The sequence below is a fragment of the Glycine max genome, chromosome 6 (assembly GCF_000004515.6).
Source record: "Glycine max cultivar Williams 82 chromosome 6, Glycine_max_v4.0, whole genome shotgun sequence".
NCBI classification, from domain to species: Eukaryota; Viridiplantae; Streptophyta; class Magnoliopsida; order Fabales; family Fabaceae; genus Glycine; species Glycine max.
The window spans coordinates 10,709,981-10,782,069 of NC_038242.2; the positions used below are offsets into that span (position 1 = coordinate 10,709,981).

The following is a 72,089-nucleotide window of genomic DNA, read 5'->3' on the forward strand; positions in this document are numbered from 1 at the left end:
ATAGCATTCTTTGACTATTATCTCTTCTTTTCTAGAAAGACATTGGAAACTGGTCCACATTGACCAAGATTAAATTGTTAATTACACTATCTGAATGAGGTTTGACTTCTTCAAGTTGAAAACGAACAGTTTAAGCACTTTGGCTTTTTATTAATTAATTACACGAATAACTGTTTACCCAAAAATCCTCATTGAAACATTTGATTGTTTGTTTAATGTAAAACAAGCTATTTCAAGTATCTGTTTTGACTTTAAATTTTTTCTATTAGGATCCTACAGTATTACAATATGACAAAAAAACATACTTATTTACAAAGCTTGGCTGTAAGACATCAAAATAATCTAGATTTTTCTGTGTGTGTGTGTTATATCTTGATTCAATTATAAAAGGTTTGATCTAATTTGGCAACTTTGGTTGCTCATAATTTCTGAAAATAGTTGGAGAAGGAATTGGCATCATTGCAAGGTTCAAATGGTGGTTTTCAAGATGTCGAACAAGCAGGATAAATTAACCTTTAAACTGACTAAATTTGACCAAAATTAAGGAAGATAAAGTGTGATGTCATTGTCAATGTTACCACCAAAAATGCGTCTGCCGAACACTAACACTCTAAAGTGTATGTGGATCTGCACAATTAGAAACGTCAAGAACCTAACAATTTTTTCCTTCTTATAGTCTATGAATCAAGTTCTTTAGGAAACGGTATGTCAGCCACAGGAATTGGAAAGCCAAATTTAACTTTTTTGACTTCGATATGTCAACTGAGTATAAATTGATCACAATTTACATATTAGCTTGTTTAACTGTTTTTTTTTTTTATGTTCATAGCCTATAAGAAAAACATGCTTGTGTTCATAATAAATAAAAAATAAAAATAACATGCTTATGTATGTCTTCGTGTATAATAACAAAATATTGAAAGTGACATAATAAACAAAACCGTGGTAAGACAACCTATAATACACTAGCATGTTTATTGAAAAAAGTGATATAAATTAAACATGAAAAAAAAGTGACAATAATAAAATAAGATTGAATACTTTTTTTTTATTATTATTATTGTTATTATTATTATTATTCATGAAAAAAAGTGATATAAATTAAACATGCATACATAATTTATTGAAAATAAGAATATAATTAGAAGAAGAAGAAAAAAAGTTATTATTTTTAAAATTAGTAAGGGGAAAATTGGAAAACTGTACAAACTCCTACTTTATAAGTTCTATATACTCTCCTACTTCTATTGCTTTATCCTGCCTTATGAAACCAGAACTCTTCGAGCAAGAATATTTTTTTCCAAGCGAAGTTCCCTAAAAAAACAAAACAGTGGTAAGACAACCTATAATTTACAATCTAATGCAGGTTGTGCCCCAAGTTGACATTTTAGTTGTCCAATTATAGTATTGAAAGTCTATTTTATACAATTATATATAGCATAAATCCCATATATAGCATGCTAAAATAATAATTATTGCGCTAGATTAGATGACAGATAATTATATTTTATCTCAGATTGAAATTAAAATTCATTTTTGGTTATTATAAATAATATTTGTTTTCAATTTAATTTTTATATACTGATTTCTCATATTTTACTGTAATAAATATGTTTGTTGTAGACTTGTAGTACATAACTAATTAAGAATAGTGTCAAAAGATATTTCACATTGATTAGAAATATTTCTTATTATTATTATAAGACTTGCTTAATTCTTCTCCAATGAGTTAACTTTTGAAAATGAATTAAATGCAATATACATTTTTTTTTAAATATGACTAAATTAAAAACGAGTTTTCTTCTCTGTATATAAGACTTGAAAAAGTGACATTTTTAATTCTTTTAGGTTATTTTGCTTTATGTTATCCTCGTGATGATGTATAGAAATAACCGCCACAAAGAATGCTGTTAAAAACAATTAACTTATGGAAATGAAATTAAAAACCTTCCGCAATATAAAAAATAAATTGAAATAAGCGTCGTATATATAAGAATTAACATACTGCTAATATATTTTAACTAATTTTCGGCTGCCACTTCTTTCTGTCTTTCTTTCCCTGAATCAGACTCAAATTTTGTATCTATGAGTAATATACTAGAACTTTCACACACCATAGTCTTTAAAAAGATTGCTAATTGGAAAGCAAATGGTAAGAAAAACTTTATTATAATATTCTCAGCTTAATGGTCCATAGTCCATAGATGCGCATCATGGTGTATATAATAAAATATCATACTAATAATTTATGGCCTCATAACACACACAAGTAGTGGCTCCGATGAAGAAGAAACTCGTTTACATATCTCCTCGTACACGACCAAAACATTGAGTAGGAAGAGAGATGATAATACATAGTATGTTAATTTATTTCATTATTAGGTGTAAAGCTATTCAAGGGCCCTTGCCAGGTTTCTTTGTGTGCCTTGGGTTGGGTCCTGCCTCATCATAATCCAACACAAAATCATGGACAAGAAGCTTCCTCGAGTTCACCTTGATACCATCCTTCATTTTAAAACCAAAATCAAAAAGAACTTGTCAGTTGAAAGCACTGTATATCTAGACATCAAATATTGAATTACAAGACACAATAATTTTCAATTTTCAAATTGCTAGTTATTGTGGAAATTAAGCTATGTATCCCTCAATGTAGCTTCTCCATATTTATTTCTTAAGTATTATTATGGCTTACAAAGTCCATCTTTACCATTTAACTAAAGAAAGAAGAGTAACACATAGTAGGGTACCTTATAGAGTAAGCCATGAGTTGGATGCTTGTTTGCCCTGAAGCCTTCAGCCAAACCTATAAGGAAAAAAATTCTGTTACGTGACTAGAACGAGTTAAATGTTAGTAGTTGTATTTTATTATATAAAAAAAATGCTCACATGAAGATAAGGGAATGAGAATCAAGAGAAGAAATAGAAGAAAAGTGTTCATCTTAAGGGCCATATGACAAGTATGAAGGTGTATATGGTTCCTCTTGTTATGAGCAGTTAGATTGGAACTATAAAGAACATGACATATACGTAGTGTCTTGGCAAGGAAGTGCAAGAAGGAGCACCCCCTTTTAAATTTGGCAACGAGAGAGAGCTCTTGTCATGGTGTACCCCACCCAATAGCAACAGAGTGATATGATGAAATGCAATAACTTGTAGGCTTTATCCCATAACACTCAAGTCAACTGTACTATTCTATACGACTATACATAATTGCATCAAAGAAAAGACAAACAAAGTAAATTGTTTGCATGTGCACATTACCAACATTTTCCTGCATGGCTCAAAATGAGCTACCCCTTTCATCTTCTCCACCTTTTCCAAAGTCAACATACTCATATATTTTCTATCACAGTATGACAAGATTGTCAGATAACATTGTCCCTTAAATTAAATGCGGTCAGAAGTTTAATTCTCAGGTCTTTGTGCATTGTATGAAAAATATTTGTCGAAAGAGTTTAACCCTTTAAATAAATTTCAGTATCTCGAGAGATTAGTCTTTACTCCTTAACTCTTGGTTAGGGATATTCTTGGTTCATAAAAAAAATACTTGTATTTTCTACTTTCACTATGAGTAGTTTTTTCTTTTCCCTATTATATGGTCAGTAAGACGCACCATTGGCACATAACTTATCGAATGTGCTTGTCTATTTTTTTTCATGAATATACGGTTCATATTCTGAGGACACTTTTAATTTTACCTAGGTCTAATACCGAACACCACCACATTCACATGAATTGGGTGGTGAAAGCTGCTAAAATCTTGTCATAGATTTCAAAATTTTCCGTGGTACCTATCACCACTTTAGTGGAATGGTGCTTTTGGTCCTCACATTTCGGCTTTCGTCACACTTTTCTTAGTCAATGGATGGAGACAGACATGGAGAGTGGGCTACAGATAAATTCAAAATAGAGAGCAAGAAGAGAGTTGAATGTGGAAATGCCCCTTAGTGGGTGCACTAGCTAGCAAAAAAGGAGAGGGAACAGCTAGCATTACTAGTTTAATCCTACATTAAAGCAAGGAAATTGTTAACTTAATCATCCTTTAGGAGACCATAATGTATGTCGGTAATGATTGTTTCTAATGGACTAATTAAACTTACCAAAACTTTTTTCTGTTTTTAGCAAATATGGTATGTATAACTTGTAATGTAGGCAACAGAAGATTATTTGGCCTTAAGTAACACTAGACATATTCCCACGGCATATGTACCATCCTACAACTACAAGTACTATACAACGAAAAAGGTTCCATTGGTGTTAGAACTCGACAGTGCCCTAAGTACCATCAATAATATTCTTTGCACATATGATGAAGATTTTTTCCATGCACATGGATATCTTTATTTTGCTTGTGTCTTTGCCTGCATATCTAATCTTTGCCCATATACGCAATTGAGCATTCTAGATACCCGGAATTCCTTATATACTAATCACTGAGAAAGGAGAGCATTCTCATTTGTGTGGTTTAGCATTGCTCATACCAACAATTGGAATAAACTATACATTCTTTCAATAGGCAAAAACCAAAAGCAAATTACATAAATAATACTAAATACAATCAGGATTCTCTCTCTAAATTGGTTTCATTTTTTTGTAAAGGGGTTTGACTTCCATCACAGAATTGCAAAAATCTAGTGTTGGCGTATGCACTGCTTTTAATTGGAATAAACAGAGAAGGGTGCAATTTTTCTGTCTACTATTGCATATGTTGAACCATTTTTATCCACACAAAGACATTACATATGTGAGTGACACTGTGTACTGAAATCTGGAACTGAAGTGTCAAGTAGATATTAATGCATTCAGTCACTACATAGATGCTCAAAGTGGAGATGCTGTTCATTTTGGATGCTTACTGTGATTTTTTTTGGACAAAATTCAGATACAATTTTTTAGGTGCTGTTTGTACTGTTTTCTAATTATAATTAGAGTTTCATCTCGATAATCTGTATAATTCTTTAATGTAAAATTTTATTATGCAGATTACCAAAATAAAATTCTAATTCTAATTGGAGAATGACGCAAACAACATTATAGAACTAAGATAGTTTTAGAAATGTATGTACACTTGGGTTCTGTCTAATGAGTGACACTATGTCATATAGTAGTCAAAGACTCAAAATTATAATTAGTGATTAGAAATGGAAGATTGATTAAAAAACTAAATATAATAGAAGGGGGAAACAAAAGTGAGCATGGCGAATCTCATTCACATCCAAACCACTGCTTTATGAGATAAACATTGGTGGCAGTCAGATGAGAAAAGCTTAGCAGCACTTTCTCTGAACTAATTTAAAAGTAAGAAAGTTACCCACATTTGATCCCTTCTCCATTAAAACTCAAAATTGTATGGAACATGGAAAAAACCTAACTTATCATTTTTCCCTTTGAACATGGCCACTTTGTACCTAGACGATACTACATATTCGTATGATGGCTTTTCAAGGGTCTCTCATGGGACAAAAATATACTTGTTAGATTAGTTACTGAACTTTTGGGGGGTTCGGAATCAAAATCATATCTTGGGAAAGCTAGCATTAAGTTTTGACTGCCTTGGTATTGTTTGGGTTTTGAAAGTGCATTTTCTCAGAAGTAATGAAAAAGATATTGAAAATAACTTCTGATTAATACTAGTATTACTATAATCTTATTTTTAATGTCTATATTTTTATGGAGAGATTCCCTCTCTGGATAAGTGTTTCGGTAGGTATACTCATGTGTAAGATTGAGTAAAAGTCTAATACAATTTTTTTATAGTAAAAATCGTACTTTTAGTTTTACTTTTTTTCTTGTTCTAAAAACAAGGCACCCTGGTAACAATGAGACTTTTTTTTATTTTTTTTTATTTCTACTCCTCAAGAGATTAACCTCATTCCGATTATAAGAATACTTGTTTGAAAAAAAAGAGTCATACATAAGCCAATAATAACTTGAATAAGACACACTTGAAAGCATAAAAAAGGCTAAATTAATTTGTAAGCCCTTGAATTATCTGGAAATCTTTAAATAAATTCTTATGCTTTGAAAGTTTTTAATTAGGTTCCTAACTTAACACTTCATTTTTCGAAAAATAAATAAAAAATGATTTTATTTAAAAATAAATAAAGTTTTAAAAAAATAATGAGATTTTTATAATTAAATAAATAAGGAGAAATAATTTTATTAATTAAAATAATGGTTTAAAGGAAAATAAAAAAAATGTTTTATTTATTTATTTTATAGGGAGTGAAATACAATTTCTATTTATAAAATAATAAGAAATAAAGAAGAATAGATTAAATAATAGGTTGACCTTAGTTATAAATAGATATATTAAATCAGTTTTTACATTTTAGATACATCTCTAGACTCTTTCTTCATCTCAATTTTCCTTTTCTCTTCTTTTTCTCTCAAAATCCTCTCTTTTTCTCACATACATCAAAATCTGTCTCAATAAAACTATAATTCCATACTCGTTAACCGTTGGATAGTTGTAAAATTTGAACACCAGATTTGGAACTCAATTTTGCACATTCCCACCGTTGGAATTTATGAAACAATGTCAATGGTGAGAGAAATATTCCTCCTATGAAGACAGTAAAATGAAGGCTCTAATCCATTTTTCTTCTCTCTAACGCTTGGAAAACATAACAGAACAGTTACGGGAAAAGCTTGAGGAATCATAGGAAACTGCTAGAGACACTGCTATCGTTGCCGGATTACGCACGTGAGCCCGCTTAGAGGTAAGGGATGAGTTCATCGCAATTAGGATTAGAATGAACATGCGTAGAGATTCTTAGAGGATTAAATTAAGGTTTTTTTTGGATGTTTATTGAATTCTATTTCTTCCTTTACGATTATAATTACGATATTATCATGTTTGACAGACCAATTGATATCCTGATGCGAATTGGTTGATAAAATTAAGTGTTCTTAATGTTTTCGTGTTTTTGGCCTATAATTTTGATTCTTTGATTTTGATATGATTATATGAAATTATTTGAGGGCTTTTACTCCTCATGTTGTGAGAAGCATTTTTGTATAAATTATTTGTATTTTGGACAAAATTTACTAGATTAACATGATAAATTGTTATATTGAGATCATGAAATTGTGAGTAAGCAACAAATTAAACCTGTGATAAATTGTAAGATACATGTGTATTGAGATATTGTGCATATTGAGTTGTGAGTTATAAATTGTATAATCACACAATTGTAAAACCATTTAAGGGCGATTAGTTTTTGCGTGATGAGTATTATGATGGGATCCACTGTGGGAACCCGACGAGTTGAATCACTTTGAGGCGCAACGAGTTAAAATGATTTTGAAAATAATTGAGTAGTTGTGTGTATTGCATAGTTCATAAGTAAAATCTATGTTTGTGCCATGTATATAATAATATTGTTTGATGTGTATATGATTCATGAGGTGCAATAACATGTTGTTTTGGGATTATACCATTGTGATTGAGAATGAGTGTATATGATAAATTGAGTATGTATTGAATTGTAATATACATGTGTATTGAGATGTTGTGAGCTATGAACTATACAATCACACGATTGTAAGACCTTTTAAGGGCGGTGAGTATTGTGATAGGAACCACTGTGGAAATTTGACGAGTTTAATCACAAGTGCGGCGAAATAAAATTATTTTGAGAACAATTGATAACTCGTGTGTTTTGTACAGTTCATAGATAGAGTCTGCGTGCTAAAATATTTTTTAAGTCGAACCTAAATCAGGAGGGAGAGACCCTAATGGACTCTTCGGAGTCTAAGCCTTGGGAGTAAATACACCCAATTTGAATATTCCTTTAAGTTTGTGTCAATTCCACATGGTTGGAGCATTCTCGCAAAATAGCGTGACCCTAATTGGTCTCCCTATGATTGTACCTAGTGAGAGTGACCTGACTTACCAGTGTGTGATCTGTCCAGTTGTGTATTCCTAGGCACTCAACGAGGTTTTTCATTGACATGGTACCACATTACATATAAGATTGAGTTTTAGTGTATCTGTTCCATAATGCCTGTGTAGTGACTATTGTGACTCGTTACGTGATGGTAGGTAATGAATTATGTGAGTGTAAGACATTGTGTTATACTTGAGGTGTGTTGTTCTGAACACGTGATTAATATGGAGGTGTAGAATGTGATTGTGTGATTAAATCCTTGAGACAAGTGATGTTACGAAATCAGTGGTAAGATGATGTGAATTGTGCTACGTTGAGCTTGTTATACTTATATTAGATATATGTGATTTTGTTTATCTCTATATGTTTAGGAATGTGATAACTTACTCTCTATGTGTTGTTTGTGTTTAGATCTTGTGATGATCTTGAACCTTGTGTTCGTGAGAGCAGATGGTTAGGTTGATGACTTTAAAGAACCTCGTGCTAGAAAACGTTGGGACACAACAATGTGATAGGATGTGACACTGGGACGTGAATTTCTATATTAATTGCATAAAATTTTGGACGACCTTGTTTTGAGTCGAGAATATTTTATTATTTATTTAGACAAGTTTTATTATGATATTAGAAAAGTGAATGTAAGTATTTAACCCTTTTGAAATATTTGTATTTAAATATGTTTTAAAACTTTTAATTAATTTTGCATTCCTATTCCTTTTATTATTAGTATATATATATATATGTGGGATAAAGAGTGTCATGGTTAAACTTTTAAATTGTTTCTAATTGGACCCTTAACTATAATTTTATAAAGGTTCCATTAAGTAAAAATTAGTATATAACTATTTTTTTTTCAAATATTGATAAGTTGAAAGTCTAATTATTGAATAGATTCCTAAACTATTTTTATTTTTAGGCTGATGTAATTAACAAAAGTCTTACGAAAACCTAGTTAGGGACTTCATTAAAAATTAGTTATAAATTCATACAGTTGAAATTTTAAAAACTAAATTTAGTTTCCAACTCTTAGTTCTAGTTTTTTTTCCTAGGTTTTTCTTATAAATTGTTGATAATCTTATATTTTTTATATAAAAAAACTGTTACAACAATAATAGTTATTCCATAAATCATGTATTTTTTAGTTTCTATTAATAAAAATTACATGAGTAATAGTGATAAAAAATAAATTAATAACAACAATAATATATGGTGTATTCTAGTCTGCGCAATATACATGATAAATATATTGATCATATAAAATAGTTTTATATTATCATTTGGTTACAAATAACTATTTACTAACTTTTAAGATATCTATCATAAAAATTAATAAATTTATCATATATATTATTTGTAATTAAATGATAATTTAAACTTATTTGACATATATAAATATATATTTGATAAAAACAATAATATAGTTATTATTACGAGAGAAAAAATTATGCATTGATAGTGTAATCCAATCACTTAATTATAACTCATCATGTATATTAAATTTTATTGATTTTTAAAATAATAATTATAAAATATTTCAAACGATAATTTATAATTAAATCACGGTAAAACTGATTTACACCTTAGTGAATAAAGATTAAACTCTATTATTACTGTAGATGATCATATATTGTATGATTTGTGTTGGCATCTGTTGCAACTGTCTAAGCTCATTATGAAGAATAACCAAATAATTCAACCACATACTCACTAGAATGAAGAATAGGAAAGTGATGGAAAAATGACCTCGCCGGACGATGGTGGGTCCCTGCGTTGTAACTTGGCATGGACCCTTCCATGGTTTGTGTGAAGGGCACAAGTGTCACGACCAAACATGAGGAGATAGAGAAGATTAGGTGAAATGTGGAGAAGGACCAAGAAATATGACCAGACTAACAATTTCTAATGCTCTATTTAATAAATCTCACAATTCTCATATAAAAGTTTACAATACAATAATAATAATATAAAGAAAATTATATCAAGAGAAAAACTTTTTCTCTTAATCGATATCATTACAATATTTTTTTTAGTAATATCATTAAAATATATCACTACTTTAAATAGATAATTTTTTTTAACTCAAATCTCTTAATTTTTTTACTGACCTCTTAATTTATAAACATTTTCTAGTTGTGCTAATATCAATACTTAAATTATTCTTCCATATTTGGTAAACTTGCTCTAAAATATGAAACTTGTGTATAAATATCTACAAAATTTAAAAGATCGGTTTACTTTTATTAAATAATTGTCATACTTCTAAATTTATCAAATAATTATTACCTAACATAAAATTTTATAATAAATTTTAATAATATTTATGTATTTACCTCAACTAAAATACCCTATCTCTGCCACTGGGATCGAATCAAGTAGAATCAAGCAGTTAAATCAGGAACTGGTTTAATGATTGGTGTCTAGTCCATTACCTCTAAGAAACCATCCCATCTCATAATCTGTTGAAACAATGCAGAAAATTAGTTCGAAGGGATATTTTTTTAAGGTTAAATCGTAAATTCAGTCACCTATAACTCCTATTTCGAATAAATAATTTTGATTATTTTACCCGTTCATCATCTAAAGTTAAATTTTAATTTTTTTATGTGACACATTAGTGCTAAGATAAAACTTATATACACGGTTGACATTATACTAATGTAAAAAATAATAAATGATGTAAAAAATAAAATATTTTAATAAAAATTAAATTCATAATCTTTTTTATTCATAAACAAGATAATAAGACACTAACACACTTATTTTGTTTAATTAATTCCATTAACATTATTTTCAGTGTACCATTAATCAAAAGTTATTATTTTTTAATTATAAAAATTTATAAATTATAAAATATTTAATATATAAATATTTTTAATTTTATTTTATATTTTTTATATGCTTTTATTTTGAATAATTTACATTTTTTTATTTCACCAATTTATAATTAAAATTTATTAATATGAAAATTATTTGGATTTTTGTAGATTGATATTAATGTGCAAATTATTTTTACTCTAATTATTGACATAAAATTAAAGATTTATATATAAATATTTTTTAATTTATAAATTTTCATAATATAAAAAATTAATGACTCTTGACTAATGATATATAGAAAATAATATTAATATATTTAATTAAAGCAAATGTCTAATGATATATAGAAAATAATATTAATATATTTAATTAAAGCAAATGTCTTCTTGATGTAAGGAGACCCAAATTACGAATTTAAAATTATAAAAGACGAAAATTTTAATCTAGCCTATTTTTTATATAATTTTTATTATATTTAAATGGTTTTCAAGTAAAAGAAACATGTATAAAGATACACATAAATATGAATGATTTTTTTACAAACATAAATATAAATTATTATCAATTATTATTTTATTATATTATAAATTTAGTCATTTATACTAGAGAACATCCAAATATAAATTATTATTATAAAAATAATTGTTAAATATAAATTTCACAATAACGTGGTTCAAACCAGTTAGATATATAAGAGAACATCCAAACTAATTACATATTTACAATGGAAAAAATTGACGACTTTCACATCTCATAAATCAATGTCAAGCTTAGGGACGTATAGATCGTAATTAGACTAGTTTTGAACTTACAATTTTTTGGATTCTCTGCAGTTGAAAACCAATTGCGTAAATAGATTATAGAATTGATTTGCCAAATATAAGCCGTAAGATCTGAACTGCACCACATACAGTTGCATTAGGACTTTTATTTTATTTTATTTGAGCCAACAAATTACTAAAGTCAGCATTTTCCCTAATTTTCAAAATCGGATTAGATCTATTAGTTGGATTGAAAACCAGGTAAGCTACTGGTCCATACAGCCGGTAAAATTGGCCAGCAATCGGTAAAAGTCAATTAAAAAATCCAGTTTGAATCAATATTATTTTAGAAAACAATCCACTTACATTCAAATATAACTACTTGCAAAATATCTTTTTAAGTTTATAGTTATTTCATTATCCGATTCAACATCCCAGTCGATTAAAGCAATTATTAGCAAGAACGAGAAAGCATTGGTTTTAACAGTGATCTCCGTCTACCAAAAAACAAGGGTGATCTCCAAATTTGGAACTTTGAAAGTGGCTAAACAACATATCTTAGTAACAAAAAGATTCACGTCACCAAATCATAATAAGATACAGGAAATATGACAAAATTACCACAAAAGTCGCCAACATTCACAAACTTTTTACTTAGACAAAAGAAAGATAACAGAAATATAGGCTAAAACCAGATGACTCCTTCCAACAATTGAAACAACAATCCACCACACTAAAGTTCTTTTGGTATCATCACAGTATATAGCAAGTTTCTTCTGTATCCCCAGGAATAGCCAATATATGATTTACATATGCATTTCAAAACAAAGGAATTAAAAGGTTGATGATTGCATGAATGCATGATGATTTTTTACCTACGAAACCAACTGAAATGTAAAAAAATGCATAATGCTAGGATGTAATCTTTCCCATCCTGGGTCAACAATCACAATGGATCCCCAGCCTAGAAAAGCAAGTATGGAGGAAAAAAAATTATATGGATGACCAAACAGCCTAGGGGCAATTATACACAATAGGATGATTAAAACAATGATTTTGATGCAGGTTAAAAGTCAGAAGAAAAAAAAAGGAAGAGATTCACTTGAAATAAAGCACTTAGGGTGGTGTAGATGAAAACTAGTTCGCTCAACCCTGCAAATTCAACCACTCAAATAACGCATGACCAGTTCCAGAAAAAACTGTTTTCAAGCTCAAATGGGTTTATCTTCTCGTAGCATCAACTCCAAACTCATCATCCAATTCCAACTAAAGAGTAGCTTAATTTCTCAATCAGGAATCAGTTGCATCCCCTTGGTCATTCAATCAATTTCATGAAGACCTACACCCCCATTTGCAAATTCATTGCTACCTTCTTCCTCTTGACAGACCTGGACTTAGTGGTGCTCATGCAAAAGTCAGTGATGCATTGGTGATGATGCAAGAGTTAGTGACAACTAGAAGACCTTCAGACTGATACCTTCTGTTGTCTGACCATGGAGACAAATTGACACATGCAATCCCAAGACCCACCTCGACACACCCAAATGCATGCAGATAGTTTATGACAATGGATATGCTAACTCAGATGAACCTCAAACAGATATAGCACGATTGATAGCCAACCTGGCCCACTCAGCAGATTCCTTAATCAAATGATCTTCAGAGGTCAAACATTCATTCAAAAAGTCTCTGCTTGACAAAGACTGCTGTATTAAAGAACCAGCATTGCTTCCAAGTGTATCAGCTAGATCTCCAAGGACTCCAATTGCTGTTTTCATAACTACCTCGTCCCTGCATTAAAAAAGGCAATGAAGTCAATTAAGAGTAATGAATACATAAAAAAGAAAAAATAAACAAAAAAAAAATTCTTACATGTCTTTTTCCACGTATATGCTATCCAAAAACTGGAGGATATGAGGTGCATAAGGAATCAAGAGCTGGGTCTTTGATGAATTCTTAAACCCTTGAAAAATCGCAGAATATGCCTCTAATATCCCATTTCTCAAGGAATTAATGTACTCTGTCATTTCATCATCAAAACCTGATGTGTGGGCATACATCTCTGCAGCAAGTTGTAGTGTGTTCATTGCATACATTAAGTATTTATTAAAGTTATCTCCTATTGCAAGTGCTATATCACCAATGCATGAGAATAATGGGGGCTTCACAGAACGGTGCAAATTATCACTTGACAAATTCTTGAGAAGTTGTGTCATAATCCCATCACAATAAGGCAGTATTTTTTCCTCCAATGCCCTGCATATGTCCCCTACCACACCAACAGTGACAGCACAAACTTGGTACTCCTCAAAGTTCTGAAGGTCCATCTCGAGAAACTTGTAAAATTCTGGCATGTACTTGGCAAACTCATGGCCAATCGAGTAGGCAAGGGCTCCGATGGCTAGCATCGCCTCTTCATGTGCAGTGGCATTTCTACAAGCAAAGACCCTGAAGAATTGTCCCATTATCTGATCAGAATACTGCAACAACAGATATTTGGTAGAATCTAAAGACCCTAGCTTCTGAATAATTACTTGCATGCATCCACAAAGAAGGCCTATCAATTCACTCTGCTTTTCTCTCTCATCAGATGAAAGATTTTGTACTTCAAGACATTTGTGCAGCTCCATCATGATGACAGAAACTAGTTGTACCACCAAAGAAGCTGTTTCATCTGTTGAACACCTTACTACTTCATTCAATGTTTCATATGCTGCAGTTCTCAATCGTGATTCTGTAGCATCCTCTCTGTGGGTAACAGTTAGAAGGGATTGAACAATTTCCTGAAAAAAGGGAGTTAGAGGAGATGTTGGTCCAACATCCTCATAACCCTGGGCAAGAAAATACAGAGCACCACAGGCCTTCTCAGCAACATTGGGAACATCCTTCATGCTTTGAAGGAGAACAGTAATAATCTGTTGGCAATTTCCCTCATTAATAATTGATGTACCAACAACTGAACTGTGAAGAAATTCGAACATTCGTCCCAAAGTCCAAGCAGTGGTGTCTTTCACATGGTTGTTTGGGTCCTTCACTAAGGCACTAAGCATAAATGGTAAGGCATGGTTAACAAGAGGAGCTAATTTGTCAGGTGAAGGCCCCTCCAAGATAGATCCAAAAGCATATGAGGCTGCCTCCCTTTGCCTCCAATCTGGTTTTGTAATATTCTCCTCAATGAAGGGCATTACCAGTGGCACAATATCATCTCCAACAGTACGAGCAACTAAACCAAGGCATGTACCACCTGCCATTGCAATATTCCATGCACCTTCGTCCAGATCCTGATCCTCTTCTTGTTTGAGTAATGTTTCCAACAGCAGAGGGATAAGTGCAGGAAGAGCTTGCTTAATAAAATAAAAACAAGGTATATCGGAGTCTCCATTGGAATCACCCATATATTCTTCCAAGATATCAGTCTCCTCATCACAAATTGTACTCCAAAATTCAATGGCTTGAAGAGCAACAGGCTCCTCATCACCCCTAACAGCCTTTTCTGTGATGTTATATATATCCTGGATGTAAGGAGCCAATTTTTCATAATACATGGCTGCAATTGAGACCAAACATTCAAAGGCTGCTTGACGTATTTTCACTTCAGGGCACACAGTTGTCTCACAAACAACTCTCATGATATAATCACGCTCCATATCATTGCCAAAATTAGCCTGAGCAAACCCAAGAGCGTTATATAATGCCCTTGTAGCAGCAAGCCTAACATCATTGTTCCCTTCAGACGCGTTCATACCTTGAACAACGGCAGTAAGTATTTTATTTACTTGGTCCTGATCAACAACCTGAGGAGATACCTCCTCACACAAATACCCCAGGGTCTCCAAAGTCGCTTGTTTGACATGAGAAGGTACTTGATGAATATTTGATAAAAGTGATCCTATCAGCTCAGGCCACTGTTTCTGAGGAAGCTCAATTCCAGCGACTTTAGCAATAACTTGGGTTGCTGTAGACCGAGCATCAGGTACAAGAGAAGAGAGTGTTTGTAGCAAGCATGACTTAACTTGGGTCTTTGCCACAGGGTCCAGCGACAACCATCTTTGGACCAATTCCTGCTTTCTGCTTTCATCCTTGGCATCCAAAGCATTTTTCAGTATCAAACCCGCCAACTTTCGGCTATCAACCGGTTTATCTTCACTTGCTAACTCTCCAGATAGAGAGACCAAGAATCCAGGAAGGTTTTGCTCCTGAAATTGTCGTAGACTGTCCTCAGCATGCTTCCGTACATTTCCGTCAATTGATTGAGCACTCAAAAGCACCTGGGTAACTTCCATTGCCATGCTCTACCAGATGGCACAAAACAATCAGCTCTTACAATTTCAGTCGAGTGAATCCAAAAAAAATAGGGAGCAATCACAATGAGTCAATCAAAGAAGCAAGTCTCTGTTAAATTATCCCAATCTCAGATCCAGAAATAAACTAAAAAGACCAGTGAACTCAGAATCCACACTGTATCAATATTATGACATTAAGCAGGAAAATAACCTATATAAAATCATGACTCCGGAACGAAGAAGCACAGAAAAAACCCTGGGAAACCTTTATTTAAATAAATTTCTCAAAAAAGAAGAACATGCCCTACATATTCTTAGATTAGTTGAAACGAGACACCTAATTTAGATGCTTTTTTCGATTTCTATAATATTGAAAACAAAAAAAAATTAAATCTGTAATCAAGTGCATACGGAATACAGTTTTAGCGGCCACAAGAACAGTTGACTTTGGCAACCGATTGTGTCTCATCATCTCACCCAAAAATCCGAGTGAGAAGTTATAGATTCACTCAACCACAGATCGAATCCGAGTCAACACAAACAACAATTCATATCGATCGCAATTCAAACAAGCAACAAAATCATCGAATCGAAGAACCCTAACATGATTGAAACAAAAGCAAACGAAAACCTAAAACGCCTAAATTCAAAATCAAAATAAAATAGCCAGCCAAACGGAGCGGAAAAGAAAAGTAAAAAAGAAAAAAAGAAAAAAAACGAGATCGGATTAAGGTAATTACCGGAAATCGGAGAAGAGATCTGAAGAACCAAAACGAAGGAGACTGAGAGTGAGAGTGTGAGTGAGAGAGTCGGAGAATAGTGCGAAGAACAAGAAGAAGATGAAGAAGCAAATTGCAACAGCGGTTACAATCGCAAGGAGCTAGGACTCGAATTAAAAATATAAAAAACAAATATATTTTTAATATTTATAAAAGCACGCGCTAATAATAATCGCATATAGTATTATCTTTTTTAACTAAGAAATGATTTATCTTTTTCTATAAAAGATTTGTTTTTATAAAAGATAAGATTTATTGGTATTATTTTCAGATAAATTAAAATTTTTAGTAAGATTTATTAGTATTATTTTCAGATTAATTAATGGATTAGTGATAGCGTGTGCTGGTACAGCGTAAAGGCGGTGTCTTTTGCCCGGGCGACGGGCCCGCGTTTGAATTGAATGAAATTATTGTTTTTGTTTTTGGTGTCACCCATAATCCATAATGGAAGGAAACCAATTTACTTCTACATATAAACCATTTTAATTAGTTATAAAAAAAAACATTTGAATTTTGATGGAAGAAAAGGTCAGTTATATCAAAGCCTATTATTATTCTTGTTCCATAAACAGATAAACTAATTGACCTTCATAGACCCTATCAACGGCTTCAATTTCATTCTTCTTTTTTGGTGGTGGGCTATTTTTTTTTTAAAGAAAATATTATGCCTAAGATTTTATTGGGACATCTATCATGCCTAAGATTAAGTGTGTAAAATTAATTTGTTTTGATTTAAAATCATTTAACTTTTTACAACAATCATAGGAATTGAAGAAAACTAAAACTTTCCTAAGGAATTTAAGAATTATTTAGGTCACTGACGATCAATACACATTTCAACTTTCAAGGGTAAAGTACACTCCTTCACTTTTAAAAATATTACACGGATATTTTAAATGTATATATTTATTGCTCTTAATTTTATATATTTGAATTTCCTACTCTAAATTTTTTACTCCTATTATTTTTATTTAAGTATTTAACTAGTATTTTATCATGTTACATTGCACAGGTTAAATATTTATTTTATACAACTAAAATTTATAATAAAAATATTTTTAAGTATATAAATTAGTTTATAGTTAAAATATGTAATTAGTAAATATATATTTTTCTAAACCACAATATCCTCCATTACTCACAATTTAGTTAAAGTAGGATAGGATTTTCACGGTAGGTGATAAAACTCTCCTTACAAATATTTAAGGCAATTGCATGCCAAACTCAATTGTTCCATGCCTTTGGTGGTCATTAGTAAATATATTTATACTTATAAATTATATTTTAGATTTATGATAAATAACTTATATTGACCATTATAATTATTTTTATTAATAATAATTTATTTTAAAAGATATTGAAATTCAAGTTATAACTAAAGATATTTGTTTGAAAGGTAAAAATAAAAATAGTAAAATGATAGATTAAAAAAGTGTTATTTAAATAATTTAGTGTTGATATTAAAATTAAATATCATATATACGTTGGAAACATGTTTGACTTTTGAAGATAAAATATATATTTCGAATTAATTTTGATATTGTTAAACAATTTAGTTGATATTAAAAGCATAAGATATTCAAATAGTGAAAATAAAAATGCTCATCCATTTAAAATTAACAAAAACGAAAAATCATTCTAACATTGTCTAAGAGGCGAGCAGTTTTGAAAAGAAAATGTTAATGAAAATTTTCTAATTTTTTCTAAAACATAAACTTACGGGAATCATAATGCTCTTTAAATAAAAACTGACCTTCAGACATTGGTGATGTCTGACACAAATTATATTCCGTAAGATATTTTTAAAACACTACTACATAGTATTTTTTTTAAACCATAATTTCTAACTTTTATTTTTTTTTTATATTTTCTTTCACTTTTATTTTTAATATGTTTATTCATTTTTTTACATTTTTTAAAATAATTCATGATTTTATGTCAATTTATACATTTTAACTACTTCAACAACTAATTTGGTATTACCAAATACTTGTAATATTAATATGAAAAAAATATGATTTATAATATTTGACACAAATTTAAATTACATTATTAATTAAAACATCAGATTCAACATAATCACGACATCATTATCAATCAAAGATTTCACTGCGGATAATCTTAACACCATTTGAAGACCTAAAATAACCCTGTAAAATCTATATCGCCTTCAATAGAAGGGTAGAAGGTTTTCCGAGGAAAGAATATCGTTTAAGATTCCCTTTCCCTGTTACTATTTCTAGTTTCCGTGTATATCTTTATCCATGAAATATATAAGAAATGAGAGCCAGATTTAAAGAGCTGAGCAGAGGAAACAATAATAGAACAGAATACAACCTAATTAACTAACCATTACCTAAGCGGTGCATAGGCGTACACTAGACTGAAAAGGGTGTATACACCATCATGAGTAAGGACAAAAAAAATCAAGTTATATAGACACGAACATCCTCTTGGGATTTGGCTAAAAGGTTGTATTGGCCAGAAGCTGCAACAAGCAAACAATCAATCAATCAATTTACTTCTTCCCCCACATGCTGCATGCATGGCCAGTTTGACTCACAGATGTCACGTGGTGAACTCCCATCATTATCTTTTGAATATATGTCTGCATTATGCTTCACTAAATACTCAGCTATGGCTTCCCTCTCACATGTAACAGCGTAATGCAAGGGAGTTTGTCCATCATTGTCCTTCCAAAAAAGAAAACACAGGATCGACATAAAGTGGCTAAATAATAGACATTAGTGTCAATAACTGAAACAAGCAAATAATCTCCCAAAGCCTAGGCTAAACTCTGAGATTATGCAATTCTTGCAGTAAACAATAATGCCTTGTTCAAAATCCAATTAAGGTTCTGCTCTATTCTCACTCTGAAGAGTTACGGCAATGCCAATACAGAAATATAAGTAGTCCCTGACATTAACACATCTAAAGCATATACGAATGAGAATACCTTGGCATTCACATCAGCATTCTTGCCAACAAGCAACTCTGTGACATTAAGGTGGCCACGATCCACAGCCCAGTGTAATGGTGTCCGGCCCTCACTGTCTGCATTCATTTCAAAAATGCTCGTTGATAAAGAAAAGCAAATATAGCAGTAGTAAAGAAAAGGCAAATATTAATTTGCAGGAGACAGCAAAATATCAATCACAATGACAATGCTGAGGATCCTTTTAGGACTCATTGGCAATCAAGAGAAGAAACAATTTCCTCTACATCCCTATATATTACCTGATGACCAATGTTGCTGTATCCTCTACAGGAAAAATAATCAACAATTTGCATATTGCAAATTAGCTGGGATTATAGCTAATTCCCTTATTATGAATCAAACTTTGTGAAAGAGAAGAGCAACCATAGTGATTATAGCTACTTCCCTTTCTATGTTTTAAATTTTCACATTTAAAAAAGGATACGAAACACTGAATCACTGGTATTACTCCACCCCCAAAAACATAGGAACCAGGATATCAAACTGGAAAAAAAAGTAAATTGAAGGCTGGACATGTGAAAAGACAGTTTTCTTCAATTCAGCTAATATTCATAATAAAAAGGAAATTCCTAGAGCAAGTCCTACAAGATTTATTCCTTTTGTGTCACATCGGTTATCAGTCATTTTTCTATCTTCAAATACACCTTCAAGCAGGCTACATAGACTTGTTCACTAAAATTGAAACTCCCTGCTTTCAATAATCAAAATCTGGTTATTTAGTAGTTATGGTTATGATTATTTGAATAAGCAAACCATGAACAGCCCTAATCACCAATGCATTGAGAGGCTACCCATTAGATGGAGCCAATGGAACACGGAGAAGGCTATCAGCAAGATAGAGACCCATTGAAGGATGAGATAATATGATATGACTTATAGCCAAGAGAAGAAAGGATTCTCCGTCTGATGGAGCCAATCCTGAGGGAAAATTCGCCCTCAGTGTATGGTTGATGTTTCTGGACTGTATGCATATTTTAACAGGTGATAATTATCTTTTAGATGTTGAAAATGTAGATAAGACTAATGAAATTTAGGTAACAGAAAATACAATTTGTTTTGAGAAAGGGTCTTGCTAACCATGTTTTTGAGCTAGTTAGGCTTATCAGGCTAAGTAGTGTTTCAATTAGCTCAGCTTGTGAGCAGATTATGGCTTGGGTTTTGGGTTGTAACTCATAACAAAAGTAAAAAAATGTAGCACCTGCCTTTGGTTTTAAAAACAGTGAAAATGAATTTACTCATGTTAGGCTTGTCACGCAATGCTGCTGAAATTTAGATAAATGTTGTCTTGCTAAATCACTGACTGTACCTTTTCACTGCAAGCTTTTATGAAAAGCTTGGCCCATTCAAAAACCAAAACAATAAAAAAAATTATGACAACTCACAGCACAGTTACACATGGAAGAGTAAATAGCTACAAGTAACTCACCCTTTAAATTCATTGAAACACCATTTTCAATACACTTGAGCAGATTAGCCATATCTCCTTCCCTGGCAAATCCATGAATGGCTTCCATTTGTCTGTAAAGGAAGAAAATTAAACATCGATATGTCTATCAATGTTTTGTTCTTTGCAGAAACAGTACCATTTTGATGATGAAGCACCTGACTACTGAGTTTTACTACTTCATAGTTGTTCAAAGTTTATTATTCATCAAAAAAATATCCCCAATAATTATTATATTAAGTTTGACAACTTATAACTTCAAAAACCTTGTGATAAGCTCATAAAATCCCCCAAAAATGTCAATGGTTTAAGGAGTTCAGTAATAGGTGATGATTGATGTTTAGCGTAAAGACAAGATGATGTAGAAGAAAGAGGTCATGAGACATGAAAAGCATCCAGATTAAAAATAAACACTTGAGAAGGATTTGTACTAGTACCATCAAGTAAACGATAGAAACAATTCCAAAGATTCTATGCTAGCCTAAATGCTTAGAAACTTCAAACTTGTCAATATAAGAATACTTTATTAAGTTCAATACTTGTTCCTCCCAAACAAACACAAAACTGCATTACACAAGGATTCCAAACATTAAAAAATTACACCATATGCTACTTCCATTTTGCAAGGAAAGGTAGTTACAAAATAAAAGTTAATGCTAAAATTACCTGTGAGAGATAAAATTACTCATGTTTTAGTCCTACGAGATTTCTCAACGCTATTTACGAATTTTTTATTTATTTATTTCAAAGTTCTAAAACTATCATGCATATAAAGCATATTCATTTGTAATCACAACTTACTAATGTGTACTTCCTAGGAAAGTCACCAATATCTAAGGAAACAGTAAATTTTTGGATTTAGATTTATAAGGTTTTGATACTTTGTTTTCTACAAGTAAATAATGCAATAACTTTGTATGGAATTCTCTCTCAGTGGGAATTTTATCCACCTATTTGTTGTTAATTAATACTACCATTCCTTGCAAATGAGTAAAGAAACTAAAACCCTTAAACTTATTTAATACTACCATTCCTTGCAAATGAGTAAAGAAACTAAAACCCTTAAACTTATCCTTTCAAGATACCCCACCATTCTAAATATCAGAGTCATCACAGGAACATCAATATAATTACATTTAGCATCACACACAGAATAAATTAGTGACTTGTGCACTAAATCTCATACAATTGATAGTTTTAGGAATCTTACGAGTCACTGCCATATTCCTCTTCATAAACAAAAGTGCTGAATACGGGGCCCATTGGTCCCTTAGCCTCTGAACCATGTCCACCACTGTCGCCGCTTTTATTCCTCTGTTACAGAAACTCCAGGAGTTAGGTAGAGCAATGCAAAAACAAACACACAAAGAAGGTATTTAAACATACTACTTTCATTCTAAATATAATTTTTCTTCCTTTTGAAGAAAGTAGTGATTCATCCATCGAGGCACAAGAAGAAACAGTTTATTGGCTCACCAAAGATGAACCATCAAGCCAAGTAGGATAGATCTCGGTCACAATATCAATGTACTTCTGCATTGCATCTTCAGGAGGCATAGCACCCAATTTCTGCCACGCTTGCCTACAAAAGGAAGATGAGACAGGCAACGAAATGACCTTATTTGAACATTTGCATACAATATTCAATAATAGCACATAAGATATTCCTCACAGTCTCATGCCATTAAGCTGCAGAAAAGAAAGAAAAAAAAAAGTAACTATTATCTATACAAAAAGAAAAAACCAAAACAGAAAAAGACGAAGAGGATTTGTAGTTGTAGACTTGTAGCGTGAGTCTCAGCTTTAATAGTACAAACTACAAATGCATCCAAAACAAGCTCAATGATCGCCAATCCCACATTTCACACATTGCTATATAAACACACGGAAGAGCACAAGAGATCCCTAATTTACACTCTCTTTTTTTATTCTTTCTTTTCCTCTACGGTGTCACGTGTGTGGAGAAAGCAAGTATAAGAACAGAGAGTAGAGAATAGCGAAGAATATACCATTTGGCACGTGCGGTCATTTTGAGGGGCGAAGGCTGGGGCGTGCTGCAGGGACCTTCGGTGGCAATCTTGTAAAGACCGTAAAGCTGTAGCTGCACGTCGCTCGACACCTTCTGCGATAGCCGATCGGCGGCGGCGGCGGCCACGAAAGCCGTCGCGGCGCTGAACGCCTCGTCCAATTCGGTGCTCTCCACGCCCTCCCAGTCGTCGTCGTAGTCGCCATCGCTGTCGATCCTCACGCTGCCGTGCTCGGCCACGACCGACTCCTCCTCGAAGGGGCGCGCATCGGAGGAAACGGCGTCGTCGCGCTTCAGAGCATCCTCGAATTGTTCCGCGCGCGTGGCGGTGGTTTCGGCGGCGGAGGCGCGCGTGACGGTGAGATTGTCGTCTTTGAAGGAAACGACGATGGAGATGAGCTTGGCTAGAAGGTAAGAGAAAATGAGGCCGACGAGAATCGATTGGAGGAGGGACTGCCACTCGGCCATGGTGGATGACGAAAGGAAACCCTAGAAAGTGGGAAATTTGTGTTGTTAGGGTTGTGTGTGAGAATGAGCTGTAGACTAAAACCCTAGCGCGAGAGGAACCAACTTGGGAGTATTGGCGGAGAAATTGAGGAACATTGCGGAGGAATTTTCAGAAAGGACCATGCGCTGGCTCGGTGGGAAGAAGTGAGAGGGTTCTTTCTCGTGTGTTGTTGGCGCTAGGGTGGCAGTTATCGGCTGCTTCCAGGGTTACCTGTGGGTTTATAGTATATCCGTTCCGAGAGCGACACGTGTTACTTATGTGCGAGATCGCCACCGACGATTGGTGATTCAAAGGGTTAAAGTGGATGGAAAAAAGGAGGAATATTTTTGCTTTTATTAATGAGATGGACCACGTTGTTTAATGCACTTCGTTTTTATTTCGAATTTTCGTAGTCCCAAGAAGTGGCGTTTTTGTTCAGTTTGCTTTCATTATATACGAATATAAAGGACTATTTTGTTGTTCTCAATAGGATAAAATCAAAAGAGGAAGTAGAATAAAAGGAGACGATAAAAAGAGCCAGATAAATATTTATTTTATTTTACTTTTAGATCACATATATTCTATCAGATATATCTATTCGAATTAGATAAAATTATTACTAATTTTATCGAATATCATAAGAAAAATTTAAATCAAATCTTTACATTAATAAAAGTAAAAGACTTTGAGTCAAACTCTTATACAACTCAGTCTAATTTTTTTTACAGTAATTCTTTTCTATTGAATCTATTTCTTCTATTTTTACTCAAAATAAAGATAATTTGTAATTAAATTATTCAGACGGCTAAGAAAAATTATATGATCAACTTTTAAATTGCAATAATTTTGGAGTAAATAGTCAATTTATATTTTACAATTGAGAATTTAGATGTTGTAATCTATTACATAATAGTATGTTATATATTTTTATGTTTATTTTTCATTTATTATATATTTTTATGTTTATTTTCATTTATTATGTATTTGAATTTGAATTTTAACATTTATTTTGATATATTATTATTATTTCCATTCTAGCTATTTTTTTCAATTCTGTTATTTTACAACTAACTTAGCTATTAATAATTTTCAACAAATGCAAACAGTGATTGACATAATGAAAATATAAGATCTGGAAAATATACAAAAGTAATGTGTGAATAAGCATACTGGGGGGATTTTTATTTGCTTATATTTGCTTAGTGAGAAATTTTATTAGCAACCAAGATTAGTTATTTATTTTACCTTTGTTTACCTAATTACTGCTTGGTTGGAGAAAAATAAAGGAGACCAAAGAGATCAAGAGGTTTTTTTTTTAAAAAAAACTTTTTTTATTTGATTTAATTGTTAGGAAGGGAGGGGAATGGAGAACAAAATCTCTCTTTATCTGATTTTTCTCTCTTCCAATATGAATGATTTGGAGGAGCCGGGAAGGAAAAGAGATTTACATTTCAATTGAAATGATTAAGATGTCTTTATTTGTATTTTGAAATTTAAAATTACAAGGATAGAAAAATAAAATTATTTTAAAAACTCCTCCTTTCCCTCTGTGATCCAAAAAAAAAAAAAATTACCTCCCCTCCTTTCCATCAAAATCTCTCCCCTTTCATTTTCTCAACTAAAAGAATTGTTTAATAAAAAAGGAAGTGATTCAGAAAAGGCAATTTGAAAACTAAAAGGAGCTACAAAAGTGAAAGATTTAAAAATTTGAGGTGACAAAAATAGGTTAAATTCCTTGGATTAGTGGGATAAGATGGATTGATCCGTGGACTTAACCCCTGTTGTCCATTAATATTTAATGTATATAAAGTAAAAATGAGTGCTGTTTTAAAAGGAAATGAATTAGTGTTTTTTAATATTTTTTTAAGATTTTACTTTTCTTTTAAAAATATTTAGTTGGGTTTTGACGGAACAACGGCGAACCACCTCTATGTACTTATTCACTTTTTACTTTCCATATTTCTATTTCTTTCTTATCATATAATTGATCACATTATTTTTTTTCCTTTTTATCTCTTTAGATATAGATATTATACTTTATTTGATTCAATTGAAATATTCAGAGGAAAAATTTATCATCCATAATAATTTCACAAGGTTTAAGAAATATCATACTTAAATAAAATAATCAGGAAAATTTATGAAATGGCATGTATTAAGCAAAAAATAAATTAAATAAAATTTATAATAATAGACATCAATGTATAAATAAAAATATTATACAATATTAAATTTTTTACATCTTACTTAAAAATTAAAAAATACGGACAGACACACTAGTTTGTGTAGTATTTTTTTATTTATCTATACTTCATTTTATTTTTTATTTTTCTTTTATTTATAAAAATATACAAAAGTAATGAGTAAATAAATTTCTGAATTAGTTAACAGCGTAGTCTATTGGACATCAATATGTCGTGATAAGTTGGTCACTAAATTGTGTATTGACCAATAGTGATAGCATAAGCTTATCAGCAAGCATCCTCACTTATAAAGGCATTGGAGTGGTGGTACAAGATAATATAAAGTGAAGTGGAATGATATTTTAGTGTAAATTATTGAACTATAATAAGATGATTCTTTGCATGTATCTCTCGTCTTATTTTATTTAATATTTAACTTTTTGTCTCTCTAATTTGAGAGATCTATAATGGAATAAAAATCACCCATATTGTTATAACAATTTTGCCCATTTTACAGTATAGTTGGAATACGAAGTGGTGCATGATTTTATCGGGAGAGAGAACACAAGCTGTATTAATCCAAATTATCATATAATTCATAGAGGGAGCCAAACCTGTTGTTGGCTATTGGCTAATGCTGATGTGAGTTTAGGCCATGGTTTTTCACCATTATTGGTCTGTGTCACAGGTTATACCAAACAATTTTGGACGCATCAACAATGTCGTTCTTGCTCGGTTGCTGACATATTCATCCTATCATTTGCATGCATCGTGCACCATTTATAGATCAAATTTTATTAATTAAAGTACTCTGATAATGAGACTTCGTAGGCATCCTGGACTCTAGCGTTTTTAGTTGTTATTATTTAAAATAAGACTAAATTAGAATAATATAATTACAAAAAATTTCGTTCCATATGATGTCTAAATAATGGAGCAGAAGCTTTATTTAACTCATTATAAAATATCTAAACAATAAATAATATTTTTAATCTGTTTTCTCCAATCTTTTTATTCCATTCCATTTAATATTAGATATTCAATCGAAGCCAAATATTCTTTGCATATGTTTTGAGGAATATATATGGATGGCCAATGGTAAGGGCTTAACCTATAACTGCCACCATAACTGATCACTAGAGCCATCTCCAAAAATCTTAGGATCTCAACTAATACTTAGTAGTAAGACAAAGACAATCAAGTTATCCCTTATGACAGAAGGAAAAGGCCATACATACCCTGAGACCTGGCTTTGCCTATACATGATATGTTGTCTCTTTATCTCTCAAACTTTATTTGAGTTTTAAAGTTTTATGGGCACCGGGGAATTCTTGGGTAGACATAACAATAAAAATTAAATCCTTGGATACTTATTTGATTCCATTCTTATTTTGATGGGAAAAAATCATTTTAACCAGGGGTCAGGTTAGATTCATGTTTGGATACGTTACTTCCTGCCACGTCCCATCCACTATATATATTGTTATAATTATTCATAATATAGTTATATATTTATATATGATTCCATTATTATATATATATTATATGTAATTGCTAATTATATAATTATTTTCCTACTATATTATTTATAATTATTTTAATAGTTAAATAAATGATATTATAATTATATTATTAATTATAACAAAATTAAATTATACATTAGCTAAAAAATATAATTTAATTTTTAAATATGTTTACATTATTTGTTTTTATTAAATTATATATAATGATTTTAATTAAAATATATTTAATAACTTAATCTATGGCTTATTTAAAGTATACGAATAAATAATTTTTTTAAAAAGTGAGATGGGTTCCTACGAGTTTCTCCAAACTGATAAAATCCAATGAAGATGGAATTGGGTTTTATTTTTTCACTTTTGCCTTTTATAAACTTGAGACCGTCGCACCTTTTGTAGGGACGCAAATGGAATAATCCGTCCCGACCCACCCCTTCTCATTCCTAATTGGGGGTGTAGGAATAATTGCTCTCACAAGATTTTATTTATTTATTTGTATATATGTGTAATAAAAAAATTGTCCCCCCAAAAAATAAGAATTAGTCCCATAAGATAACTTTTTTTAAAATGTATATAAAAAAATATGAAATAAAAAAAAGAGAATAAATTGATATTAATTTTTTTACTTTATCCTTTTAATTTTTATTTTTAGTTACTATTTTGTCATCTAATTTAATTTTTAGATTTAATTTGATTCTCTTATTTTTAAAATACTCAATTTGGTTTCTTTAACTTTAAAAGGTTTTTTGTTAAAAAAAAATTAAAAGATTCAACTAGGTTATTTATTTTTTAAACTGAATTCAATTTGATTCTATTTTCTTCCATTGCCTCAAATATTTTAGACTTTTCTTGTCATGTAAAAATTTATAATATTTTTATTTTGTAAAAATATTATAAAGTATTTCTTATTCCACGAAAAATGTTTGGACCCCCACTAGGTAACACTTTCGGCATTGGCAACAATAAGAGATATGATGGAGGATGACTACACCCATCAAAGACACGAGGTACACATTCATAAATCATGAGCTAGTGCAGGACATGTAGGAACGATTAATTCTCTCTTATGTTTTTTAATCGATCTTGGTCAATCTGATTCCCAATCACTCTCCCCCAAATGGCAACACTGTGGAGAGGGAGAAGCTAATCAGTTGATTCATGAGCAGGCTCTATTGATCAAAAAGCAAAACCGGATGAGAGTTCAAGATTGTAGGCACAACATGTTGAGATGTCTACAACAACCCTTCCCCAGAATTCCAATCATGCCACCTAAGCCTTCGAACATTTGGTCACCTATCCTTTTCACAAGGAATGACGCAGGGAACCCAAGCAAGCCTCATGGCCATATATAAGGCAAAAACCAAGAAAACCGTTGAAGGATTATATCTCTAGACTCTAGTTTCTCCTAAGAGGCTCTGCAAGTACAAGATTTAATGCCCGGTGTCAAGCTCCATCTAGGTTGCTGCCGGGAACTCCCTAAAATAAAAACAATTATTTTATGTCTTGCAAATTTCAAGTTTCAATATTTGAATGACATAATACCACCGGAGGGTACTCCACAACACCATATTCTTTAAGTTTAGTTGTAACCTATGTTCTTGTAAACGAAAAGTCTGCCCTTTGCTTCTAAACCATGCTTCCTAAATTGATATTTGAATTTGATATTAGTAATAGTACAAAATAAAGTTTAATAAACAATTTCTTGGTGACTGGTGAAGACTGAAAAGTTAACAAGGTTGGAAAGAATCAACGAGATATAGTAAAAAAAATACAAGTAGAATTATTAATTATACCAGCGTCTTCAATTTGTATGTTAAAATCACAGGGAATAATATAAGTTATACAATATCATACAGGAAAAGCAAGGAATTGAATTTACTTCTGGACGTAGCATTCATCCACTAGTTACCCTCATCAAAATATTTGTGTCATGTCATAGCATAGCAGCATACTAGAAATAGAAGACAGTGAAGACTTTGCTTTTCATCGACATCCTAGTTCAACTCTCCATTCATCACCAATGGTCTTATTTGTGCATAGTTTCTGGAGATCAATGTAACCAATGATAGTGTCCTCGAAAACTGCATTGTCCAGCTTAGCATCATCAAAGGTGGATCCTGACAATACCGTGTTCTTAAATATAGCTCCTTCAAGATCAGCTTTCTCAAAGTTCACACGGTCCAAGACTGCATTTGAGAAGTCCACCCCTGTAAAATATCCTTGGATCATTGTTTTGTCTAGTTGGCAAATAGCATGTTGACATGCAATTTTGGAAATTGGAACTTTATTCAATAAAATATCCACAAGCTCGCCATATTCCTTAAAGTTTGGGGAAGAACACTTTCAAGAATGAATATAGGTGAGTCATTCCACGCTCCACAGGTTGGCATAAGCTCCATGATAATTATCAGAACATCTCTTAATCAAACAGATTTCCAGTTTCGTGAAAGATGAATAATATCAAGGTAGTTTTATATCTTTTACCATTCTAGCTTGTAGATTGCTCTAAAAAAAAGGATATTCTTCATAAATATTATGGCCCAAATGTTCAGGATAGTAAGATTGTTGGAAAACTTAAAATTTGTCATCTATAAAGGCTGACGAAGTGACAAACTAATCTAACATTTAGTTGATTTTGCACAAGTAAAAACTGTTACCTTTAAAGCTGGCACCAGCAGCATAAGCCTTTGACATTACAACTTCTGTCATATCAGCTCCATCAAACTTAGCATCTGACATGAGTGCAGCAGACAGGGACTTCCCCTTAAGGTTGGTTTTCTCATTTGTGAAATCACATTGCCGGAGATCTAATGGTTTATCATATACACCATTTGCCTGACCAATTGTGTTGCCAACAAATGCACGCTCACAGCGATTGGGCTCAGTTGACAATGGGGGAAGCCTCTGCAAGGAAAACATAGTGGGTGTTGCATTCTCTCCTCAACTGCTTCTTTTGAAGACATGTGTAAATCACATTTGTCTTTCACAAATTTAAACTTTTGCTAACATTTATAACTGACATGACACGCTACTAAAACTGAATAATTTGAAAATTTTATTTTAATCAGAGAAGAAAAGAAGAATATATTATGAAAATAGGCCTTGTGATTCCCCGAGGCAAGTCAAATCTGCAAAGTTGTGAAGGACATCAATGTGAGGCTCTTAGGATTTATTCAAAAGACCATCAGAATAATGAGAGAAATGTTTCTGAAGATAGTCTAATTTTAACCAAACTTGTAATAGGCTTCCTAATCAAACCCCACGTATAGAAGGAACCATACTCCAAACAAAGTAGTGTGGTTTGCCTCAAGTGTCCTAGCATGTCAAAAGCTGAGTGTTATAATTTGAACATATTTGTTGCCTTCAACAAAATTTAACTATTTCATCAATCATCATACATCCTCAAAACCATAAGCTATCCATCATTCCTTCCTATGGTAAGTAGGTAACCAAAGAAAAATCACCTTATCAGCTGTAACGACCGAATATGTTGATTATATCATGTTAACTGAAAGGAATCAAAAGATACATTGAGAGAGAAACCACTTCATTTTTTGCAACCTTAGTCGATCATCTTGACAGTTCCACAAAGCAACTAATGAACAAACAAACAAGTGGTCTCCTTTAACTTGTGTTTGCAAATGGGAGCTTAACAGTGAATATTGGGAATTCAAGGCATATCAATCCCAGCAGTTTTCTTTCTAAAATATGAAGTTTAATTACATGACTGCAAGCAAGTCAGGCAACCCCAAGAACCTAGCAGTCAATTAATTATTATATGATTCTTTGTTGAACTTCCATAGATCAAAATAAGATATCCTAGCAAATGCATTTAAAATTTTAAGCTCAATTAAAACCTGAGTAGCAGCAGTAACAGGAAATGCAGCAGAAGTAACAGCACAAGCTGCAAGAATACCACAAGCCACGCCCTTGATTCCATTGAAATTAAACAAACCTCCTTTTTTCTGATGAGATCCATCAAACTCAGCCACTCCTACGAAACACCAGGCACACTACTCATTCTAGATAACTTTGATGTGGAGATCGATAACTAAAAGTGGATTTTAGATAGCACATTGATAGGTTGGAATGAAGCAAATTACTAAGCAATAAGCATTGTTTATATCATATAATACAACAAATTAAATAAGAGAGAAAGAGTTGGACCAGAGCAAGAAATTCTGAGTGTTGAAGCTGAAGGGGTGAAACATGGGCGTTTTGTCGAGTAATTGGGTTTGGAGAAACCGTTTCGTGGGAGTGGAATTGAAACATTGGCCATTGTTTCTCTCTTCACTTCAGTGTTGGAGCTTCCAGACCACTCCGCCAATGCTTTATCCGCGGATAAATATGTCACGTGGCACCACATCATTGCTTCTTTCTTTTCTCCCATTTTTATTAATTAATAATCCCCAACAATGTAATCCTTTTTTAATCCACTTAATCATCAATTTGGTTTTCAAATGTTCAGTTTAATTCATATATTTTTAAAAACTTCAATTAACGAAATTAGTCTAAATTATCAGAAATGACAGTATTAATTATTAAAAAAATTAATATATAAGAACTCCATTAAGTACTTTAATAAAATTTGAGAATCAAATCGGAGTATTATATTTTTTTAATCATTCAATAGTGAATAATCTCATAAGTATTTTGTTTTTATTATTTTTTCTTTTCTATTTCTTTTAAACCAAAATATTACATATTTTTATTCATTCTTGTTTTTGTTTTTTAATTCCCTATACTTTTTACATATTTTTTCTTCCCTCCAAAATACTATTCCACAAAGATGATTTCAATTTGGCTTCTGTAATCGAGTTGTCATCGCTTTCTTTGCTTCTTTGGAGCGCTGTTCTTGCATCAATCTCTCCACCGTTTGACCCTGCAACAAGGTAATCTCATCTCTCCCTCAAACCTTTCACTTTTCTCCTTCCATCCCTATGTCAATATGTAATTATAATATATGTATGCTCCTCTTGTTCACTTTGTCATTTTTGGATGGGAATGACATTGATGAAAAATACAAAAATTGGATGATAACTTTGTATTGTTGAATTCCCAATTAATCCTGGAGATGGTGATTCGAGCTACCCCTTCATAATTCATGATTTTATTTTAATTAGGTTACATCTGCTCATTTTTTTAAAAAAATTGTTCATTGTTATTTTTGCAAAAATAAACTATGATTTATGGGAATTTAATCTCTTACAAACACAAATGCACAAGCTTAGTGTGGGAAATTGATCAAAATGCAAAAATTGAACAAAATGTTGATGAAAATAAAAAATAGTCCCTAAGTTTGATTTCATTATTTACATTAGTCCAAATATCAATTTGTATTTGTTATCTTTAATGGACTGTGCTAGTTGGCACTTTGAGTATCTTTGTGTACTCATGAAATATCTTTTTTATTCTAATAATTAGAAACTAGGGTTATACACTATATATTCTTTGTGTCTTTACTTTGCACCCATAAATAAATATAATAGTCATGCATAACACAAAGTTAAGACACAATAAATATGAAGATATAAAACCTAGTTCATATTTTTAGTTGCAAAAGTCATTTCATTTGTGTGTTATGAAAATATTTAAGGTGATTATTATGATCCTCTATTAAAAACAACAAACACAAGTTAATATTTAGACTTATGTGAATGATGAAATATAAATCGAAGGACTATTTTTTTATAATAGTGAGTGTCAAATTCAATGACTCAATTAAAAGTTCTATTACTTTTCACATCTAATTTTAAACTCTTCAAAATAGTTTATGCACATGAGTTGTACACAAACATATCAAGTAGACTATACATAACATTTCATGTAAGTATTTAATGTGACGTGTAGAATGTCGTTCCATTAAACTCAATGGAGAAATGAATGTGAATGATGATTTACTAATTTAGAGATTACTTTTTTTCTTTGTTTCATTGAATTCAATGAGTAAATGGCATTGCTTGCAAAATTCAAGTTCTAAGCTAGATATTTACTTTATAATTAATTATCAATCAAGTGGTGGAAGGGAAATCTGTGTCCATATTTATAAAAGAGCAAGCAATAAAATGAACGGGTTAGAAATAAATAATTTAGGGTCATTTTATAATGCATTAAAATAACCTTTTCATATATGGTTGATCAAAGTATATATATTTTTTTTAAAATGGGGGAGAGGAAGCATCAAAAAGGAGGAACCAACATCCCAACTATGTTGGCTGATCCAAGTATTATCCATAATCGCTGGTAACAGCCATTTGACTTGGTACTTCTAAATGCTTCACTCAAAATCTTCAGTTTTTGACCCTTAACGATTTTTTCATTTGTCTTGGCTATCTGGCTTAGACTTCAAACTCAAATTTCCCTGTTTTAAAAAATCTTGTATTTTGAACATATAACTTGGATGAATTAAACTCTAAGTAACATGGCCTTTTTAAGAAATCAACATCTAACCAATTTGAAAATGATGTTTTCAACATTTTTTTTAAGTAAACATATAAATTCAAGAGCTTACTTAAAGATTTACTTGATACTTGTTTTAGACTCATTATGGGCCTACCACTTGGCCCAAGGTAATCAATTAAGCATTATTCTTGGCATTTACCTCTATACATGGCGTCACATGTCTTTAGGAAAACATCTATGTATCATTTTACATATTTTCTATATTGGTTGATTTGGGCATTGGAATGTATGTGCAGGTTTTTTCAGCTTCAGCCACTCAGAGGTGTTGCTACTGCTCGCCAGAGTTATCTTTGCCGCCTAAAGTCCACGACATTTGCCCTATGTTTGGTTAGAGAAGAAAAGAGAGAAAATGAAAGAAAATTTTCAAAAATTAATATGGGTTTCACATCTTCATCTTTTTTCTTTAATTTAAATATTTTTCTTTTTTTTTCTTCGTTTTCATTCTCTTCTCCTCTTCCAAACAGACCCTTGAGGGTACTGAAATCCCCCATATCAATAATTAACAGCCAAGTGGTGGAAAGCACACCTGTCCATGTAAAAAAGCTAACAACAAAATGTTTGTCAGAATTTTTTTTTCTGATAAAATATAATGTAATAAAATTACTTTTAAATTTTGTATTTATATCTTCTTTGGTTACAATGCATTTATTTCTTTTGTAATAAATAAGATTTATTTAGTTTTCCTATTTCATTTTTACAAATAATTCAAACTTTTCCAATAATAGTTGCTTTCCAAACAATTTCATGATTTCATGGCTTGGGGTTCCATTACAGAGTCTGGTTATGGAATTATCATTTATAAGTGTTCATTCTTATGAAGTCCTCATCCTGTTTTTTTTTTTCTTTCAAATAAACAAACAAAATTGATTCAACCTTTACTTCTTCGTGGCTTAAACTCCATGAACCTCTTTTGCCTTTCAAGGTGGAAGAGAGCTTTTTTCTTCTTCAAAGTTAATAGCAAGTGGGTAATACTTTCACACCTGGTACCAGATCAATTCTCCTAAATTGATTACCATAACGACTGTTGCATATGCATAGAACAAAGCTTGCCTTTAGTTAATTTTTATTTATACAATAGCCGCTAAGACTTCATACATATTACTAAAAACTTACCATTAAATATAAATTGGATACTAAGATTCATATAAGTGGTGGATATGAAAATTGTCTCGTACATGTTGGGTATAAAATTTTGCTTCACCATGACCATACTTTTCACATTTCTTGATGTCCTGTCAACTGTCAAGAAAAAAATGGCATTAATAAGAAAGGAACATTTTGTGGTCCAAGTAAAGACTATGCACCACTTAATTATATATAGCAGGTTGCATTAACTTTGACAATTGTACCTTCCGTTCATTTGATTCCTCTTATGACATCCTACAAACCACAAGAGCATAAAAGGAATCATCAAATGCCGTTCTAAATAAATTTATATTAATTTTAATACATTGTCATTCTAAATAATTTTATATTATCAATTAGTTAAAAAAATTCTAGATATAAATTTTAAAATAATTATTGAAAAAGTCAATTATCTTAGTATACATAGTAAATGATTCGATGATAATATATTTTTTTTGTACTGTTTTTAAAAATCAAACACACTTGGTGGATGTAACATAAGCATACTGTCCTCTCAAAAAAAAAAAAAAAAAAACATAAGCATACTGTATCACACATAGAACACACCTTTATATTTGCATTTGGTCAGTCGAATGCCATCGGTTTCCTTTATGGGTCATGCGAATATAGCCATTGTGTTATTTCAAATAATATTTCAAATTGTTTGAATATTATTTAAGTTTCATCTTTTATAGGAATAAATTTTGTTCGTTAAACTTCATATTAATTAGAATTTTTTTTATTAATGAACTAGAGGATTAAGATTAAAAAAATAATATTACAAATACAAGTAGCGTGTTTTTTTGTTTTTTTTTTAAATAATATCAACAGGAAGTTAACAAGGTTAACACCTAACACCAGGGAGGTAATTATGTTTATATTTTTAGAGACCAAATAGATCCAACATTTGCAGAATTGTAGGGACCAATGTATTCAACTTGAGGGTGCCAAACTTGTGTTTGACTTAGTGTTAATGTCAAATCAAATATTCAAGAAGATAAGTGCAATTTAAATGTTTTTTTAAGACAATTTAAATGTTTTTTTATTTTTGCTCCCCCTACTATTGTAATTCTACTGTATTAATTTTATAATAATATTGAAAATTTTAAATGAAAACTTATTAATACAAAAACACGTAATTACAAAGAAATATCTAGAACATATTAGGCAAAAAAATTGATTATAAATTATTTTAAATGAAAAATCAATTTAAGCACTCATTAAATTTAATAAAGAACTATGTAGTGAAAATTCTTTATCACCAATATTAGTTTAAATTATTTTTAAAACAAAAGTTTCAATACAATACATAAGTTTTTTTTTTTTGCATTAAAAAAATCATTGTAGTCCAAATTGAATTGGATCGAGCAATCGAATTAGAAACTAGTTAACAGATTAATTTGGTCAACCTCAAAACTAGTGTTGCAAAGTAAAATCAATTGAACTTGATCAAAATCGGATATGAGAACATCATGATGCATAATTGTTGTTGATTGAGTTGCTTAAATATTTTTTTGGTAATCAAGTAATTTGACACAAATGATTAATATGAAGTTAAAATTAAATCATTCGAGTATTATTCAAGTTTGATTCATGACGGAAATAATTTTTTATCGAATTTTGCTTATTTTTCGGTCGAACTCTGAATTAGTCAAGATTTATTTTATTCTATGAATGGAAAGGTTAACATTAAACAAAAAAAGTAGTAGATCTTACAAAGATTTCACATTAGACTTGAGAGCTTTTATTTTTTTTCAATAGTAAAACATCACTGGTTAACCATTTTTAAATGTAAGAGCTTTTATTTTTTAATAGGAAGGACTAAAACTATTAACAAAGGAAAAAAAATAGAAGGGACAAAAATAGAAAAAAAGTATCATTACTAAAATTTTGTTTAGGAACTAAGTAAAATTTTGCAAAAAAAAAAAAAATGGGATGAAAACCGAAAACATCAGTAATCCATTAATATACAGGTTCTATTATCATACCTAACGTCTGATTAGAAATGGTTTTGCTTATTACAGCACGATTTCTAGGCATAAATCAAGGATCTTAATTGGCTGTGATGTGACAAGAAATAGAAAGAGTTGAACATATATGGGGGGGACTGTTTTCACGTAACGGAGTTAGTAAAAGTAAATAACGACCGCATTAATATACCGTGAGAAACGAGCGGTATGATAACGACCAATCTACACAAGGATTAGTATAACACCAGACTGCTTTGTAGCATTGAATCACGAGCCAGCCTTCCTCACATAAAACCATTTTTATTAGTCTAATACCCACAATAATCAACATAAACGTTAAAAAATAATAATAGTCAACATAATTGAGGTTTCCCGAATTACCCTCTTCAATCCACAAAATAAAAATGGAGAAAAAAAAATGTATACCGATATTCATTTTCATTTCATTAAATATGCTTTTGGGTTCAACAGGTTTTAGTGAAAGATTAATAACTATCCTTCTCATACATTCATGACTTGATGGACATGAAAAGAATAAATATTCAATATACTTTTACACAGTAAATCCAAAGCGTTGATTAAAGTAATCAAACAATTAACTAACTATAATCATGATGCACAGCATGGAGAGAGCGGAAACAATTGTTACATGTTTCTTTGTCGGGTGTATGCATATTTTTAACGAAACATGTCTCTCTGCTAAGTTAATCCAAAGTTATGCTTTTTGTCTTTTCCTCATTGATTAACACAGCTTTTAGCATTTGATTCTCTGCACCAATGCTCTTTGGTGGGTAACACTGTGTACTAGCTTGGTTGGCCTAATCTCAAAAGGTTAAACTGTCACACATTAAAAAATACAAAAGAATAAGCATACATAATTTGGGAAACAAAATACAAACCCGTTTGATTAAGATTCCAGCAAACCCCAACACTCCTCCTAAAATTAATCATTCATTTTTTTTTCTCTCCCTTGTTGTGTCATTGATTCGATTCCTTTCCAGGGTCTATTATGTGCTCATAATGTTCAGTACCATGTGTTTTTGACTTGGCTTGCCTGTTTATGCTTTACGGTTTCTCCATTGAGTTTCATTAATTGATCATCTTCTGTTTCCTCTACAAAGTTTTTGGTATGGAAAATGTATTAAGACGCTTTTTCTTCAATGAACACATCATGTTTTAGGTGCTTGTGTTCCTTTTTAAATATTATTCATCACAATTATGGGCCATACAGAGTGTTCCATCGCTACAAAAGGCATTTTTCTGTCAGAAATCTATATAATTGATAGAATATGTTATTTGAATGGTTAAACCAAGACAGAACATAAATATTCTTCCAAATAATGCTCCTATATATAATAAGGTTTTAATTCCTTTGAATAGATGCTTATCTTCCTGATTTTTTTTTTCTTTTGCAAGTTGCCCTTTAATATAATGATATTCTTCACCGCCCCGGAGCTATTGATTTCTTACATTTAAAATATGTATTACTAGTAAGCATAAGTCTTATAAACAAATAAAAACTTTATGTTTTAATCACTAAAATTTTAAGTTCATTATGAAGTTATGAACTGTTATTGATTTATATACATGTGTGTGCAATAGGAAAGGTAAACAAGTGGTATAATAATTCTTCATTTCACGTGAAGAAAAGGAATGTAATCTGAAAGAAACATGTTGTATTTTTGGTTATGCATTGGTTACATATATCTATCTTAAATTTTAAGTCAAAATAAAGAAATAACAAAAGTTAATTCTTTTTGTTTTAGAAAGAATACAAATTGTTATAAATCTCTTGAGAAAGAATTTGTGTCCATTGACCTTGACCTGAAATGGGAAACTAAACATGTGAATTTACAGTTGCATTTTTTTTATTTAATTAACAAATTTTTATTTATTATAACCAAAATTTCATTTTTATATTGTTTCCTGTAATCAAGATATAGTGAAGAAAATGATTAAAAAAAAGGTTTTATTATTATTATCATCATTATTTTCTCTTTAAATTTTTTAAATTAAGAAAAGTAAAGAGTAGTGCAACGTTTGAGTTATTAATAAAAAAAATAATAAGGACCCCTAAAAATAGAAACAAGAAATAAACCAAACACCAGCTTTAAGAACTAGTGAATAAAGCCTACTAATCAGTTATAAAAAAGATTAAAATAATGATAAGTACCATTCATGTGAGCATCACACATCCTATTTTTCCAATAACAAAGTATATTGCTTTTGAAATGGCAAATAGCATAGTAAATTGGACGGATTCGAGTATTAAAATGCATGGCAGACAACATCGCATCAACATTCTGTGGCCGTGTTCATGAATCGCTCTCCTTGAACAGGTGAATTTGAAAATAGTCTACTTTTTTGCTAGTCACTACGTGTTTTCAATACTTGTTAAACCAAGGATGTTCACTCATACATCAAAATAGGAGGTGGGAAGATATATTTTGCTTAAAAAGACTTGCTCTGACTCTCTAGCCACAAAACAGAGAAGCAGCACAGAACTGAATTAAGCATAGACCTCATATGATAAGAGTGTGCAATCAAAACCAAAAGAGACCCTTATAATTTAGAGCCCAGGACAAACCAACGCGGTAGTTTTTGTGACAAGGGACAAAGGTACCCATCAGTTATTTCGAAATCTAATTGGCTAGAAATTTTGTGACTTATTCCCTTCAAGTCCCTTCACAAAAGTAGGTAACATATTAATTACACTTTTTTCGTGGCATTTCTAGAGACTAACAATGATGTTTGTGGCCTTTCGCTTATTGAAGGATTGAATATTTCGAGAAAAAAGTTTATCTTTTCTTCATGTCTAAGGAGCCTCTTTATTTTAGATGTTGATACAAGTATTCATAAGAGTTCATTTTTATAATCGAAATAGGTATCTAAATTAATTTTAACCCTAATTTTACGTTGAATATGTGTATATAAAATCATGAAAATAAATTTAAGTGTGTTTGTTTTGACATTCATAATATAAATATTATTAAATTTTGATGTCCAATACAAGAAAAAACGAAATAACAATTAGTAACATTGACATTAATATGAATCAGTTGTATCTAACACCAATCCAAACACATGGTAAATAAATGTTTAAAATCGCGTCAACAACAACAAAGTCTTTTTACATTAAGTAAGATTGGTTATATGAATATTCAACATAATTAAAAACCAAACTTTCAAAATTATAGTTTAGCCTAAGACAGAAGGAAAAACACATGTCAATTACAACCCTATCAATAGTAGCTTTCGCATCATCATTGATTAAGCATGTGTTTGAAAATATATTATTATTGTAATTTTCACGTCCAATGCTTAGAAAATGCAAAAGCTAGAACTAGTTGGATCAACTATATGAATCCCATGATATCATTCAACATGATTAAAACCAAAATTTCAAAAAAATTATTTAGCTTGAGACATATCAACTGAAGGAAAAACGCACATCAATTACAACACTATCAATAATAGTTTTTGCATCATCATTGATTAAGCATGTGTTTGGAAATACGTTATTAATGTAATTTTTTAGGTCTAGTGTTTAGAAGATGCGAAAGCCAGGATTAGTGACTTTTGATGAGACATGAAAATTGAAGTCCGACGAGCCTCCAAAATCTTATCCAAACACGTTGTAACATTAAGTATAAACACAATTCCAAACACACTTAGTGCATGTTGAGGAACCTAGCTTGAAGAGCCGACCCACACACTCTACATGCAAAGACCAAAAACTCTGAAGCTACTTCGAATTACTTCAAGTGAATGAGATTTTTCACGTTTCCACTTACTTTCCAACACACACTAAACACATGTTTGGGTTTCCGTTAGAAGACCCCAAACTTAGGTTTGCAAAAGAAACTCCTTTGATACTTTCAAACTCAAGTTTGAGTGGGAGTCTCCGGTTTTCCAAACATGAACTAATAAAAGAGCCACCATGCAAAGAACTCATGTTTAATTTTGTATTTCCACCAACCATTGGGCTAAGCCAACAAAATTTTACTTACACAAGTTTACAAATTTACATATCTGCCAACAACAAAATGGAGATAGTATTGTTGTGTCAAAATAGAAAAAGATAAGATACTTGTAATAATAACTCAAATAAAAGGAAAGAAAGAAGGAAAAAAAGTGGTGTCAGCCTAAAATTGAGACCATACTCAGAATGTTTGTTAGTAATAATAATTGTCAGCAGCACTGCATCATCAGTTGCCATAGACTGTGACAGTCAAGTAGACTGGAAGCCACTAAACAGAAAGCAACCGGATTTGTTGTTCGTACTGTTTGTATGATTGGAGCAACAGGCAGCTAAAAGGCACCTATTCTAAAAAACAGAAATGACCGCCACAAACATCCTCACCACACTTTGCAAGTATTAACCTCAGGCACAAGAAGGCCCTACCATGAGTTGGACGGGAAGATTGGCAGACAAAGAGATTCATTTAGTTAAAATCATCATCACCCTCCCAGCATTTTCATCATAGTGTGAGAACTTGAGCCACTAGCTCTTGAATCTCCTCCTTTCATCTTTTGGCAAAATAATAGACCCACAACATATCAAAATAATATCTCATAGGCCCCTCTCCCAAGTTCCTAACACATGACTTTGCATCTCTTTTAGGGGCCAGCAGATTCTTGTGTAGCTAAAGGCAATTTAGACTGGGTGCCAAGACAAGCTAAAACCTTGGCCACTTGCTAATTTCCAGCAGGGTTACATTAGAACCATGATAGTGCCACCACTTGTCATTAACCGATTAGCACTATAAATTCCCTGATATCTGAAAGGGGACCCTCCAAAAAGCCAGTGTTCAGGACGCATCTAAACTGCGACTCCTGCTTGAGATCTTTACCTCAACCGGGATTTTTGTTACCGATGCTGCCAAATTTTAAAGTCGCTCTTAAATCACTGAACATTTGCAGCATGTAATTTTTCCAAGGACAATGTGTCCAGTAAAAGCAATGAATCCTGATTCTACTCTCCAGTGTAGGAAAAGTCGCTTCATTTCAAGCCGGTATAGGTAGCCCATAATTGTGGAATGATTTTATCCTACCATCCCAGCCAGCAGTGACAATGACCATACCCCACGCATGAGCAGAGGAGGTACTCTTGCAAGAAGATTTCAAGAACTTGTATTCGGATTTACGCATCACTGATGCTTTAGCCTTGGGGCTTGAAACAGGAAGCTTCTCCTCTGGCCAAGTTGCAGATCCCTTTGGAAAAGACTCCAAGAAGAACTCTTGACTCAGAGAGAACGAAGCAGGTGGACTGAGTTGTATAACTTGAGATGATGTTTTATCCAAGGCATCCAGTTGATGTTCGATTTCAATATTTTGAGATTTCAAACCATGCCAAGGTACTGCTACGGATGCATTTGAGAAAAACCGCTCACAAGACGTAATCTTCTTAGCTTTTAAGGGATTAGACTCTTCTTGACTAACATTCCATAGATATACATTAGAGTCCTCACATGCTGATAGAATATGTTTCCCATCAGAAGTCATTGATGCACACATTGGGCTCCCCGTGCTAAGGCCTAAAACAAAAATACAAAAGAATCTTAGTAACAGAACATAAAATAAAATATAATTCAAATTAATAAAAAGTAAGCTTTTAGGAACTAAAAGAGTCACAGTTGTAAAGACCTGCTGGGGAACGAAAAAAATATCAATAAATGTAGTAGTTAGAGACAAAACAACATACTTTTGTACTTGCCAATCACATTAAGCCCGTCAAGGATTCTGACTTGTGAATCAGCACAGGAGACCATAACTTTGTTAGAATCTTGTGGAAGAAACTGAAATGAATAACAGATAATCAGTTTATCACAAAAACTTAGCTCATATAGAAAATCACAAAAATCATAAGAAAAATAAAAAATATAAAACAACTCACTTAGCATAAGAAGCAAAAGACAAAAATATAATACCTGAAACCCAGTTATCCCTCTGCCAGGAAGTTTCTTTTTACCAATTAAGCATAGTTGGGAATCCAATTGCAAGAGATTCTCTGGTTCAAGCAAAAATGAAAATCAGCAGAGTTAATGGCCCTAAAGTCTTATGCGGTTGTCATTGTAATATAGCTAATGATAGTCATAACATCCCAATGATAACTTGATTGGCATTTCAAGGCATACATAATATCATTACTTCCTGTCAAAATCAGTAGTTTAATAACATAAACCCAACATCCTGCCAATTAACAACTACATTTCAACAGCACAATGAATCAAGCATTTAAGAAATAAATAAGTGGATGAATTTATAGCATTAAGTTTAGCACAATTTTAAAATTAACTTGTTCACAATCATTAGGAAATCTACCAAATAACACCTAACTGGTTTAACTTGAGGAAAATAAAATATTAAGATAAATGTAAAAAAGATGATACCTGATACATTATAAAATCGACAATTGCCAGTCAAGGAGCCAATGATCCCTCCCTATATGAAAGAACGTCATTCATCTTAGAACATTTCCTATAATGTCTATGTCTCTATAGAATTGAAATTGGTTTAAAAAAATGTTACCTGCCCATCAGGCCGATAGCATACTGCCGTCACTATATCTTTGATATCAATCCAATCAACAACATGACAATCAGGAATTGCCCAGATGCGCACTTTCCCATCTATAGATCCACTAATGAAATAATTATCATCCACAGGATTGAATTGTATGCACGTCACTACAATACATAATCAAATACAAACAAACTGTTAGACAGTTTGTGATGATAAAAACAAATTATAGGATAAGAGTTCAAGAAGCCTGAAAAGAAGAGAAATGCACCAAGGCGCACCATAATTACTGTGTGAGAAAACTTTCAAGCAATGGTCATGATTCACTTGCCATAGACGGACAGTTTTGTCAACTGAAGATGACAGAAGATACTGCATCCAAGAAGATGAAAAACCAAATCAATTTCTGCAAACTTTCATTCATACCTAAGTGTATGCTTAGTTTATTAAATTAAATTACTGAATTGATGACATTCACTCACATTATTGTTTGACCAAGAGAGATCCAAAACTTCACCTCTGTGCCCCCGAAACTCATGCAATGGTTTCTCCAACAACCGAAAGATCTTAGGAGGAAAAACAATGCAAGCTGAATCTGATGTTTTTTTCAGGCTCTTCAGTTTGCTTATTTTTTCTTTATCCATAAACAGTGGTGTCAATTCAGAGAGATTATTTACAGTAAAATAAATGCAGGATGGATCAATTTCTGGAATGTCAACTTCATTACACCTATCCTCCTCAACCACTTGCCATAAGCGCACAACCCCGTCTTCACCACCACTAGCAAGATACTGCCCATCAGGACTGAACTTCATGGTCAAAATCGAACCTTCATGTGCTTGGAAATCTTGCCTAATGTAAAGAGCCGAAAGTTCCTTCATTTGCTTCTTGGACTGACGGACCTTAACTTTCTGAAGCCTACAAGTTCCTGACATTTCACCAAGACCTTCTTCTCTCCCATTATCACCTTCATCTTGCCTATTAAGCATGCACGTTATCGACCGCAATCTTCTGAGCCAACCCTTTTTATACTTGTTCATCTTCCCAACAGAAACATTAGCATCCGTTTCCCTAAAGGCATTCTCCGATTCCTTATGTTCCTCTGCAACCACTGACCGATCTGAATCCAGATCTCTTCCCTCACTCATCTCCCTACACTGCAGCCCCTCCTGATCCAAATTTCCATCTTGACACGGCGAGTTATCCACTATACCAAACCCCCCTGAAGAATTCTCCCTAGACCAACAAGACATTGATGTCCTGCTTGAACAGAATTCCTCTTCCATAACACAATTTCGGGTCACAGCGCCACTGTTAACATTTACTCTATCCATCACTTCCTCTTTACACTCAACACTACACACATCTACTGAGTTTTCATTCTCAAGGGCAACCAAATCCACACTACTCAGTCCCATCCTCTTCATAAACGTGCCCCTACGCTCACTCACACTCCTTGGACTCCGAATCCACATTTCATAATCAAAACCATTGGATACCCCTTCATCATCTGCAATGGACACAACAACATCCTCTTGAGCATCGAAAAACCGACATTCCTCGTCTTCGCTGAAGCTACCCATGATTCTCCGAGTTCAACCCATGAAACCCCTCTCAAAGAAGCAGCATTTTAAGACCTGGGAATGTGTCAAAATCCAATTTCTCTCTCTCTCTCCAGACGAAGCCACCCAGATCATGAACTACACATTTAAAATGAAAAAGCAGCACGGAAACCAATATTAGCCAAAATATACATTTCACTTATTAACCACACAACAACGATAAACAATAATTTAATAAGAAAAATAAAAACAGATACCGAGAGATCCAACATAGATCCCAATCCACACCATTTAACCTGGTCTTATTACATTCCACAATTGGGAATGTAAAGTGTAAACCGCTTCGGAGAAATCACAAAAATGAGATTTTTTTTTTCTTTTCAAAAGAAACATAAAAATCAAAATGAACCCCACAAAATAAAAATAAAAGGGTACATGGAAATTGGAAAACACTTAAAAATTAAAAACCGGTAAAAAAAAAAATGAAATCAAACAGAGAAGAGGATTTGGCAGAGGAAGTATTGGAAGGAGACGACAAGTTTTAAAGGAAAAAAAATAAAGGGGAGGAAGGAATAAGGAAAAATAGGCTTACATGGGTTGGGTTGTGTTGATGATCAGAATCAGTTAGAAGGGTGTTGATGGAAGAAGAAGCATATCGTTGCGTTGCGATGAGACGAGGGAGGGAGCAGAATGAGCAGAAACGAAAATACGAAGTGGGAATATATATGTGCGTGAATATGTAGTTAAAGTGAAAAAAGCGAACAAGTCGGGGGAGGGAGAAAACCCGTTTTCATTTCATTTTCAGTGTAAAAATAAAAATATACTATAAGAGGGTCGGAAAGGGTAAAACAGGAAAAGAGGACACGTTCATTGGTATTGGTGATGGCTATGGCCCAAGAAACGAGATGGGGGAGAAGAACACTGCGCAGGCTTGTGTTGTGAGCGCAAAACGCAACATCCCCTCTCTCTCTCTCTCTCTCTCTCTTTCTGCTACCCTTGCCTCTCTGTCTTGTTCTTGTGCCAATTGCAATTTCGAAAGAATATAAAATTAAAATTTGAAAAAAGAAAACGTAAAAAATGACCGTACGTAGAGCTTTTGTAACTCTGACCCCGTAGTTAATACTCATGGGTATATGTTTTTATTCATTAATAAATTACTTAAAGTGCAATTAATTCTTGTTGTTGTGAAAGGTTTGAATTTAAATTTGAATGAAATCTAGTTTTCATTTTAAAAAGTAAAGTTATTATGTGATTGCACGATTATAAATATATATCAACTTATCATTAACACAGTTTACATGTGACTATAACAGCATCAAGTTTATTATGTTTACTTTTCTTCTAATCTGATCTTGCAATTGAGAAAAGAAAATCTATTTTTTATGATAGAAAATCTATTCTTTTTTTTTCATTAAGAATAATGATTCATGAAACACTCGTGTAAAAACTTCATTAGCACATGTCATTTGTGTTATTAATATTTTTTCTTAAATATATTTTTGTCTCTAATAAATATTTAATTTTTGTGTTTATTTTTTGATAAAATTTTATTTTATATTGAATTTTTAATAAAAAATAATTTTAATTTTTGTTTTTCATATTTTGTTTTAGTTTTGATAAATTAATAAATTTTATTTTAATTCAAACTAATTACAAATGAAAAAAATTATCAAGAAACAACATTTACTAATTCATTAAAGGTTTACAAAAATTTCAAAAACAAAATTATTAGTTTATTAGGCATTTAATGAAAAAAAAAATCATTTATTGGAGAGATCTCAAGAGAGTATAAAAAAAAATCAGCAATGTAATCTAATGTATTCAAGTAAAAATCTTTCACATCTTAGTTTTTCACTCAAATGTTATTGGTATTTGTTTTTATTTTTTTAACTACATTACGTTGTTTATTATACATTATTTTTCTCCGTCTACATGTGAAATAGGTGAGAAGTACGTATCCATGAATTTTGTTGCATTCAACACTAATAAAATGCACCTGTATCTGTTTATTTTCTTTCACGGCACCTGTATCTGTTTGTAGGTTAACAAGGTGCGTCTTTCTCCATGTTTGGAAACACATTTGTTAACAACATATCCACGATTAGGCAAAAGATACAAAGAATGGAATGTGTTTAACGTGAAAAAAACAACAAGTCTTGCATTCTTACATTTTCTAATCAGACAAATTAAAAAACCAAAAATTATTGTTTGAACCTTCTACCCTAACGTTGATCTAAAGTTATCAAGCGTATGACCAAACATAGTAAGCGGTTGATGATATGCAGATGGGTGTGCTTTTAAATTAGCTTACTTTGATATTGAAAATAAATTTACTATTTTTTAAAGATTTTAAATGTATTTTTCATTCATACCATTTAGTTTTTTTTTTCATTTTTCTTTAAAAAAATCTGCTTTAGTTTTTACAATTTTTTTTTCATTCTTAAAGTGATTTATATAACTCTTTTTTTAACTGTTAAAAACATTTTTATACTATTCAAAGTGTTATTTTGAAAAATAAAACAAACATTTTTTACAAGGACTAAAAAAATTATAGGAACAAAAATGAAAAAAAATAAATAAATTACAGCAATGAAAAAGTATTTAAGTTTTTTTAAAATATATTTTCCAGATATATTAATTGTTATATTTTTCATTAAATTTTTTTTTTTTGCAAATTTTACTAAAAACATTATGAGTACACTTTGTTGTAAAGTTTTTTTTATCAATACTTTGTTTTTAAGATTATTCATATAAAATTTATTTAAAATAGAAAAATAAGTTGGTAGTCAAATCTAACTTGAAAATACTTTTAATCTCAGTTAACAAAAAATATATTTTATACAAGTTATTCTTATAAGAAAGTACCATACTAATTAATCTGGCCTGGGAGCTAACATATTATTATTCACTTATATTATAAATTTAAATACTCGTCTTTGAATGATAGGAATTTAAATATTTATTTTCTCTTTTTTATCAAAAATGTTTTGGTGGAGAGACGAAAAAGTCTTCAAATTCAACGAATAGATAAACAACTTGCATTATTTATCATCTCTCAATGAAACTCAAACTTAATTGGCACTATCAAATATTAATCTTACCTTGAGGTTAATTTATTTTCTATATTATATGACTTCTTCTGTATCAAGCATTTCCCATTATATATTTTTTATTCATGTTAAATATTATTATTTAAATTTAGTTAATCTCATTTTAAATTGGAGGTTAATTTTAAATTTTGATATACCATATCAAATTAATAGAAATAGAAATAATAGTTTTATTTAGATAATAATATATTTTCATTATTTTTATTTAATTTTGAAATTTTTTTCATTTTTAATTTGTTTTTATCTAATGAAATGAAATATTTATTTTTGCAAAAAAAAAATCTGTGATATTAAATATGTGAATATTATTCGAAATAAAGGAGATCTTGTTATCTTTTATGTATTTTAAAAAAATAAAATACTTAAATCTAAAATACTCAAAGTATATAGAAAACTTATTGGCATGGTTTTGAAGAATAGGCGGAGCAATCATAATGTCAAAATAAAAAATAAACCTTTTTTGGGGGAAAAAAACTATTTAACTTGGTCCGCATACTAAAGAAGTATTTGTAATCATGTCATCTGCGTACAAATTAATTAAAGAAAAATCTAATTGATTTCAACTGCGATAGTTACATCCCCTTACATCAATGACTACTCCTTTTGGTCACGGTCAGGAGTGTCATAATCAGTTCAACTTGAAATTCAAATTTGATGTATTTTCTGGAAACTAGGAATTGTTTTATAGTCTCTTAAAAAAAAGGAATTGTTTTATAATATCAATTTATTATTTTCAAGGCATGCAAATAATTGCACTGATAGTGGTACCATATATGGTAGTCAGTGGTCAAATTTCGATTTAATTAAGTGTAATGATCTAAACTATTCTGAAAAAAAAGTCCTAAACTTGCACCAATATAACATGATAGTCACCAAAAAAAAAAAAAACCAATATAACATGATGGCATTATTTTTGACCCGGAAACTCTTCAAGAAGTGGATTCACGCAATAAAAAGTGTATTATTGATGGAAAGAATGAAGGACCGTGGATGAGGAGCTAGTCAACGGTCAGATATATGACCCATAAATTGTTTTTATTCTCTTTATAATTGAGAAGCACTGTTCAAGCAAACATGGTTTCCTGGTCACCCCTTTTTCCCCAGCTCATCTAACCTTATATTTAGCAGGGCATGGGCAAATTAGGTCATGCCAAATTTACCCTTACAAACGTCCTTTTATACCCAAAATAGTACTACTTTTTGTTCTCCTGGAGAAAAAAATTATATTACCACGCAATATAGTTATACAAGTTGTAAAACCATTAGCATTATTACATTACATGCATCTATATTTTCTTTATATACTCTCCAGACCATTGTGTTTAAGTCATTTTAATGGTTGTTGAGATGTATATCTCAATCATGTTTTTTACAACCCCCATGGGACCTTAACTTTTAAAATGAAGCAAGTTCTTAACTAATTTCTGGTTGCCTATATAATAATATGATTAGTGTTGTTGTTTTCTGTTCGCTACTCCCAAGAAAAAAGTATGTTGGTATTCACTTGGACGTGTTCTGGAGTGATGATAGTGAATAAAAAATCAGCTAGAGGTGTTGCATTGGATTGTTTGCACGAGCAAAAGAACAAAAATGTATATATGATTACGTTATGGGTATCAGAGTAAGGCTAATCAACAATGTCATGGGACTATGGGAGAAAATAAAACCAAAACTTACTAAGTCAAAGGTTTACGAGATGTCATAATTAAATAAAACTAATAAAGCTCACCAAATCACTAGAATTAAGATATGTGATGGAAGGTAAAGATGATAATTTTTCCATCATCTAGGAATTCTTGTGATGATTATCTTAATATTTAAGACCCTGGGTTTACAGATTTCTACCTCGTAGAAATGGGGATACAGACAAAATCCCCTAGCATATATTTGTGGATAAGGATCGTACTTACTTTTCTACATAGTTTCTAAATGTTTGAAAATAATAATAATAATAAATGTTTTAATCATATATATATATATATATATGTGTGTGTGTGTGGGTATAATTAATATTTTTTTCTTAATTATTAACATATGAATATATTTTTTTAGCCAAATTCTTGTTAAAATTTAATGCAATAATTTTTTTATATTTATTAAAAGCTGATGTTTATATAAAAATATAATTATTTTCATGCAACATCCAACAAGTACAGCGGAGAATCATGGGATGAGAATAGAAACAAAAATTGTCCCAAGAAAGAAAAGAAAAGGATATGGATATCACACTCATCATCTTGTTTCCCACAATTGTCATGCTCACCTCTATCTACATAAAATTTATTAGATGGTTCTGGAGATCGAGTAGTGATCTCAACTAATTTTTATATGATACATTATCAATTTTTTTCTTAAATTAAAAAATGTGATTACATGTTAAATGATGATCGGTCAAAAGTAGACTAACATATATTATTGGTGGTTCACCACTATCTATTTCTACCCAAACTTAGATGAAATATAATAGGCCCTGGGCTTTTATGTTTCTAGACTGAATTGATTTATTTATCTTTTTACACAATTAGATCATAGCCTAATTTGAGCTGAGCTGGCAAAAACTTGATAAAAGCTTGAAAAAAAAAAGGATTTGCAGCAAGGTTAGGGTTCATTTTATAGGCCCAAATTGAATTCAAACTTTTTCTGGTTAACTCATTATAACTCATAACCTATATTAAATCCAATAGTACATTTGTCACCTCTAACCGAGATCACATTATTTTGGGTTATGTAATTATTTTTCCAATCTGAAGGATCACAAAATAGCATAATAAGAATGTTCAAATAAATTGTGTCAAATAAAACTCATTCAACTTTTCTTTAAATAAATTTTTATATGGGTGAAATTACTTTAAAAGAATGTACTGATAAATTTATTTTTTATTATATTAAATTTTATCAATCAAACAATTTAATGAATAATTCTTATTAAATAAATAAAGTTTACGAATTTTCATATAATTTAAAATAAACTTCATACTTATTCAATTGTTTTTATATTTTATTTACAATATAGTTTTAAAATTATAAATGTAATAAAGTAGTTACTTATGCATATCATTTAATTTATCCTAAATTTATATACATCATAATCTAGATAATATCACTAACGACATAATTTGTTAGGTTGTATTCTATAAAAGCAGGTGTCTAAAACTTCCTCTTTTTTTTTTTGGCTTTCTGAAAGCAACTTATTCTCATAATTAAAAATCATGAGTCTAACGTTAGAAGTATAGATATACTCAAAGTAAATTTTATTTCTCCCAATAAAAAATTTTCATAACCATAAATTGAGAAATTAATTCTGTGTTAGCATGTTTCAGAAACACAGTCATTTACTAATTATGTTAAACCTTATTGGTTCAAGTTTGAAATTTATTTTTGAATTAAATTGATTTTAATAATCATAATAGTATAAGAAGTAGAACAAATAAATCTTTATTATATAATCATACATAAACGGACGGTGAAGATTAAAGGGTACTTAGCCTCTAACAATAGTCGGCACTATATTTTCGGTTGCCGATAAATTATTATATAATGGTGCTATTTGAAGTCAGATTAGGGGGAGAGGAGTGTTGTTGTCTCCTACAGGACCATACAAACCCTAGAAAGTCAAAAAAGATGCTATCCACTGCTTCCATTTAATCCAACAAGTTACTTTCAATTACTTATTAACTCTTTTATTATTGTTGTCTGCTAGCCCTACACTAGCGTTAATCTAGTAGCCACCCGAGAATTTAATTAAAAGTGTTTGGTATCTGTCTTATTATCTTATTAAAATATGCTCAATTAAGTCGAAGAACAAGTATAATTATGATAAAGCATTGGAAAGTACTGAAAAAGAGAGATAACTGAGAAAATGTATTTTATTTAATGGGCACTGTATTAATTAGTTGCAAAACCAACAAAGAAAACACTAATGATTCAATGTTTCAACCTTTTTGTTCCTAGCTAGTTTTAGGTGGTACAGTGAATTGTTACGGCATATTCGACATGCCGACAGCGCTTTGCCTTTCATGCAATGAAAGAAGATGCATCCGAAAATTTAGCTTTAACTTTGGTAATAATTAATTAGCCTTTGTGTTGTAGCTAGTAGTTAATTTTGTTATAATTGATCTAATTCGTAAGCAACTGCTATCATGTTAATTTGGATTATAGTAGTAGTTTTTAAAGTACAGTCTTATTCAAGAATTTTTTTTTTAAAAAAAAAACAATCTGTTTTAGTCAGGGCTTTAAATTTAGAAGTATGTTCACGTTTTGCCAAACATAGATTTTAGGACATAGTACGGCCCCTTCAACATATCATCATATATTTTGATCTTGAAACTCAAAATGTGCCTATATATATTGTGACTTGAGTATTGGAGTCTTTGTGAGTATCACAACCAGAATTGCTCATCGGAAATAATCACAATTCTCTGCATCCTTCGCTGTGTCTCTGGCTTGAATTCTATTCTTTGTGACCACATCGCAACAAGTTTCAACTAAAATGCTTTTAACTTTATTTTCTAAATACAAATGATAAATTAAAATATACCCCAATTATAACAGACAAAACTCAATCTATATGCTAAATCACACTAATTAGAACATCAAACTCAGATTTGGAGTGCAGAAACGATAATTCAAACATGCAAATGGATGACGGTTTCATATTAGGCGATTTAGATACAATAATATTTGTCTCGCAAGTCAGTCCATAAAGGGTGGTGCAATAAGTACAACAAAAAAGAGAAAATAAATTAGAAGGTTGAAGAGAAAAAAGAAATGAGAAGTGTCTGCTCAAATTTCTCTTACTAACAAAAAACTAATAAAATTTAACTAGTTGTTTACCATTAAAGACATGAATTGATTTACAACATTTTTATCATTTAAGTATACAAAAATGAAAAAAGTTTTATTTTATTACTTCCAAATTCATCCACACATACTTAGTGCATATTACTAATAGCAAATCATACTTTTTCAAAAATATCACATTACTTTAAAACTACTTTAGATAACTTCAAATTAGGTATAATTCATCGTAATACAATTGACACCACAACCTATTCTAAAATCACAATACAGTGTTTGATCTAATATTTTAAATACATGTTTTTTTATGATGTAAATATGTTTGTTATTGAGTGTGTTGTCTTGTTAGGGATAATTAATACTCTTGTAATCATGTTGTTAAATTAGTCAATAACAGAAGACTCATCAATTCACATGTATTTGAATCAGTAAATCAGAGAACAAAAAGACATGATTATTATGAGTTAGAGGATAACATCATTTCCTACCAGAAGTTGGAATTTAGTCTGTGTATATGAAGTTGACAAAACTAATATGAAATTTTTCATAAACTTAAATGATCAAAATGAAACCAAACACTCAATTAAAAGTTCAGATAATGAATTGATCGATGATGCTTATGAATTGTGTTGTAAGCGCAATTGAATCAATTGTGAGGATTTTTTTTGTAAAGTTTTAACTTTCTATATAAAGCTAAACAATTGTGAAAGGTTTGTGAGGGAATTCTTGGGTTTTTAAATCATTTTAATTAATCTTAATAGGTAAGGTACTAGTTTTTTAATCGATAAAAAAGGTGAAAATATATCTAAAAGTCGAAGATTAATTTTATAATTGGCTTAAAAGACCAAACTTATTAAGATGTCTAGTAGTTTTAATGGAGATCTAAAGATGTTAATTGTGATAGTAAAAAAAAATAAAAAGGAAAGAAAAATTAATGTTAATGTTAATAAAAAATGAAGGATAAATAAAATATTTTGATTAGAAGAAAATTTCATGATAAATAAGATGGAGAATTTTTTAAGAAGAAACGTTTAATTACTTATAATAAATTATTATTATTGATAAAGCAATTATTATTATTTTTATTTATAAAAAACTTTTTGAGAGTTTTTTTTTTTTAAAAAAAAAAAAAGAGAATTAGGTGTCTTACCCAAGACCAGCGTTGGTTATCAGGTTATATATGACTTTTCGGGGCAACAAAATGGGCAATAGTTGGTGGACCACCAATTTGAAATCAGTGCTTTGCTGCCTCTTTGCCATGTTATAGCTTTGAGTACCATAAAATTTGAAAGCGAGGTGGCCGGTGACCAGTTCTCCGGCCATAACTAGTCTTCAATAAGTATAACAAAGCAATACTGTCAGATAAGTTTCGTTCAAAAAAGGGTCATGTTTCTTTCAAAATTATCACCGCCCAAAGTATTAATTTCCTTATTCTCAAAATAACTATACTATTTAAGGAAGAAAAATTGTTCAAAAATAAATATTGTATTTGATTTTTCAATATATCATTAATTGTTGTTTTCTACTGGTAAACTTAATAAATATCACTTTAATTTTTGAATTTAATATTAATCTTATTTTCTTTCATCTTTTAAATAAGATTGATTTTATAAAATTATTATTATCTTTTCTCTATTTATTAGTTTTTTTATATAAAATAATTTAAGATGATAATTATTTTAGAACGAAAGTAATACTTTTTATTATTAGTTTGGTTGAAGTTTATTAAAAATTATAAAACTTAAAAATTTCATAACAACTCACTCATATTATTTCACCAATTAAGTTAGATTTTATTAATATATTTTTAATTTAATAAGTTGTATACATGATTTCATAATTTTTATTAAGTTTTAACAAAAAATATAAAGAATATTTGAAATAAAGTATGTTAAAAAGTTTGTTTCTAGAACTTCTCTTAAAATAAAACAAGATAACATAAAGCAAAATACCCAAAATGGAAAAACAAAATCAATGATATAATCAGCCGCAACCTTATTTGAGCAATCTATTACTCACTAAAATGTACACGTGTGTACATGCTTAGTAGATTTTTTTTTTCTTACTTTGCCTTTGAACGGGAACAAGCGGAACCTTCTTGGTCTTAAGGTCTATTGGTTCAACTTTATGTTGAAAAGAGAGTTGCATTCACTGTTACATACAGTTTTTAATATTTAATAAAATATTATTAATTTTTTATAACATTTAAAAAATATCATCAAATATGAATAAATATTATTAATATATTTTTATGATATTTTATTAAATATTATACATAACTCATGTTGTTATAGATTTTAGTGACATGGACTATATATAATATTTAATAAAATATCATGAAAATATATTAATAACATTTACTTATATTTGATGATATTTTTAAAATTATCCATTTTAATTATCTACAAGTATATGTTAAACTATCTATCTTTTATATGTTGCGAATTTATATGTAAATCGTGTGTGAATATTTTTCTTATCCTTAATCAAAAGTAAGATTAAGGATTTTCTTTCAAGATAATATTACATCAAAGACTTAGTAATTGAATCTTTAGTTATTTAATTTTGTCTTCTTGGAGAGTAAAAAATCATTTTTTTGCAATGATATATATATATATATATATATATATATATATATATATATCATATAGAGTAAAAAATCATTGATTCTTTTTAACTCGATATTGATTTAGTAGTTATCACCTATCTTGTTTTACTCCTTCAACAGAGAGAATATTTCTAATATCGATGTTTATAGAATTAGTGATTAACAAAGTTGGATATCTTTCTTTTTTAAATTTATTAAATTTGTTTCTACGAACCACATGTATCCCATTGTATTGTAAGTTTGTAACAAAAGTCACCAAAATATTTATAAAATAACATTTGTTTTCTCTCTAAATCCTGTGAAGAAATTACTGATCTTCTAGTACCAAAGTTCAATGTTTAGAGACTGATTTAGTGACTGATTTTTGCTCTCTAAATCAGTCATTTAAAGTGGTAACTGAATTAGGTACTGCACTAGTCTTCTAATTTGGTCACTTCAAGAATGAGCACTGAATCGGTCACTGTATATGAGGCTCAAAATAGTTTTTTTTTATTTATAAAATCAGTTGCTAAATTGGTTTCTATACCAGCATGTAAATTGGTCTCCAAAATCAGCTACCAAGGTTTTAGCTACTTACATAAACTAGTCTCCAATTTGGTCTCAAACGGATTTAGTCACCATACTTTTTCTTATTTTAGAAACTGAAAGTCTCAGGTCTTTAAAGTGGAATTTTGTTTGTAGTGATACTTTAAATTAAGAAATGGAGAAACAATGCTCACTCTAAACTTGAACTTGGAATATAGACTTTGGGATAAAAAAAAATCATTTGAGTGAGAGTAAGAAAGGGCATATCGATTGCAATTTTCATAAGAAACAAGAAAAAAAAATCATTTGAAGTAATACTGAGGGAATATGACATACCACATGCTGTTTAAATAATAAGGAGAGATTTAATTAAAGACAAAATAAGAATTTTGTTATTATTTTCTATATTTCTTCCCTATTTAATGTTTGGTAGGATATTTAAAATGAATAAAACAATTTACTTTGTGTTCTAATTTTTTTGGTAACTATTGTTTTATATATATATATATATATATATATATATATATATATATATATATATATATATATATATATATATATATATATAAAATGAATATAATTTTTTTATATATGCATAATTTTGTAAGTTGAGAAAAATATGTATCATATATTTGTTGCACAAGAAAATGTTAGCAAAAACAATATAATATCATAAGAGAAAACATATAAATATATCGTTTCAGGAACAATACAGTTTATTCCGTCATTGTCGAATGCATGTGGTGTTTTTCATACCTTCCCAACTACTAACAGAGCAAAATTCTTAAAGAGGACCTCTTAATTAATTTAAAACGCAGCTCACTATTATCAAGAAAGTCAATGTATATTTTTTAGAAATAGAAATAGACGTCACTCATGACTCTTTGACATCCAATTTATACATTTTATCGTGTGATGTACAAGGAGATTGACACCTTAATTTTTTTAAGCGATGGTGAAGAATAATAATTTTTTTTTTACAACATAAACCTTGAGACTCATGCACGTTAACCATCCTTATATGTCCTATCTTTATCATATTTCTAAGATTGTATGGTGAAGTCACGAGTTGAGCAACATAAATTGCTCAATAAATTGAAAACTCGCAAAATAAAAAATAAATAATTAATGCGAATAATATGTCGGTAATGAAATGTGAAGCCATAGTTTTAATTATTCTAGCGTTTTCATTAATGTCTTCAGGTCGACAACTAATTGAGTCCTCAACATAGACACGACCGTCCAATTTTAGTTTAGTTCATGTTTGGTAAACCTCACCGCTCCCATTATCAAGTTGGAAGCGCATTTTTATTTTATTTTTTGTTGTAGTAAATTCAAAGAAATTTTACTGTTATAAATTTATTTTATTACAAGTAAAAGAATATGACTTTTATATTAGGTTAAAAAATTATATTAAATTTAACCATATTTTTTTAAAATGAAATCTCTTAAATATATACAACTTCACTTTAAATTTAATTTTATTGAGTTACATGAAATTAAGATTTTAAATATTTATCTAAATATACTTTTTTTTCAGTTACCTAATTTTCCAGTGAGGACTTTTTGATTACTTGTTGCTCCTTCCATTCTACTTAATTTTAGGGGGGGAAAATATTTCAAATTAGTTATTTTGCAAAACCGATGAAGTATTATTTGTTTTTTCCATAGAGTACATTACGTGGGAGTAGCTATTGTGTAGTAAATATAATCGTTTACTGAGTTTAAATTTATTTTTGTAAAAAAAAAATAATTTAAATTTCTATTATTAAGTATTAGGTGACATTTCAAAATATAAAATTAATGTTTAATTGAAGTGAAATTATAAACTTGATAATATGAGTATATGTTTATATGTTTTTGAATCATAATCATTACAAAACTAATTATTAATAAAAAAAATACAAAATTAACTATCAATATTCAATGATGTTGGAGCTTGTAGAAAGAAGAAAATATTTGTAAGAATATTATTATATTTAAATCATAATAACTGATGTACATCAACAACGGATCCGTGGCGCAATGGTAGCGCGTCTGACTCCAGATCAGAAGGTTGCGTGTTCGATTCACGTCGGGTTCAACCTTGGGTTTTTAGTTACCAATTGTGGATTTTTTTATTTTTATTTTTAAGATACTCGTTCATTTTTTTTAAAAGTATTAATAATTTAATGTCGGTAATTCATTATTCAAAATAAACTCTTCGGCTTAGAATTTGTTTGGATATTTTACTATCAATGGGTGTTTTTATGGTATTAAACGGAATTTTAAAAAATTGAAATTCTTTTTGCTACAATAAAAAAATTGAAAATAAAAGCATTTGACCACTTTATCAAACAAAGCAAAAATAAAATAAAAACCAATTGAAGCAATTGATAATTTTAAAATTTAAAATTCTCAAATATTTCATTCTAAAGGTTCGGCAGAATAGACCCATGTACTCGTTTACATTTTGCCTTCATCATAAATATTAACGTATTATAATCTTTATCCAGAATTGAAGCTCATTCAATCACTCAAATTAATTAAGACGTAATGTTTAACTAAATTTCAAATTCCCAAAAAGAGTTAATGTCAACGATATACAAGCATCTCTTATAATCATATCTACCGAAAAGATGTGTGTAGACATTTCAGTTATAATAACACTCCTATTTAGCATATTGTGGGGTTCAAATCTTACGGGGGATCATTAAAATTCTTTACGACAAACAAGACAAGCAGATACCTTCCTATCCTGCAAGTGTTATCAAGGATTGGAAACTTTTTCTTGGGGAAGCTGTCACAAGCATAAAAATAAACATTCAAAGTTGACATCTAAACTAAATAATATACACTATACAAGGACGTATATCTAGTCAAAGGTTTCTTTTTTTTATTTTTATATAAGAGTGGGGGAAATAAATATTAAATATTTGATTTTATTATAAATGGTGAAAATTAAAACGTATAGGTTGTGAGTTTTTAAGAAGACATGGAAACCTGAACTGGAAAAAAAGACATTTTTTTAAAGGATAACAATATTTTTATTTTTTATTAGTCTAAATTACGATTTTGATCGTCTTAGTTTATTAAATCTATGATTTTGATTCTCTGGATTTTAATTATAACATTTGATTCTCTTATAATTTGGTAATTTTGATCCTCGTAATAGATTATTAATTGAATTATTAATTTAATTATAAATTAATCAAAATTGTTAATTATTAACAAAATTGAATAAAAAATCTTTAATCATAATTTTTCATAATATTGTGTTCATCTTCTTTTCCGCAAACACTTTTTTCACCTCCATGTTACATGCGACTTCAACAACTATTAACATCACCTTAGAATTAATAGTCTTTTATTAAAGTTTTTAATGATTAATAATTTTTTTTATTTAATTTATAACTAATTTAATATCTCTAATAATTATAATTATTAGTTAATAATTTACTAGGGAAACTAAAATCATAAATTTAAAAAAGACTAAATATTATAATTAAAAACGGAAGAGAACAAAATCATAGATTTTCAGTTCTATTAGTAAGAGATGAAAGACTGGCGTGAAGAGCTTGAGCCTTGTAGACTTGTTATAGTATAAATCTTTTCGTTTGCCAGTAGGATAATGGGCCTTATGAGGTTTTTTATACTTTAGTTTAATATAAAAAATTGAGTTTGTTTTTTGATACAAAAAATTTATTATATTAAAATATAAAACACCTTTTTTAAAATAATTAAAAATATTTCTTTTGTTTCTTACACGAACTTTCTTTAGAGTAACTTATTTTTAGATATCATTACTTAATTTCTTTTTACCATTAAAAGTGATCTACATGTCATATTGGATGGCTTAAATTTAACTTATTTTTTTACCATTAAAAGTGAAACATCTTTCCTAACTAAAATTCAAACTTTGATTCCACATCTTTGATATGCTAGTTTCTTTTACTAGACCCAGGCTTATTAAATCTTCTCACATAAATATTCTTTAATGACTACATTAATTTACGGTGTGCTCTTTTTTATTTTATTTTAAATATCAATGTCCCATAACCAGTTGAGGAAGCCCGTGGTAAGTGACTAACTGGTATGGCCGTTAATATAGGCCCCAAGTGAGACTTGGAGGAGGAGTGAAAAGCAGGAAAAGTTTCAAAGAAGAATTGGATTCACTCCATTAACCAAAACCATCCATGCATTTATCATGCTTTTTGTGGAAAAAACATCAATGGGTTAAATTTATTTCGTTTTATTCATTTCATAATAAGTGGATACATTGCACATCAAATATGGAAATGGAATACTTTGTGCGGTGAGGAGTACGATTGACTCATAAAAGAGTTGACCCAATTGAGATTACAAAAGTGGTTTCAGAATCCAATCATATCTACTTCGATAGAAGTGTTAGGCCATTAGGGGATTTCCTCAAACGCACGAGGTCTAGAAGAGGGAGGTAGAAAGTGTGGTACATGCATGCCATTGCCAAAAGTACAAGTGAGATATTTTTATTTTTATTTTTTGAAAATAAACTAGATACTTTAATAGTCGAAAGTCATCAAATTAATTCTGAAAACACAAAAAATAATTAAAGTGAGTTTTGTCTTTTTCATTAAATTTTTTTATACACAAATTAAAAATTAAATCTTTGTTAAAGTACTTAAAAAACACCATATTAAATTTTACTGGTTATGGTGGAATAATTTTGGTTTCATGGAGATGCATGGTGATAAAAATTGAAACATGTGCATGCTAAATAATGGAGGTCACAAAGGCAAAGTACCACGGCATTGGATAAATATTGGTGAAAAAAGAAGGGTGTGAGAGAGTAGTGTTTTGGTGGTGTGGACAAGCCTCCACCAAACAAGCGGGTATGGTGCGAAGTGTGTGTGAGGTAGTGACATAGGCCGTGGCTGTGGGACTTTGGCAATTACATTCCTATGCATAGAGTTAATTCGAATGGGTACCCACCGTCCCACACACCCTCTTTTAAAAAGCATGGTCTTTCCCACTTTTCTCACTAAACTTGTCATGTGTTTGCCCTTCCTAGCTAGCTACTTTTCTTTTCATCCCATCATTTATATATTTACTTAAAAGTGTGTGAAAATGAGTTACATAGGTGGTGGATGGGATATACCTTTCAACACTTCACAATTTTACCTACATTTCAGAGAATAAGTTAAAAGAAAAAGTAGCCATGTTTCTTCTTCTACCATTCTTTATGTTTAATTTAATAATTAATAAATATATAGGGAAAAGAAGAAGCAATCTTGTTTTCATGTAGCAATCCTATTTTATAATTTACACATGAAATTCACACACATACAAACACATATGTGTTATAAAAAAATTGAACAGATATTCAACTTTTCATATATATATAAAGAATCAAATGGTAGAGTTTAAGATAAAAATTATCTAACTAAACACATTTTTTTTTATAAAATCTAATTAAAAATATTAAGTAGTGTTAATGATTGCATCTCTTTCTTTGTGAGTGTGTGTGGTTTTGGTAATGCATACCCATTTGATTTTCAAAAGCAGTACGTTAGTAAGTTTGACTTTGTATGTGTTGACTAATCCTACAAACATCTGTTAAAATACATTCATTTGTTTTTTTTAGAAGAAGTGCTTTAGTAAGTTGCACGCCTTGGATGTAGTATTTTAAAACAACTACAGTTATTCTAAAAAGCATAAGTCCATACATTGTGGGTAGAGTGAAATGTCATTTTATTTTATGCTAAAATCTTACACATTAGTTCGGGCAATTTTTTAAACAATTTCTTACACATATGCTAAAATCTTTTCTTTTCCCTTTAAGACTATGTTGCAAGAAATAAAAAAAACACATTCATGAGCTTTCCATTCCTAAACATCCTACAATTTATTCTTCCTTTAAAGTACTAATCATCTACCTAAAAAAATATTAAGTACAGAATCTGTCTGTCTCAAAATATAAAGACAAATCTGAGCGAAAATGCTATGTCCTAGTAGACCTTTGGTTCTGAATTTTATATATATAATATAATCGGAAGCTCCTATAACAGGACTTAGTGGGAATGAAAAAATGTCAAGAATTATGTCCTATCACGTAATAACACAGTCCTCCTTACAAAGATTAGGGGTATAAATATAATATGCATGGGCCATTCTAGGAATGGCATATGTCAATTCTACTGTATGTAGGCCCATAATACCTCAGGTAGGTGTAACATAAACATAAACAACTATAGTCCCGCTGGTACATATATCATAAGGTAACACTAGTCTCGTTTACCAAATTCCGATAAAATGGAGCATGTTTTTCATATCTTTAAATCATATACAGTATCATTCTGAGAATCAATATAGCTAGATGGGAAACACAGAAATCATAGTGTTTGAAGAAGAAATAACCAAAAAATAATATTATAAAAAAAAATCCTCAGGATCACAGGTTGAACCCGACGTGAATCACAACCTTCTGATCCGGAGTCAGACGCGTTACCATTGCGCCACGGATCCACTGTTGATTAATGGATGTATATGTTTTCTTTTATATTAAAGCTACTTTTTGTTTTTGGACAGTAACAATGAGTTGGACCGTCGTCGTTTTATACATTACTGACCCGTACATTAAACTGATATTATTGACTTGTGCTTTGCCCTAACGAACAAAAAAAATTATATTTATGATCTAAATTTTTTGTTATCTAATTTCTAGTGTATCACTTATTTATTTATTTTATGAATGTTGTGACAATATCATTTACCAATTATCTATTTTAAGAATGGACTAATATTCTCTATCATGGTCAAACTCTTTCAGAAACGAATGGTAATAAAAAAAATAGAAATAAAACCTTCTGGCTAGAGGCCATATCTGAGTATTCATTTTTTTATACTTACTTATCAGTTGTTACTTGTATTTATGAAATTCCAGAATATAAAGTATACCTAGGTTTACTATTTTATAGACATATTATATTTTTTTACTACAAAAATTGTGCTTCTTTATGCAGGAATTGAACCACAAAACGAAAGTGATGAATCAAGAATGTAAACTGCTCAAATTCCTTCGTTTCGAATTAGTAGACTTGCCAATTTAAAGAAAAGAAATATGTGCAGTGTGCTTACAGGTCTCTACAAGTTTGGTATGGTTAAGTTGGACTAAAGCTTAGCATATGATAAGGTTTGGGCCCTGAATATCAAGCCCAAGAGCAGAAAATAATTTTGTCAAATCATTAGGGCTTTTTTTATTATCAAACCTGATATCAAGATCAATGAAGATCTAGGTCTCCAGGATTAATAGAGCTACAGTTACATGCCTACATTTATGAATTTCCTTTTTCTTTTTCCTCGTCCAAATGAATTTCAAGTTGATAAAGTTACTATCCTCTCTTCTTCTTCTTCCTTTTTTCCCGATTAAACGGGGGCTAATTAAAGTCGAAAGGCACAAACAAAAATAAATAAATAAAATAGATGTAAGCTTCATGTTAGAGACCTTATCAATTTCTGTCCATGCAGGAAAAAAAAAAAGAGTGACACTTTCATAGTTCTGTACAAACAATCAGTGTATAGTGGGACATAAGCACGTGAAAGTGCTTGATTGAAGATATATTTAGTTCTTTGATTTCATTTCCTTCATATAGAGATACACATAATACAAGAACATGTGCTTAGTTGTGGTTCAAGTTCAATTCCTGTAAGATTGTGGTTCCTTGTACAGGACAGAGGCACAAAAAAGTCACGATGTCAAATCATTCAATCCCCACTTCAACCCCCAAAAAATGTTTAGAGGATAAAATGATATATCAAAATAATTTATAACATGAAAAATTCTCCCAAATTTGTATCTATTAATAAAACTATTCTTCGCAAATGTGTTTGACAGAGATAAGTTAGTTAAAAACTAAAAAATTACTAGTTAAAACCTAATAAATTAACTTATTTAATTTGAAGCATTAGTAAAGTTAGTTGTGAAACTAGATAAAAAATATAAAATAATATAACAAGGCATATTTGTATGGTTTTTATATAATTGTATTTTCTTAAACAAAAATATTATTTTTGGTGATGTTAAAAAATTTTAAATTCTTATATTTTTCTGAAGATAAAACATTTTGTTAAAATTAAGATAAATAATATAATACAAGAAATAGTGTAATATGAAAAATAAGCTAATTGTAAATATTATAAAATAGAATAATAATAAAAATAGTTTATATTTATTCCTTTGCTAATATTTATACTTTTGAATTGTAGTAATTACTATTTTGTCATTGTATTTTTATTTTTCGTTAAGAAGTTACATATTATTTGTCTTTCTTTTGAGTAATAATCTGTTCTCTTATAATTACATCTTTAAGTTTTGGGCATTCCATGAAAGGTCAATATTGAAGGCTTGAGGAATGTACAAACAAAATGCGTGAACTAAAATGACTTATATATTATTGAAATATTAAATTAAATAATACAAATAGTAGCATAATTAAAACAAATAATTTAATACTAAATAAGTAACCAAAATTAATATAATGACTATGCAAAGAGACTTTTTTGAGTGGAGAAGTGAAAATAGATTTTAATACTAATGTAAAAAATGATAAAATATTAAGAATCATATAATAATAAAACTATTAATTATAACGCAACTAAAAAAACTTATACTAGTAAAATAAATTAGTTTTCCAAATATTTTGATTAAAAAAATTTATAAGTTACTCAGAAATTATAACCAAACTTAAATTTCATGTAAAAATTAGGTTTATAAAGGATGTAGCCCAATTGATTGAATTAGATGCGTAAATTATTGTAAAGTTTATAATACTTGTATCTTCAATTTTTATTATTAATAAGAATGAAAAGTACGTTTCGAAGTTAAGTTTATTTATCTACCAGAAATTTTCTTGATAATCCGATTCACTCATGAAAAAGGTATTTAGTTTTTCTGAGTAAATATTTATTGATTCTTTAATGCTTCATAGAAGGCCATAGCAAAACATTTATTGTTTCTTTAAAAATGTACATGCATGTGCACAATATCGTATGAATTCTTCATTTTGTTGTGTCAACTATCAGTCTTACAGTGAAAAATAGTATTACTGGTCTTGACAGCTAAAGGCCAATTTGTAGTACTTCCAAGACTACTTTGTATTTTTCTCGGACTTAAAATATAAATAAAAATTATCTAATTAATTCCATATTAATTAAAAAAGTTAATTAATTTTTTTAAAAAAATTATATAAAAAACTTCATTTTCTAAACTTGGTGCTCATATTTTCCTTAATCACATTTACAGGAGATAGTGGTCACATTTAAATTAGCATAAAGATATTTTTGAAATAATGATATTAAAAGAAGTTGAATTATTTGAAATTTACTTATTTTTGTAGTTAGATATTTTTTTTTCTTATATTTGAGTTTGGAAGAAGTACTAATTAATATTAAAAAGAGTACTTTAATTTAATATGGGTAAAAATGAAGGAATAATAACGTTACACGTATATATTTAGAAAACTAAAATAAATACTTTTTTCCTCCTTTCAGCGAAACAGATTTTTCATTTTTTTTTCTCCATTAAACATCTTATGCGTTTTTTTTTTGTTACAATGTGTTTTTCTTTCATATTGGTGAAAAGAAAGAAAAACGTAGTTTTCCAAACAAAAAACGAAAGGACAGCAAAAAGAAAAAAAAAAAAAGCAAATTGAGTAAAATGCTACACGAGAAGGAAAAAAAGAAAGAAACCTTTTTTTTTTTTAAAGTAAAACAGAGTCATAGGTATTAGTGCCTGATATGCTATTCTTCTCCTAAACTATCTACCATTAAAGAATTATTGAAAAGCTATAAAACTGTTAAAATAAAGATTTAAATATTTTTTCGTTGATATCTCGATATAGTATAAATCTTACATTAAAAAATAAATTTAAGAGTAAAGTACCCTTGTCATTCATCAGGTTTCATCAAATTATACAAACACAATATGTTTTCTTAAGTAATCTTCCGACGAAACTACCGTTTAGGGGAAACTTTTTTTTTTTCTTAAATCACTACATGCGAGTAAATTTTAAATAAATACGCAAAAAGGGTAAGTGGTAAGGTATCTCATAATTTAAAGTTATAAATCATTTTATGATTTTTATTTTTTTTTCTTTTCTACAGAATTTGTAAAAAAACTTATCACTTCTTAAATTTTTTAATGCGACTTTGAATTCGTAAATAATTTTATTTAAATTAATATTTTTATTTTTAGTTTAATTAATATTATATATTTTTTATATTGTTTTTATTTAATATTTTTTCTTTTTTTTATATTTTATTTAATATTTTCTCTATTCTTTTCCTAATGTTAAGAATTGTTTTCCTAATTGTATTACATTCTAACAAGTTCTACTTTAAAAGAACTTCATTTTATTAGTGTTTTATTTATAGAAAATATATGAAACTAAAAACAACATACAAAGTCGTATATTTTTTATTTAAATTAATATTTTAAGTTTTAACTTTATTTAATATTTTTTATATTTTTATATTTTTATTTTATTTTATTTAATATTATTTTTTATAAATGTAGCACTAATAAAATGAAGTTGTGCTATATATACAACTTTAAAGTCGAGCTTGTTGGAATGTACTATAATTAGGAAAAAATGCTTAAAATTAAGAAAAAAAATAGAAAATATTAAATAAAATATAAAAAAGAAAAAATATAGAACATATTACATAAAAACAATATATAAAAATATTAAATAAAAATAAAAGTAAAAATATTAATTTAAATAAAATTATTTATGACTTCAAAGTTGTATTTACAAAAATTAAGAAATTGTTAATTTTTATACCACTTCAATAGAAAAAGAAATCGTAATCTGATTTACGATTTTAAACTTGGAAATTGTGAGTTCAACTTATTAATTTTTTAATATTTATTTAAAATTTATCCCATTTGATAATTTAGAGGAAAAAAATGACCTAATCTTCCTTGTATGTAGTATTGTAGTGTTAGTGTAATATACAAAAGAATATTAGTGCAGTGTAATATACAAAAGAATATTAGTGCAGTGTAATGTTTTTAAACATTAAACTAGATGTTAACATAATATATAAGGAGGTGTAAATGTAATATTTTTTTAATAGAGTTAGTGTAGGAATAAAAATAAAAAAAATGATGCTATGTGTAATTTATAAAAAGTTAAAGAATGTGAGTATAATTTACTCTAAACTTAATGGGTGATAACCCTACATTTGTTATTATTTAGAATGTTAGGAAATCTAAATAAAATTGAAAATATTATAAAAAATAATATATAACGAAATTAACTTAATTAATTAAACATAATATATAAATTATTATAAATCTCTTACACATTATGTTTGATTCATACATATAAAAAAGAAATACAAGTCATTTAGTTTTTAAAGACAAAAACTATTTGAGTTTTTTTGTCACAACCTATCATTTGTTGCACTTGGACCCTGTTCTGGAGAGAATCTTTGTGCAGCACACTATGAAATGCATAGAAATGGGGATTTATAAATGTTAATAAAATTTCCTAACTTTTAATATTATCTTCTTTTTTTTTAAAAAAAAAAGCTGTTTAAGTGAGTTATTATTAGGCATTATAGATGCACACCAGTGCAAAGGTGTATGACGTTAAAGCCAACTTTCTAACATGCACGTTCTCTGCCTGTCACTTATACAGGAAACCCCTATACCATAATGCAGTACAGAACAGAAGTAATTCATTGACGTTTGCAAGTTGATCAGTGACTCATTTGAACTTCACACAATGTATGTACACTCCGGTGACGGTGACATCGCATAGTTCTCCATTCAAGGGAAAAAAAAAAAAAAACCCCGTCATTTTCGCTTCAATATATTTATTTTAACATGCAATTATATAATCAAGTAATATGCTGATATGTATCTTTCTATATATTCTGCACATTAAGTTGGCGAACATACACAATTCGTGACCCGGCCCCACTATTGTTGCTGTGTACTCTACTGAGTGAACCTATTAATTTGGTTTCAATATTGGACTAAAGCTGTATGCCAAAGCTGGAAATTAAATGTTTAAAAAATGCTATTAAGCTCGCATGCGTTCTCTCAAGTCTTAATTTGTGTACTTTTTTAATTTGAATACTTTGTGTTATTTGGAAAATCTTAATTTCAATGCAATTGCGCTGACTTGGCCAAAATGGTCGTATAAATTATTCATGTACTGATTCCTTGAAAGCTCAGTTGATGGAAGATGAATTAACGCCACTCACACTTTGTGTGCTTCGTGTGACTGAATGAGGAGAGGTACAATGCAATTTTCTTTGTGTGGTAGCTAGCTCCTTTTGAATTGAATATGCTTCTCACTGATTAAAAAACTACCAACAATAGCAACAATAGCTTTGGCTCCACCACTGCTCCTTCTCCCCTATCGTCTCCAAGAAAATGGAATAACATTAATAAACTATAACTAAAGCAAAATAAAAGGAGGGAGCGCGATAGTTTAGCGCATACTTCTTTTTACTTTTTCATAATTTTCTTAAACATTGCTATGACTGCATGTTGAGTTGTGCCCCAATATGAACAGTGGAATATTTTTTTGTACGGAATAAGGAGACAGAAGAACCGGGTAAACGGCATTGATGGTGGAATTATATAATTATTGTTAGGGCATGTTTAAGGATGTAACTGTATATGGAGAGTTGTTTAACTCATTGATATGTGTCTTGTAATATTACATGAAATTTAAGAATTTTATTCTTCTATGATGTATTTTTTAATTAAGAACTTACAAATATATAAATAAGTCTTACAATTTTTAAGAATTATTACAAATAGTTATAGTTGTGGAAATTATTTATAGTAATATAAAAATTAATCATTTATCTTCACGTGTTGTCTGGACAATGAATTAAAATCTAGTTCGTTCTTTCGTTCTTCCATTGTCTAGTTTATACAAGTAACAATTCTTGTATATGAAAACTGACACATCAATTTTTCTGATGGTGAAACTATATAAGTACTAATTGTTAAGGGTTTTTTCAAAGGAATTTGTTAAGTTTAAGAACCCAACGAAATAACTTTCATTAAAGATGTTCTTCGGAAAAGAATGTTTAAAGTTGATCACGAGTTTGACTTTAAAAGGGGTTGGCGGGTTGCTGAATGATGATAAGTTTTCATACAAAGTGCAAGCATACCTTAAATTTTCATTTATCTTTTAGATTGAGTTTGAGGCCTAATTACATATGACAATAACTCGGCTCTTTTTTCTTCTTTGGTTCTTTTGTTGAGACTCTTTCTGCAAACGCTTTTAGGCGCTCCCCTTTATATCTTTCCATAAAATATAAAATTGAAATGTCGGTTTGGGTCTCCCTAATCCACAAACCTTTGATATAATTTGTGTTGCAATTAGAAAAATATTAGTGAAGGATTGGCTGTTAGGAAAAGTAGTATACATGTGGAGCAAGGAATGGCTAAGCAAAGAACCTACTAATTAAAGCTTAGTAGATAAGACACGGTAGATTTTAATTTATATTAACTTTTGTGTCCCAATGATTTTCAAGAAGGGTCTCCTTTTCTATTCTGCGTGCTAATCCGCCTAGTGGGTTCCACCTAATGGACCAGAATTGAAAGTAGTTTGGACCCGTAAATGGAATGACTTTGTGATTGAGCTTACCACTTATAAAATTCTAATGCACCTTTGAGAGGGAAATTTCATCCGGATCATAAGAGTATGCATGAGGTTGTTTCACCTTCGTAAAAGAAAATGACTTATTAAATACAACACCACCAAAAATGACAGGGACAGTGCCCAATTTAGTAAGGAAATTGGAAAATTGGAAACATGACTCGTTCTTTTGACTGAAAAATGAACGGAAAACCCTAGTATTGATAATTAATATTTAATCAACTTTTTTTTTATTATAAATTTTGCCTTACATCATAATATTTCTAGACATAATTATGTGACAGATAAAAGTGTAAATAAGTTGAATTATTCATGAACTATTCGGACTTGACTCATTAATTATTTGTTCAATCTTATTTATTTAAGTAAATAAATAAATTCACTTTAAGATTAATTTTAATTATTCGAGTGTCTTGTCTACTGCATGAAATTATGGCTATAGAAAGATTCAATGTTAGTCTGACTGTGAGGAAAACTTTGTGGAAAATGAATTCTCCATTTGAAAATTCCTCTTCTTGCACTGGAATTTTCCCGTACATGTGAAACCCACAAGACTATTACGTATATATCTCTCCTACTAAAAAATTTCTCTAACGGGATAGATCCCAACCCCCTCCATTAATTTTCCATAAATATGGGCTCATCGTTATAGGAACATACAGTCTTTGCTTAGGAGTAAGGAGTAGCTAGTGTGTAACTATTTCTCACACTTTTTCGTGAAGAGAATTTCTATGTTGATTTCTTGCATTGGCCAACTTAGGAGTTTTCCAGCATGAAAGATTTATAATTGTTTAAACTTCTCCTCTGGGCCTCTCACATTGGCTCATATGGCAAACTCCATCGGTGTGTTTGATATAAATAAAATGGAAAGAAGAATTTAAGACGAAATGGGATAGGTTTAAGTCAGAGAAGGTCATTTTACTTACTTGAACCTGAACACAGCCAATTAATTAAGACCTAATAATACATTAGGAATAATATTGGGCTACCTCGATTTATTATTCTAATATATTAATCTCAACATTATATATATGCAAATTATAAAATAAAATAAATATACAAATTCAATGAATAAGATATTAAATGCATAATGTTATTATTATTATTATAAATAAAAAAATGTATTTTTGATTCTTATATTTTCGATCAAACGTTGCTAAAGTTTATATTTTATATCGATGAATTTAATATCAGATTTTAAAGAACATGTTGAAACGATCCCGAAAATTATTTTTCTTTTAATATATTTTCTGTAAAATATCAAAATGATTTATAGGAAGACTTATTAGAATAGAATATCGCAATATTCAAAAAGCAAGTATTTGCATAATAGCAAGGGATATAGAATGGAAGTAAAAGGTTATAATGATAAATTGATAACTATGTTAGTAATTTATATGTAACGTGTGAATTAATTAAAAAATAAAAATACATATATGTTAGTATAAAATGGAAGTAGGAGGTGTCAGAGATAAATAAGAACATTTAAATTAAAGAAAGAAGCTCAATAATAAGATGAATTTATCATATTTTAAGATATTTAAGAATTAAATTTTAATTTTTGATATTTTAAAAATCAACCTGTGATCGGCTTCACCGCCTTATTTGATAGGAATTAAAATAGATATTTGGGAGTATTGATTGTTTGTTCTTGGAGCTTGGGTTGGGTATAGTAGTGTTGATTAATGAGACGGTGAGGGAAGATCGTGTCTCTAGAGGGTGTCAATGAATGATATTGCGACGTCAGCGACACGTTTCACTCGCCGCCGCCGCCACCGCCGCCACCGCCGCCGATCCGTATTCATCTCCCTCGATGCTTCGAATGTGTCTCTCTTTTATTGTTTTACCTTTTCATATAAGATTAGTATATTATACGCTTCACACGCCATTGTGTTTGTGTCAGATAAATGTACCCCTTCTTCCCCTTATTGTATCAGTAGTAACTTTGCCACAATAAATCCAGCAGCAGGTGTTTTACATTGAAAATAAATTATTTTTTTTATGGATAAAAATTAAATATGATACTAAAAAACTTATAATATTTACCTATTTTATTTAAATAAATAAATTAAATTCCTTAAAGTTTTTTTTAATCCGATTAGTTTTTTTTAAATAGTAAGGTGGATGATAGAAAAATTAAAAAAGATAGACTAATTGAAAATAAATAATGCACAATATGTTCTTTTAATAAAAAAATTTACTTGAGATCTTTTAGTTTTTACAATAATTAAATCAATTACTTATCTTAAATTTGACAATCTTATAGTGTCACATAAATTTAAAAATTTTATTATAATACTAAAATTATTAAGATAAGTGTTTAACTTAAGTTATATTAAATTTTGTGATTGAAAAAATAATTGTATCTCGGTACAATTCAGTTAAACAACAATACTTATTTAAGTAACACATGATCAAGTAATCTAAAAAAAATTGTCAATCAATTATGCTTAATTTAAAGCAATTCATAACCATCTGCATTATAAATACTCTTACCTATTTATGATTTTTTTTTCATATATATTTTTTACGAAAAGTATAAACTTGTCCAGGTTAAGTTTTATATATATAT

General features: G+C 30.0%; 5 protein-coding genes and 1 non-coding gene across 6 annotated transcripts; 1 reads left to right on the top strand and 5 right to left on the bottom strand.

Moving 5' to 3' along the window:
* Positions 1-2,145: 2,145 nt before the first annotated feature.
* On the bottom strand, positions 2,146-3,048 carry LOC100784605 (uncharacterized). The gene is made up of 3 exons (XM_003526678.4): positions 2,887-3,048; positions 2,748-2,803; positions 2,146-2,505 (listed from the first exon to the last, which is right to left on the bottom strand). Exons 1-3 carry the CDS (start codon positions 2,948-2,950, stop codon positions 2,395-2,397), a joined length of 231 nt encoding a protein of 76 aa, XP_003526726.1. The 5' UTR covers positions 2,951-3,048; the 3' UTR covers positions 2,146-2,394.
* A 9,020-nt stretch (positions 3,049-12,068) lies between these two features.
* LOC100785130 (importin subunit beta-1) lies at positions 12,069-16,654 on the bottom strand. The gene is made up of 3 exons (XM_003526679.4): positions 16,494-16,654; positions 13,343-15,762; positions 12,069-13,261 (listed from the first exon to the last, which is right to left on the bottom strand). The coding sequence occupies exons 2-3, from the start codon at positions 15,757-15,759 to the stop codon at positions 13,063-13,065; spliced, it is 2,616 nt and encodes an 871-aa protein (XP_003526727.1). The 5' UTR covers positions 15,760-15,762; positions 16,494-16,654; the 3' UTR covers positions 12,069-13,062.
* Positions 16,655-18,853: 2,199 nt separating this feature from the next.
* Positions 18,854-23,884, bottom strand: LOC100816670 (acyl-CoA-binding domain-containing protein 1). Its single transcript, XM_006581598.4, has 6 exons — positions 22,984-23,884; positions 22,451-22,556; positions 22,185-22,288; positions 20,957-21,048; positions 19,489-19,586; positions 18,854-19,225 (listed from the first exon to the last, which is right to left on the bottom strand). Exons 1-6 carry the CDS (start codon positions 23,466-23,468, stop codon positions 19,046-19,048), a joined length of 1,065 nt encoding a protein of 354 aa, XP_006581661.1. The 5' UTR covers positions 23,469-23,884; the 3' UTR covers positions 18,854-19,045.
* A 5,063-nt stretch (positions 23,885-28,947) lies between these two features.
* On the bottom strand, positions 28,948-31,493 carry LOC100785667 (thylakoid lumenal 17.4 kDa protein, chloroplastic-like). Its single transcript, NM_001254972.3, has 4 exons — positions 31,358-31,493; positions 31,048-31,184; positions 29,848-30,094; positions 28,948-29,397 (listed from the first exon to the last, which is right to left on the bottom strand). Exons 1-4 carry the CDS (start codon positions 31,467-31,469, stop codon positions 29,174-29,176), a joined length of 720 nt encoding a protein of 239 aa, NP_001241901.2. The 5' UTR covers positions 31,470-31,493; the 3' UTR covers positions 28,948-29,173.
* A 9,195-nt stretch (positions 31,494-40,688) lies between these two features.
* LOC100817209 (WD repeat-containing protein 44) lies at positions 40,689-45,837 on the bottom strand. Its single transcript, XM_003527942.4, has 8 exons — positions 45,424-45,837; positions 43,752-44,969; positions 43,551-43,641; positions 43,279-43,436; positions 43,140-43,191; positions 42,678-42,757; positions 42,452-42,545; positions 40,689-42,284 (listed from the first exon to the last, which is right to left on the bottom strand). Exons 2-8 carry the CDS (start codon positions 44,850-44,852, stop codon positions 41,755-41,757), a joined length of 2,106 nt encoding a protein of 701 aa, XP_003527990.1. The 5' UTR covers positions 44,853-44,969; positions 45,424-45,837; the 3' UTR covers positions 40,689-41,754.
* Positions 45,838-57,882: 12,045 nt separating this feature from the next.
* On the top strand, positions 57,883-57,954 carry TRNAW-CCA (transfer RNA tryptophan (anticodon CCA)). Its single transcript has one exon. It is a non-coding gene; the product is annotated as a tRNA-Trp (tRNA).
* The last annotated feature ends 14,135 nt before the right edge of the window (positions 57,955-72,089 follow it).

Bases quoted from the DNA above. Each gene is read 5' to 3' on its own strand.
- LOC100784605 (XM_003526678.4), bottom strand. From the start codon at position 2,950: ATGGCCCTTAAGATGAACACTTTTCTTCTATTTCTTCTCTTGATTCTC. The intron at 2,804-2,886 runs GTGAGCATTTTT...TTTTCCTTATAG, and splicing joins TCTCATTCCCTTATCTTCAT to GTTTGGCTGAAGGCTTCAGG. The intron at 2,506-2,747 runs GTACCCTACTAT...TTTAAAATGAAG, and splicing joins CTCATGGCTTACTCTATAAG to GATGGTATCAAGGTGAACTC.
- LOC100785130 (XM_003526679.4), bottom strand. From the start codon at position 15,759: ATGGCAATGGAAGTTACCCAGGTGCTTTTGAGTGCTCAATCAATTGAC. The intron at 13,262-13,342 runs GTAAGAATTTTT...TTTTTAATGCAG, and splicing joins ATATACGTGGAAAAAGACAT to GGACGAGGTAGTTATGAAAA.
- LOC100816670 (XM_006581598.4), bottom strand. From the start codon at position 23,468: ATGGCCGAGTGGCAGTCCCTCCTCCAATCGATTCTCGTCGGCCTCATT. The intron at 21,049-22,184 runs GTAAGATTCCTA...CTTCCTTTACAG, and splicing joins GAGGAATATGGCAGTGACTC to ACAAATGGAAGCCATTCATG. The intron at 19,587-20,956 runs GTGAGTTACTTG...AAATGAATGCAG, and splicing joins TGTTTCAATGAATTTAAAGG to ACAGTGAGGGCCGGACACCA.
- LOC100785667 (NM_001254972.3), bottom strand. From the start codon at position 31,469: ATGGCCAATGTTTCAATTCCACTCCCACGAAACGGTTTCTCCAAACCC. The intron at 30,095-31,047 runs GTTTTAATTGAG...TTTTCCTTGCAG, and splicing joins CTGTTACTGCTGCTACTCAG to AGGCTTCCCCCATTGTCAAC. The intron at 29,398-29,847 runs GTAACAGTTTTT...GATATTTTACAG, and splicing joins TGCTGGTGCCAGCTTTAAAG to GGGTGGACTTCTCAAATGCA.
- LOC100817209 (XM_003527942.4), bottom strand. From the start codon at position 44,852: ATGGGTAGCTTCAGCGAAGACGAGGAATGTCGGTTTTTCGATGCTCAA. The intron at 43,437-43,550 runs GTGCGCCTTGGT...TATGTATTGTAG, and splicing joins TTTCTCACACAGTAATTATG to TGACGTGCATACAATTCAAT. The intron at 42,546-42,677 runs GTATTATATTTT...TATTCATTTCAG, and splicing joins GAGGGATAACTGGGTTTCAG to TTTCTTCCACAAGATTCTAA.